General features: G+C 45.5%; 1 protein-coding gene across 1 annotated transcript; it reads right to left on the bottom strand.

Moving 5' to 3' along the window:
• Nucleotides 1–37,088: 37,088 nt before the first annotated feature.
• LOC118391122 (fibroblast growth factor receptor 4) lies at nt 37,089–56,971 on the bottom strand. The gene is made up of 16 exons (XM_035782164.2): nt 56,189–56,971; nt 53,517–53,829; nt 48,434–48,769; nt 48,165–48,218; nt 47,370–47,633; nt 46,939–47,195; nt 46,355–46,478; nt 44,855–45,184; nt 43,915–44,254; nt 43,630–43,751; nt 42,295–42,405; nt 41,928–42,118; nt 40,864–40,986; nt 39,874–40,082; nt 39,531–39,636; nt 37,089–39,192 (listed from the first exon to the last, which is right to left on the bottom strand). Exons 2-16 carry the CDS (start codon nt 53,608–53,610, stop codon nt 39,016–39,018), a joined length of 2,838 nt encoding a protein of 945 aa, XP_035638057.1. The 5' UTR covers nt 53,611–53,829; nt 56,189–56,971; the 3' UTR covers nt 37,089–39,015.
• Between the last annotated feature and the right edge of the window lie 15,118 nt (nt 56,972–72,089).

Here is a 72,089-nt window from a genome sequence, read left to right as displayed (position 1 = left end):
GTCTCGGTTGTCGGGTAGGGTGGAGGTGATATGGTCCTTGACTAGTCTCTCAAAGCACTTCATGATGACGGAAGTGAGTGCTACGGGGCGGTAGTCGTTTAGCTCAGTTACCTTAGCTTTCAGGAACAATGGTGGCCCTCTTGAAGCATGTGGGAACAGCAGACTGGTATAGGGATTGATTGAATATGTCCGTAAACACACCGGCCAGCTGGTCTGCGCATGCTCTGAGGGCGCGGCTGGGGATGCTGTCTGGGCCTGCAGCCTTGCGAGGGTTAACACGTTTAAATGTCTTACTCACCTCGGCTGCAGTGAAGGAGAGTCCGCATGTTTTCGTTGCAGCCCGTGTTAGTGGCACTGTATTGTCCTCAAAGCGGGCAAAAAAAGTTATTTAGTCTGCCTGGGAGCAAGACATCCTGGTCAGTGACTGGGCTGGTTTTCTTCTTGTAGTCCGTGATTGACTGTAGACCCTGCCACATGCCTCTTGTGTCTGAGCCTTTGAATTGAGATTCTACTTTGTCTCTGTACTGACGCTTAGCTTGTTTGATAGCCTTGCGGAGGGAATAGCTGCACTGTTTGTATTCGGCCATGTTACCAGTCACCTTGCCCTGATTAAAAGCAGTGGTTCGCGCTTTCAGTTTCACGCGAATGCTGCCATCAATCCACGGTTTCTGGTTAGGGAATGTTTTAATCGTTGCTATGGGAACGACATCTTCAACGCACATTCTAATGAACTCGCACACCGAATCAGCGTATTCGTCAATATTGTTATCTGACGCAATACGAAACATATCCCAGTCCACGTGATGGAAGCAGTCTTGGAGTGTGGAGTCAGCTTGGTCGGACCAGTGTTGGACAGACCTCAGCGTGGGAGCCTCTTGTTTTAGTTTCTGTCTGTAGGCAGGGATCAACAAAATGGAGTCGTGGTCAGCTTTTCCGAAAGGAGGGTGGGGCAGGGCCTTATATGCGTCGCGGAAGTTAGAGTAACAATGATCCAAGGTTTTTCCACCCCTGGTTGCGCAATCGATATGCTGATAAAATTTAGGGAGTCTTGTTTTCAGATTAGCCTTGTTAAAATCCCCAGCTACAATGAATGCAGCCTCCAGATAAATGGATTCCAGTTTGCAAAGTCAAATAAAGTTTGTTCAAAGCCATCGATGTGTCTGCTTGGGGGGGGGATATATACGGCTGTGATTATAATCGAAGAGAATTCTCTTGGTAGATAATGTAGTCGACATTTGATTGTGAGGAATTCTAAATCAGGTGAACAGAAGGATTTGAGTTCCTGTATGTTTCTTTCATCACACCATGTCTCGTTAGCCATAAGGCATACGCCCCCGCCCCTCTTCTTACCAGAAAGATGTTTGTTTCTGTCGGCGCGATGCGTGGAGAAACCCGCTGGCTGCACCGCCTCCGATAGCGTCTCTCCAGTGAGCCATGTTTCCGTGAAGCAAAGAACATTACAGTCTCTGATGTCCCTCTGGAATGCTACCCTTGCTCGGATTTCATCAACCTTGTTGTCAAGAGACTGGACATTGGCGAGAAGAATGCTAGGGAGTGGTGCACGATGTGCCCGTCTCCGGAGTCTGACCAGAAGACCGCCTCGTTTCTCTCTTTTTCGGAGTCGTTTTTTTGGGTCGCTGCATGGGATCCATTCCATTGTCCTGTTTGAAAGGCAGAACACAGGATCCGCGTCGCGAAAATCATATTCTTGGTCGTACTGATGGTGAGTTGACGCTGATCTTATATTCAGTAGTTCTTCTCGACTGTATGTAATGAAACCTAAGATGACCTGGGGTACTAATGTAAGAAATAACACGTAAAAAAAAACAAAAAACTGCATAGTTTCCTAAGGAACGCGAAGCGAGGCGGCCATCTCTGTCGGCGCCGGAAGTAAAAATATACACTGGAGTTGCTTACGAAGACGACATTGAATGTTCCTGAGTGGCCTAGTTCCAGTTTAGATTTAAATCAGCTTGGAAATATATGACAAGACTTGAAAATGGCTGTCTAGCAATGATCAACAACCAACGTGACAGAGCTTTAAGAATTTTTAAAAGAATAATGTGCAAATATTGTACAATCCAGCTCTGTAGACTCACAGCTGCAATCACTGCCAAAGGTGATTCTAACGTATTGACTCAGGGATGTGAATACTTACAGTGGGGAGAACAAGTATTTGACACACTGCCAATTTTGCAGGTGTTCCGACTTACAGAGCATGTAGAGGTCTGTCATGTTTATCATAGGTACACTTCAACTGTGAGAGACGGAATCTAAAGCAAAAATCCAGAAAATCACACTGTATGATTTTTAAGTAATTAATTTGCATTGTATTGCATGACATAAGTATTTGATCACCTACCAACCAGTAAGAATTCCGTCTCTCACGGACCTGTTAGTTTTTCTTTAAGATTCCCCCCTGTTCTCCACTCATTACCTGTATTAACTGCACCTGTTTGAACTCATTACCTGTGTAAAAGACACCTGTCCAAACACTCAATCAAACAGACTACAACCTCTCCACAATGGCCAAGACCAGACAGCTGTGTAAGGACATCAGGGATAAAACTGTAGACCTGCACAAGGCTGGGATGGGCTACAGGACAATAGGCAAGCAGCTTGGTGAGAAGGCAACAACTGTTGGTGCAATTATTCGAAAATGGAAGAAGTTCAAGATGATGGTCAATCACCCTCGGTCTGGGGCTCCATGCAAGATCTCACCTCGTGGGGCATCAATGATCATGAGGAAGGTGAGGGATCAGCCCAGAACTACACGGCAGGACCTGGTCAATGACCTGAAGAGAGCTGGGACCACAGTCTCAAAGAAAACCATTAGTAACACACTACGCCGTCATGGATTAAAATCCTGCAGCGCACGCAAGGTCCCCCTGCTCAAGCTAGCGCATGTCCAGGCCCGTCAGAAGTTTGCCATTGACCATCTGGATGATCCAAAGGAGGAATGGGAGAAGGCCATGTGGTCTGATGAGACAAAAATAGAGCTTTTTGGTCTAAATTCCACTCGCCGTGTTTAGAGGAAGAAGAAGGATGAGTACAACCTCAAGAATACCATCCCAACCGTGAAGCATGGAGGTGGAAACATCATTCTTTGGAGATGCTTTTCTGCAAGGGGACAGGATGACTGCACCGTATTGAGGGGAGGATGGATGGGGCCATGTATCGCGAGTTCTTGGCCAACAACCTCCTTCCCTCAGTAAGAGCATTGAAGATGGGTCGTGGCTGGGTCTTCCAGCATGACAACGACCCGAAACACACAGCCAGAGCAACTAAGGAGTGGCTCCGTAAGAAGCATCTCAAGGTCCTGGAGTGGCCTAGCCAGTCTCCAGACCTGAACCCAATAGAAAATCTTTGGAGGGAGCTGAAAGTCCGTATTGCCCAGCGACAGCCCCGAAACCTGGAGGATCTGGAGAAGGTCTGTATGGAGGAGTGGGCCAAAATCCCTGCTACAGTGTGTGCAAACCCGGTCAAGAACTACAGGAAACGTATGATCTCTGTAATTGCAAACAAAGGTTTTTGTACCAACTATTAAGTTCTGCTTTATCAAATACTTATGTCATGCAATAAAATGCAAATAAATTACTTAAAAATCATACAATGTGATTGTCTGGATTCTTGTTTTAGATTCCGTCTCTCACAGTTGAAGTGTACCTATGATAACAATTACAGACCTCTACATGCTTTGTAAGTAGGAAAACCTGCTAAATCGGCAGTGTATCAAATACTTGTTCTCCCCACTGTATGTAAATGAAATGTATATTTTCAATAAATTTGCAAAAACATCTAAAAACATGTTGTCTCTTTGTCATTGTGTGTAGATGGGTGAGAAAAATATATTTAATCCATTTTGAATTCAGTCTGTAATACAACAAAATGTGGCATAAGTCAAGGGGTAGGAATTCTTACTGAAGACTCTATATTTCTCACTCTCTCATTTTCTTCCACTCCACTCTTGCCCACTCTCTCTCTCACACACACCACACACTCACACACATCCAGCTTCAGCTTAAAGATGTTTTCAGCTGTCACTGCTGGTAGTATAAGTGGTCCTTTGTTCCCTGAGAGCCATGAAAGGCCAGGCTTTAGTCCTCTCTGCTCACCCCTTATCCCCTTCCTCCCTCCTCCCTTCCTCCCCCCTGCTTCTCAGGAACACATGACACAGTAGTGTGACGTGAGGTCACTCCTTAGCCCTGTAGCTACCTGAATCCAGACCATTTGTCTCACCACCACACTTTTTGCCCCCACAAATCTCCCTTACAATCTCTGCCAGGGTGAGCCTGACATTGGATCCCTGAGTTCCTCCTGTGTTTGTTCCTCAGGGTTGTTTTCACTGTCAACATGCCACTTGAGAGAATTATGGGGCAAAGTACCTGCGCTCGCGAGGCAATAAAGCAGTCAAAGCACAATTAAAAACTTGGCAGGTTCGGGTACAGGACATTTTTGCTAGTCTGGATCTGTGTGTACTTAGATGTCTGTTCACTGTTGATATTCCTCTAGGAGTTATTGATTACTGGCTTGATCAAATTAGCACTAAGCAGGCCTGTGGTTGAAGGCTAGATCCTGCACAGATTTTTCGCGTGAGTGCCTTCCCGTGTGCCTGCTTACATTTTAGGATGTGATTTGGGTAGGCCGTCATTGCAAATAAGAATTTGTTCTTAACTGACTTGCCTGGTTAAAGAATGGTTAAAATAAGGTTCAATTGAAACATTTAAAAAATATATTATTCTAGTGTGTAATCTCCTTCGCTCCTTGCTAAACCTCTGATGTTGTCTTTCACATCCATAAACGATTCCTGTTGCAAGGGCCTGAGTGGTTTTGGGTGGGAACCAAATTTCACATCCAAATTATTTTGCAATGAGTGGGAGTTTTTGGAGTGGGGGTTGGAGGATGGGATAGGGAGGGCATGGAACCAGATATCATTGCATATCTTAAAATTTATTTAAAGAAATACATCTAGAGTAAGTGGGTGGATTGAAACGTGCTCATCTTACCGGAGTGTAACAATTGTCTCCCTGCAGACGCTAGCCTGAGACTACAGCAGGGCAGCATTGGGATAGACGATAGCCTTGTTAAAAATGGCATATTATTTACGTTTAAAGGGGGTTGGGGCAGCAATAATATTTGTTAATGGTTTGAGGAATACGCAAAGGAAGTAATATAACATTGCAATGTAATCAAATTTTCCTCCCAATAGGGAGTGAGGGTTGTAAATGATTCAAACGAAAAGAGCTGTAGGCTCTCGCTCGTTCATCTGTCATCTCAACTCAGCCAAGAACAGCTTTCACTTCAATGTGGTTCTGGCAACATGGCAAACATCCAAACACATTGCTAAATATAAAAAAAATGTGCCCTTTAACGAGCCAAATTAAGTTGTGTTTGCATCTTCAGGAAACAAGAAAACGTTGTTGTGTTGGGGAGAGGGAGCCGAGGCAGCACTCTCAGAGCCGGGGCCCATGTCTAAATGTATGGCCCCGGGGGCCACGGTGGGTGTGACATGAGTGTACCAGTCAGGAAGAGCGACCTGAGGTGCTGACAAAAACAAACCAAGACCAGAGGTGAGAAAACACAGATTTACTCATGACAAAAATATCTGGGCCAGGGGTGTGAGAGGACAGAGATGCCCAGAGAACATTCTGTGGTCTGGATGGAGACAGTCACAACCTGTCAGGAGCAGAGGGAGGGAGGAGGTAGCAATTGGGTGGGGTGGCAGTGGTTAGTGGAGTGTGGAGGGATGGACAATGGAGGACGATTCAGCAAGAATAAAAATGAAAACTAATGTTATTCGTGAAAGATGATTTTAACACTTTATTCTCGTGGGAATTGGTCTATATGGATAGTGTAACGTTGTGCGCTGAGAGTCAGGAATCAAGTTCAGGGAGTGAATACATTTAATAAATAAACACAACCTAATACAAAACAAGAAACACGAACAACACAGACATAACACTGGAACAGAAATAATAACACCTGGGGAAGGAACCAAAGGGAGTGACATAAAAGGAAGGTAATCAGGGAAGTGATGGAGTCCAGGTGAGTCTGATGACACGCAGGTGCACGTAACGATGGTGACAGGTGTGCGCCATAACGAGCAGCCAGGGGACCTAGAGGGAGGAGAGGGAGCACACTTGACAAATAGGGCTAAATTGGGAAAGGGAAAAATTTGGAGATTATGGGGAAATTATTAGACCAACGTTATGGAAACAGTTCACCTGACACAAGACTTAATCCAAACATTACACTGCTGATTTTATGTGCAATATACATTAACTGTACTTTTTGCCGCAATTGTTGATAACGAAATCTTAAATACTGGATACATTCAGTAACATTATAAGAATATTGTGTCGCCGAGTGGCTACAGCTCGCCAAAGTGTGTACAATTCCTTAGTCATTTCAATGGCACTTTCATGATTCAAAGAAGAGTCTTCAACAATAAGGTGCTTTTTTAAGCTCTCCTAGCTGTGTCGTTGAGAAACTAGAAGTAGTTGTTGTAGTTGTTTTGCTTGGAACACAACCCTGCATCACACAATTACTGTTGTTGTTTACGTAATCCAAAAACTGCCCGTTATAAATCTCAATCTGGGTCAGGTGGTCATCATTTGAAGGCTTGTTCTATTGCCAACCTGACTAGCTAAATCTTTAAAAATCTGGTGTAAGTTTAATGGTCAAGTACACAATTTACCAGGTGTTATGGTGGTGCAGCGAAACACTTATGTTACTAGCTCCTAACTCCTAACAATAGGATCTTACAGTGTTAGGCTTTCCCAAGGCAATTCAGAGAAACAGATTGTAATTTTGGTGCTCATAGAAAGGACTCATGATTGCATTCAGCTGCGTGTTCCATGGTGAATTTTTTTTCACAATATACAAACAGGCTCATTCTGTTCAAAACAACCCAGGGTATGATGCCATGTCATCTTGTAACTGTACATCAAACATTGTGATCATAAACCTTGTTACTGTATATGATAGGAGTTTTATGACATCGGAATGTGAAGTGCACATTTGGACTCACTGTTGTCTGGCTTGCTTGTGTGACATTAAAGCGGTATTTATTATAATCCTCAACGTCTCATCTTTCAAAATACATAGAGTCCCCTTAATTTACAGCATTTCCCTCAGTCAGACAACAATAAATACGCAAAGTTCCCCAATTAGGGGAAGGGATGGGGCAACTTCTTGTCGTGTGTGGTGCTTAAGTTCAGAACATCTGTCAGTCACAACCCATACGGTGCTGTGAGGCGCACAGCCTGAGCTCTGACGTAATTTATAGCATGTATAGCCCCTGCGATCAAATGTAGCTACTTATCAGCACCCAAATCTGCTAGTCTCAACCCGTATGTATACGAGTGTAAAGGGCTACGATAGGTCTTTCTGGAAAGTGTTGGGAGAGAATAGAGGAGATGTGCAGAACGGGTTTCGATAGAGGTGGTGGTGCAGTTAAAGAGGAAGAGACAGTTGGGAGTGTGGAATAGTAGAGAGAGAGCCAAAGGGAGAGAAGAGAAGAAAGTGTGAGACCAGAGAAGGCGCCTGGGGACCCAGTCCCCGGTAATGGCTTTTCACGTGCAATTTTTCCATAATTTGGCGATTAATGTGTGGCAGATGCGCGTAATGCTTCTGTGCATGGAGCCACGCCAGCAGAGGAAGGATGGAGCGGGAGTGCTCTGAGCATGAGATAATGCCACAGAGAGGGGCCAGGGCTTTTACTGCTGCCGCTCTCTCTTTTTATGTATGTGTGTGTGTGCCCAACAACCAACGGATGTTTAACATCCCCTTTCCGCACAGTTATTGACTCCCAAGGTCACAGCACAGGTAGCACGGATAGCTACCTGTAGCATTTATCTTTCTGCCCTTATGTTGAGCTAGCTGCTGACTTCTAGCTATTAAGTATGTCTAAGAAAATTGTACTCACATAAGATCCTGTTTCCTGTGTCCATAAAAGGGCATAATGACCAACTCTTTTTCATAATTACTAGCTCTAAACCCGCTCAGGTCGTAAACATCATTGTGGCATTCTTGGCTAGAGTGGGAGCAAACAGCATTGTTTTCCTTTCTCCTGGCCCATGAAATACATCAGTGAACATTTTCTCCCTCCAGCAACACTATTTACAGAGATCTGAACCACATAACTGAGATTTGTACAACTATATGTGTGAAATGGGGCTTTGGAGGTGTTTATGCGTGTGTGTCTGTGTGCTTGGGTGCTTGTAACTAAAACAGGATGTCCTGAATGGTGTGTTCATGTCCTGTGTGTGCTTGCGTGCATACGTTTGTCTCTGTGTGTGTGTGTGTGTGTGTGTGTGCACAAACTTGCCAGTGTATTTGTGTGTGTGTGCATGCACACGCTTGCCAGTGTGTGTGTTTGTGTGTTTGTGTGTGTGTGTGTGTACACACGGAGTGCATTCCACTGCAGCGAGTCGCCAGTCGGGCTCCGGATCTGAGCACAGTGCAGCCCTCTAATCCAGCCTTCCTGTTTGGTGAAAGTGCTGCGCTGCAGAGGAAGAGACGGATTTATTTGATAATTAGGCAGATAATACCTTACAGTCAATTACCTGAAAGAGAGACAGGAGGGGGCAGGGAGGGAGGGAGGGGGATAGAAGGATAAGGGGGGTTTAGATGGGCTGGCCGTTAAGGGGAGGGTGGGGGGAGGGGGGCTATGAGCGAAGAGGAGGAAAGGGGGGTGCACAAAGAGAGAGAGAGAGAGAGATTATATTTTGATTATACTGTAACTCAAAGATATTAAACACTATTTTTCTTTGTCTTGAGATGTTAGATTGTTCCCTTCCATACGGCAGTGTTTGATCCACTGCATTCTGGTCAATTCATTCTGATATTTAAAACATTAAGGGAAATATAGAATGTTATAGACAACCCACAGCATGGTCTTAGAATATTTCCAGAACAGTGTAATTATTAAACATTGTTTAAGGAAAATTAGTTTTAAAAATGAAATATTTCAACCTTGTGCTTCAAGGTATTGATAACCATACATCAAAATAAAGATGTATGTGGTAGAATAAATAAGCCATTTCAATTTCATTGAATAAAATTCTACTTCCTTTAAATCAAATGAAATTCTAATTCTGCTTCCTGTGGGGTGTGACCAATTTAAATTAAATTCAAGAATTGAATTGTAATTAAAAAGCAATTCGCAACTCAAATCAGAATTGACCTGAACCCTGGTTGTGATGCTGGTGGTGCTGGTTGCTCTCTGTATTCTTGACAGTAATTTGCTGTCTAATATAGAGCTGTCAACATCCAGGAGATACCAGAGACTAGAAGAGGCCCAGAGAGTCTCTGTGTCTTTCTCCGTCCTGTACCCAGCCCCTGAGTCCCAGCCCACAAAGCCTCTGCAATTACAGCCCACTATCAATTATACTGCACACATATGGCAACAGGCGCCAGCGGCCCCACAAAAATACTGTCCCATGTGCACATGGTTTTCTAATGTGGTCACATGAAGCACTAGTAGACACCATGGCAGATTTTAATACCACTGAGCAGCAGTAGTAGCAGCAGCAGCAGCAGCAGCAGTCAATAGCAGAGGTAGCAGCAGCAGCAGTAGCAGCACCAGCAGTAGCATCAGCAGCAGCAGTAGTAGTAGCATCAGCAGCAGTAGCTGTAGCAGTAGCAGCACCAGCAGCACCAGCAGTAGCATCAGCAGCAGTAGCAGCAGTAGCAGAAGCAGTAGTAGTAGTAACATCTGCAGCAGTAGCTGTAGCAGTAGCAGCAGTAGCAGTAGTAGTCGCATCAGCAGCAGTAGTAGTCGCATCAGCAGCAGTAGTAGTCACATCAGCAGCAGTAGCAGAAGCAGTAGCAGTAGTAGTCATAGCAGTAGTAGTCGTATCAGCAGCAGTAGCAGTAGTAGTTGCATCAGCAGCAGTAGTAGTCGCATCAGCAGCAGTAGTAGTCGCATCAGCAGCAGTAGTAGTCGCATCAGCAGCAGTAGCAGAAGCAGTAGCAGTAGTAGTCGCATCAGCAGCAGTAGCAGAAGCAGTAGTAGTCGTATCAGCAGCAGTAGCAGTAGTAGTCGCATCAGCAGCAGTAGCAGAAGCAGTAGTAGTCGTATCAGCAGCAGTAGCAGTAGTAGTCGCATCAGCAGCAGTAGTAGTCGCATCAGCAGCAGTAGTAGTCGCATCAGCAGCAGTAGTAGTCGCATCAGCAGCAGTAGCAGAAGCAGTAGTAGTAGTAGTCGCATCAGCAGCAGTAGCAGAAGCAGTAGTAGTCGCATCAGCAGCAGTAGTCGCATCAGCAGCAGTAGCAGAAGCAGTAGTAGTCGCATCAGCAGCAGTAGCAGTAGTAGTCGCAGCAGTAGCAGTAGTAGTCGCATCAGCAGCAGTAGCAGAAGCAGTAGTAGTCGCATCAGCAGCAGTAGCAGTAGTAGTCACATCAGCAGCAGTAGCAGAAGCAGTAGTAGTCGCATCAGCAGCAGCAGTAGCAGTAGCAGAAGCAGTAGTAGTAGTAGTCGCATCAGCAGCAGTAGCAGTAGTAGTCGCATCAGCAGCAGTAGCAGAAGCAGTAGTAGTCGCATCAGCAGCAGTAGCAGAAGCAGTAGTAGTCGCATCAGCAGCAGTAGCAGTAGTAGTCGCATCAGCAGCAGTAGCAGTAGCAGCAGTAGCAGTAGCAGAAGCAGTAGTAGTAGTAACATCAGCAGCAGTAGCAGTAGCAGCAGTAGCAGTAGCAGTAGTAGTCGCATCAGCAGCAGTAGCAGCAGCAGTAGTAGTCGCATCAGCAGTAGTAGTCGCATCAGCAGCAGTAGCAGTAGTAGTCGCATCAGCAGCGGTAGCAGAAGCAGTAGTAGTCGCATCAGCAGTAGCAGTAGTAATCAGCAGCAGTAGTAGTAGTAGTCAGCATCAGCAGCAGTAGTAGTCGCATCAGCAGCAGTAGTAGTCGCATCAGCAGCAGTAGTAGTCGCATCAGCAGCAGTAGCAGAAGCAGTAGTAGTCGCATCAGCAGCAGTAGTAGTCGCATCAGCAGCAGTAGCAGAAGCAGTAGCAGTAGTAGTCGCATCAGCAGCAGTAGCAGTAGTAGTCGCAGCAGTAGCAGTAGTAGTCGCATCAGCAGCAGTAGCAGAAGCAGTAGTAGTCGTAACATCAGCAGCAGTAGCAGTAGTAGTCGCATCAGCAGCAGTAGCAGAAGCAGTAGTAGTCGCATCAGCAGCAGCAGAAGCAGTAGTAGCAGCAGTCAGCAGTAGTAGTCGCATCAGCAGCAGTAGCAGTAGTAGTCGCATCAGCAGCAGTAGCAGAAGCAGTAGTAGTCGCATCAGCAGCAGTAGCAGTAGTAGTCGCATCAGCAGCGGTAGCAGTAGTAGTCGCATCAGCAGCGGTAGCAGTAGCAGTAGTAGTCGCATCAGCAGCGGTAGCAGAGGCAGTAGTAGTCGCATCAGCAGCAGTAGCAGTAGTAGTCGCATCAGCAGCAGTAGCAGTAGTAGTCGCATCAGCAGCAGTAGCAGTAGTAGTCGCATCAGCAGCAGTAGCAGTAGTAGTCGCATCAGCAGCGGTAGCAGTAGTAGTCGCATCAGCAGCGGTAGCAGAAGCAGTAGTAGTCGCATCAGCAGCAGTAGCAGTAGTAGTCGCATCAGCAGCAGTAGCAGTAGTAGTCGCATCAGCAGCAGTAGCAGTAGTAGTCGCATCAGCAGCAGTAGCAGTAGTAGTCGCATCAGCAGCGGTAGCAGTAGTAGTCGCATCAGCAGCAGTAGCAGTAGTAGTCGCATCAGCAGCAGTAGCAGTAGTATTCGCATCAGCAGCAGTAGCAGTAGTAGTCGCATCAGCAGCAGAAAACTCGCCTCCCTGCGGACCTGGCATCCTTTCACTCCCTCCTCTCTACATTTTCCTCCTCTGTCTCTGCTGCTAAAGCCACTTTCTACCACTCTAAATTCCAAGCATCTGCCTCTAACCCTAGGAAGCTCTTTGCCACCTTCTCCTCCCTCCTGAATCCTCCTCCCCTCTCCCCTCCTCCCTCTCTGCAGATGACTTCGTCAACCATTTTGAAAAGAAGGTCGACGACATCCGATCCTCGTTTGCTAAGTCAAACGACACCGCTGGTTCTGCTCACACTGCCCTACCCTGTGCTCTGACCTCTTTCTCCCCTCTCTCTCCAGATGAAATCTCGCGTCTTGTGACGGCCGGCCGCCCAACAACCTGCCCGCTTGACCCTATCCCCTCCTCTCTTCTCCAGACCATTTCCGGAGACCTTCTCCCTTTCCTCGCCTCGCTCATCAACTCATCCCTGACCGCTGGCTACGTCCCTCCCGTCTTCAAGAGAGCGAGAGTTGCACCCCTTCTGAAAAAACCTACACTCGATCCCTCCGATGTCAACAACTACAGACCAGTATCCCTTCTTTCTTTTCTCTCCAAAACTCTTGAACGTGCCGTCCTTGGCCAGCTCTCCCGCTATCTCTCTCAGAATGACCTTCTTGATCCAAATCAGTCAGGTTTCAAGACTAGTCATTCAACTGAGACTGCTCTTCTCTGTATCACGGAGGCGCTCCGCACTGCTAAAGCTAACTCTCTCTCCTCTGCTCTCATCCTTCTAGACCTATCGGCTGCCTTCGATACTGTGAACCATCAGATCCTCCTCTCCACCCTCTCCGAGTTGGGCATCTCCGGCGCGGCCCACGCTTGGATTGCATCCTACCTGACAGGTCGCTCCTACCAGGTGGCGTGGCGAGAATCTGTCTCCTCACCCGCGCTCTCACCACTGGTGTCCCCCAGGGCTCTGTTCTAGGCCCTCTCCTATTCTCGCTATACACCAAGTCACTTGGCTCTGTCATAACCTCACATGGTCTCTCCTATCATTGCTATGCAGACGACACACAATTAATCTTCTCCTTTCCCCCTTCTGAAGACCAGGTGGCGAATCGCATCTCTGCATGTCTGGCAGACATATCAGTGTGGATGACGGATCACCACCTCAAGCTGAACCTCGGCAAGACGGAGCTGCTCTTCCTCCTGGGGAAGGACTGCCCGTTCCATGATCTCGCCATCACGGTTGACAACTCCATTGTGTCCTCCTCCCAGAGCGCTAAGAACCTTGGCGTGATCCTGGACAACCCTGTCGTTCTCAACTAACATCAAGGCGGTGGCCCGTTCCTGTAGGTTCATGCTCTACAACATCCGCAGAGTACGACCCTGCCTCACACAGGAAGCGGCGCAGGTCCTAATCCAGGCACTTGTCATCTCCCGTCTGGATTACTGCAACTCGCTGTTGGCTGGGCTCCCTGCCTGTGCCATTAAACCCCTACAACTCATCCAGAACGCCGCAGCCCGTCTGGTGTTCAACCTTCCCAAGTTCTCTCACGTCACCCCGCTCCTCTGCTCTCTCCACTGGCTTCCAGTTGAAGCTCGCATCCGCTACAAGACCATGGTGCTTGCCTACGGAGCTGTGAGGGGAACGGCACCTCAGTACCTCCAGGCTCTGATCAGGCCCTACACCCAAACAAGGGCACTGCGTTCATCCACCTCTGGCCTGCTCACCTCCCTACCACTGAGGAAGTACAGTTCCCGCTCAGCCCAGTCAAAACTGTTCGCTGCTCTGGCCCCCCAATGGTGGAACAAACTCCCTCACGACGCCAGGACAGCGGAGTCAATCACCACCTTCCGGAGACACCTGAAACCCCACCTCTTTAAGGAATACCTAGGATGGGATAAGTAATCCTTCTCACCCCCCTTAAAAGATTTAGATGCACTATTGTAAAGTGGCTGTTCCACTGGATGTCATAAGGTGAATGCACCAATTTGTAAGTTGCTCTGGATAAGAGCATCTGCTAGATGACTTAAATGTAAATGTAATGCAGTAGCAGTAGTAGTCACATCAGCAGCAGGAGCAGTAGTAGTCGCATCAGCAGCAGTAGCAGTAGTAGTCGCATCAGCAGCAGTAGCAGTAGTAGTCGCATCAGCAGCAGTAGCAGTAGTAGTCGCATCAGCAGCAGTAGCAGTAGTAGTCGCATCAGCAGCAGTAGCAGTAGTAGTCGCATCAGCAGCAGTAGCAGTAGTAGTCGCATCAGCAGCAGTAGCAGTAGTAGTAGTAGTCGCAGCAGTAGCAGTAGCAGTAGTAGTCGCATCAGCAGCGGTAGCAGAAGCAGTAGTAGTCGCAGCAGTAGCAGTCGTAGTCGCATCAGCAGCACCATCAGCAGCAGTAGCAGTAGCACCAGCAGCAGTAGCAACAGCAGCAGTAGCAGTAGCAACAGCAGCAGCAGCAGCAGTAGCAGCACCAGCAGTAGCAGCACCAGCAGTAGCAGCAGTAGTAGTAGCAGCAGCAACAGCACCAGCAGTAGCAGCAGCAGTAGCAGCAGTAGAAGTAGCAGCAGCAGTAGCAGCAGTAGCATTAGCAGGGGCCGTTTTTTGGAGTACCCAGCAACATAATGTAACCTATGTAATTTCATTGACCATGGGAAAATTAACTACTGTGTTAAACCGCAGACCCGTTTTGATTTAATTAATTGATCCCTTAAATAACTCTAGCCCAACGAGACTGTTATTAAATGACTTGGCTTTGGCTGTCATTAAAGTACCACAACCATAACTAAGATATCTGGCCTAAACGTGTTAAAATCCCCATCCCGATAGCAAGGTCAGAGATAGTTGATTGCATGCAAATGTTCTGCACGTGAAGATAAGTCGTGTGATGGCCTGGGAGGAGCAGGGAGGGACAGAGGAACCTCCTGTCTCAGTGACATTTGCTGTTTATGTTTGTTATTCGCACTTTTCATAAGAGGACTTCAGCTTGCCAGGAACCTCAGAGTTGGCTGACCTGACCACTGCCTGGCTGCATAACACATTTTCCCTCCATTTTTCTTTAATATGGCCTGAAGTTAAGAGTTGCACAAAATAAAACATTAGGTTTCACTGAAATATAGTCCTAAAATTATGAATCACACTTAAATAATTCCATTGGAGCTATTTGAGTGACCAGGTTTCTTGCCCTGCTTGTCCCTCCTGCTTGTTAAAGTACTGGGTTTAGTTAACCTAGTCCAACAGTTAGTAACAGATGTGCCATAAAAATGGCCTGGCCCAACATTGACATATTTATACCTCTTATAGGGGTGCTTATGTTGATATTTTAACACTGGAGTGCTCAGCTATCAGACACTGATTTGTACTGGTGGCCAAGTATATTGCCCTCTACTGTAATCTGAAACCTGGTCAGTAAAAGTAAGACATTTATTTAAATGTAAGCCTTTTTTAACCAAAACCTTTCATTCAGAAAATGCCTGACTTCTTAAAGGAATTTTTAGCTGTTATTAAAACCTTTTCCACTCTAAAGAGGTCTGGTTTGATTGTGGAAAGTCTCTCGTTCTCTCTCTCCCTTTCTTTTTCTGGGGTCTGTTCCAGAGCCGTTTCCTTGAGGTTTAGGTTGAATTGCATTATTGGCATTTTTTTTCTCTTTTGGCCCCTGATTCACACGCAGAACATGACATGTTCTGAACTGGCGGAGCCGATTGTATCATGGTTACGTGACCTCTCCACTGTACCCTGACGGCGAGGGTCGGGAGTCGCTCTCATTAGAAACCTCCTCAGCGTTTCAGACAGGTAGTCGGAGTGTTTCAGTTTAGCTCCCTGGCGCCGTCACAGCTCCGTGCTCTGCTCACGCTGCCTGATAGAGCGAAGCTACAGAGCAGAGCCAGGATTACTGCAGGCTATGTGTGAATAGGCAGCAGCCAGGCCAGCAGCCAGGCCAGCAGTTTGCAGAAGGCCCTCCCGAACCACCGCACACACACACACACACACACACACACACACACACACACACACACACACACACACACACACACACACACAAACATTTCACTTCCCTCTCCATGTCTCCCCCCAGGACCATGCTCTCTCCCCTGGCACCTACCGAAATTACAGAGCAATAAATAAGCCTGGTGCTGGAGAAACTGGGACGGAGTTATGGGGCCTTCTGTCTATATGGTCACCTCTCCAATCTCTCTCCCCTCCTTTCATCTCTAATTTAATCCCTCCCTCCCTGCCTCCCTCCCTCTCTCTCATGGTAACCGTAGCTGTAGGTCCCCTGATCCCCCTGTCGTGGGGGCTCTTGTTTCTGTGGTCTGTGTTGTCCATGACCTTGGGCCCTGCTCCAGGTTATGTGATCCAGTGTGTAGCAGGGCCCAGGCTCCCCTCCTTTCCCATGGTACACCCAGGGAGCCAGGTTTTTATCCATCTACCCACACTGATATCACTCATGTCACCCACTCCGTGCTTTTGTTGTCTGGGCTGTTCTACCCTACTGTCTGGAAGAACAGTGGTGGTAGAATGAATAGTATCTTCTCTGGCCATTGGAAGACTTATTAGCCTGTGCGTGTGTCGTGCATGTGTCTGTCTCTCTGTCCTTCTCTTCCCCTCAAATGGCTTTCATAATTCATATCAATTATGTAGCTCCCAGACTTGAAGAATGGAATTTGGGTTTGCATTTGTCTTAATTGGTGGTTTTGGCATTCTCTAATGTGTTGAAACTCAGCATAAATGATTCTGACTTTTGGTCAACTTTTTCCCTCACTTCTGTATAACCACTTATCCAACTGTGCCATTGCTAACCCATGGAATTTACCACACTAACATACACTATCATATTTTCTCCATTCTCCCAGGCCATAATGTCTTATGAACCAAGCTGTCTACTTGGAGAGCAATATGATGTCATCTTCAATTACCTGATGCTTCCAATGAGTGTGTGTGTGTGTGTGCGTGCGTGCGTGCGTGCGTGCGTGCGTGCGTAGGTGTGTGTGACCTCCGGAGAGCGGGGTGAAGGTATGTATGTAAGGTTGATTTGAATACGCGTGGCTGTACACTACGTAACACCTGCCCGCTTTGTGATTGATAACGAGTGCTGATTTATTTGAGTGTTGACCCAACTTCTTGTGTCCACACACACTCAGACCTTATCAGTCTGGGCTCTGTGTGTAGACAAGTATACAAATACATCTGGGGATCAGGAGATAGTGGGACACAGACACACACACACAGACACGCACGCACGCACGCACGCACGCACGCACCCACACACACACACACACACACACACACACACACACACACACACACACACACACACACACACACACACACACACACACACACACACACACACACACACACACACACACACACACACACACACACACACACACACACACACACACACACACACACACACACACACACACACACACACACACACACACACACACACACACACACACACACACACACACACACACACACACACACACACACACACACACACACACACAGTAGTAGATGGCGCTGCAGTGGATCGTAGCCGTCTTACAGGCTCCTGACCAGTTCTGCTACTTTGTATGTTCTTTTACTATGATCTCAAGACACAGAGATAAGCCATTGTGTGTGTTTATGGCTGGTTCAGGGTCCGAATGCTGATGGTTAAACTTTAAACAGTGATAAAGAGAGGAGTGGAGTGGTTGGCCAAGGTAGGACTAAACTCGATGAGGCTCCATACTCCATAAAACCTTCCAAAGAGTGGGTTCAGATAATATGGATGTTAATATCCACTATCACATTCTGGACTAGTTCCTGTTCTGCAGCTTAATGGTCTTAGATTGGCGGCAGCCAGTGTTTGGCAGGATGCAGAGGTACATATGATTGATTAACAACACAGTTATTATTTTCACTGAAACTGTGGAGCATCACCTTTGCGCAAAACCCAATAGTACAGGTAGGTCTATGACAGCACATACAAGTAACTGTCAAAATAAAGGAAATGCCAACATAAAGTGTCTTAATAGGGCGTTGGGCCACCACGAGCCAGAACAGCTTCAATGCACCTTGACATAGATACTACAAGTGTCTGGAACTCTATTGGAGGGATGCGGCATCATTCTTCCATGAGAAATTCCATAATTTGGTGTTTTGTTGATGGTGGTGGAAAATGTTGCCTCAGGCGTCGCTCCAGAATCTCCCATAAGTGTTCAATTGGGTTAAGATCTGGTGACTGAGACGGATATGTCATTTGGTTGAAGTTATTTTCATGGTCATCAAACCATTGTTGTTAGCATTTGGCTCCAGAGGGGATGGCTGACGGTTTTCGAGCTCCCAAACAATATTGTGCTATTTTGTGTGTTTTTTCAAAATTGTTTGTCACTTATTTGTACATAATGTTGATGCTACTCTTATGATCAAAAAGAGCTTCTGGTTATCAGAACAGTTTACTCACCTCGAACTGGACGAAGATTTGTTCTTTAATGAGTCGGATGCGAAGGATATAATGCTGCTCCCGGACAAGGCCCAATTAAGAAAATACAAGGGGCGGAGATCAGGGTGCCTTGTGAGAATTTGGCGGTGAGTGGGTAACCCGCCTCTACCATCAGCTCTATTGGCCAACGTGCAATCACTGGATAATAAACTGGATGAGCTCTGTTTGAGACTATCCTACCAACGGGACATTAAAACTGTTTCACAGAGTTGTGGCTGAACAACGACATGGATTATATACGGTTTAGTTTTTCCATGCATTGGCAGGATAGAACAGCTGTGGGTGGGGGTGTTTGTCTATTTATCAGTAACAGCTGGTGCGCAAAGTCTAATATTAAGGTTGTCTCTAGGTATTGCTTGCCTGAGGTAGAGTATCTCATGATAAGCTTTAGACCACACTATATACTACATACTTTTTGTAGCCTTCTATTTACCACCCCAAATCAATACTGGCACTAAGACCGCACTCAACAAGCTGTTTAAGGCCATAAGTGAGCAAGAAAATGCTCATCCAGAAGTGGCGCTTCTAGTGGCCAGGGCCTTCAATGCAGGCAAACTTAAATCGGTTCAACTGCATTTCTACCAGCATGTCACACGTGTAACCAGAGGGAAAAAAACTCTAGACCACCTTTACTCCACACACAGAGATGTGTAAAAAGCTCTCCTTCACCCTCCATTTTGAAAATCTCACCATAAATCAATTCAATTCGATTCAAAGGGCTTTATTGGTATGGGAAACATATGTTGACATTGCCATAGCAAGTGAGGTAGATAATATTAAAAAGTTAAATAAACAATACAAATGAACAGTAAACATTACACAAACCTAGGGTTCAAAAGAATAAAGACATTACAAATGTAATTCTATTCTCCTGATTCCTGCATACAAGTAAAAACTAAAGCAGGAAGTATCAGTGACTCGTTCAATACGGAAGTGGTCAGATGACACGGATGCTACGCTACAGGACTGTTTTGAAGGCACAGACTGGAATATGTTCCGGGATTCATCCAATGGCATTGAGGAGTATACCACCTCAGTCATCGGCTTCATCAATAAGTGCATCAACGACGTCGTCCCTACAGTGACCATACATACATATCACAACCAGAAGCCATAGATAACTGGCAACATCCGTACTGAGCTAAAGGCTAGAGCTGCCGTTTCAAGGAGCGGGACCCTAATCCAGACGCTTATAAGAAATCCCACTATACCCCAGAGGGTAGTGTGTACAGCCCAGTACATCACTGGGGCCAATCTTCCTACCATCCAGGAACTATATACTAGGCGGTTTCAGAGGAAGGCCCAAAAAATTGTCAAAGACAGTTACCCAAGTCATAGACTGTTATCTCTGCTACCGCAAGCGGTACTGGAGTGCCAAGTCTAGGACCAAAAGGCTCCTTAACAGCTACCCCCAAGCCATAACTGCTGAACAATCAAATGGCCACCCGGACTGTTTGCATTGCCCCCCGCCCCCCCCAATTTGTTTTTACACTGCTGCTACTCTCTGTTTTTAATCTATGCATAGTCACTTTACCCCTACAAATTTCCGCGACTAAGCTGTACCCCTGCACATTGACTTGGTACCGGTACCCCCTATATATAGATTCATTATTGTTATTTTATTGTTTTACTTTTTGTTATCGTTTTTTTACTAGTTTATTTAATAAATATTTTCTTTACTCTATTTTCTTAAAACTGCATTGTTGGTTAAGGGCTTACTGTATAAGTAAGCATTTCCTGGATAAGATCTACACATGTTGAATTTGGCGTATGTGACAAATACAATTTGATTTGATTGGATTTGACCACTCGTGCCCTGTGGATGGGGGCATAGTCATCCTATGGAGGCATAGACATTGTAGCCAAAATAATGGCCTGTTCAGCATTTTTCTACGTGACCCTAAGCATGGTAGGATGTTAATTGCTTAATTAACTCAGGAACCACATCTGTGTGGAAGCACCTGCTTTCAGGATACTTTGTATCCCTCAAATGTTTCCATTATTTTGACAGTTACTTGTAGGTCTGTGTGTTACTGATGTCATCAAATATTCAAAGTGCCTTATATTGCCAATACATTTTACTATCACTTTAGTTTGACATACATTTTAAAGACATCTTTAGGGCCCAGATTTGTTGCACTTGAAGCCGATCCTCATCCTCCCCATGTGTTTCATTATGGGATGTTTGTTTTCCGCCTCCTACGGAATTCCTCTGGAGATTTATAGTTTGAAGTAACGTGACACTGGGGGCTGTCGACACAGCCAGTGCTACTGCTTCCCCAAGGCACCAGCCATCCAGCCAGGGAGCCAGCCCACCAGCCAGCCCACCAGCCAGCCAGCCAGACAGCCAGCCAGCCACAGAGCATCCAGCCTGCCACAGAGCAGCCTAACAGCCAGCCAGCCAAGGAGCAGCTAGCCAGCCACAGAGCAGCCTAACAGCCAGCCACAGAGCAGCCAACCAGCCAGCCAGCCACAGAGCATCAGCCACCCACCCAGCCATGGAGCAGCAGTCAGCCATCCACAGAGCAGGCAGCCAGCCACAGAGCAGTCGACCAGCCAACCACAGTGTTGAGTAGCCGAACAGCCAGCCAGCAGAGGAGTATAGCCTAGTCTTGCCTTCCCATCTGACCAAAACGTTTCCCCACCCTCCTCGTGATTGACACCCCTCATTAACGTGGGGTTATTTCAAATCAAATCAAATTGTATTTGTCACATGTGCCGAATACAACAGGTGTAGGTAGACCTTACAGTGAAATGCTTACAAGCCCTTAACCAACAATGCATTTTTAAGAAAAATAAGTGTTAAGTAAAAAATAGATAAATAAAAAATTATAGTAACAAATAATTAAAGAGCAGCAGTAAAATAACAATAATGAGGCTATATAAAGGGGGCACCGATTAGTCGAGGTAATTGAGGTACTATGTACATGTAAGGAGAGTTAAAGTGACTATGCATAGAGTAGCAGCAGTGTAAAAGAGGGGGGAGAGGGGCTACCCAAATAGAATGGTTAGCCATTTGATTAGCTGTTCAAGATCCTTATGGCTTGGGGTAGAATCTGTTAAGAACTCTTTTGGATGTAGACTCGGTGCTCCCATACCGCTTGCCATGCGGTAGCAGAGAGAACAGTCTATGACTAGGGTGGCTGGAGTTTTTGCTAAATTTAAGACACAAACACTAAAAGAGTGCTGATTAAGCCCATCCTGTCCACCTCAAGCTGCGTCTCAGGCCACTAAGACCATAAACAATAGGGCTAAGACCCACACTGACACACACCCACACATACACAAATCACACACACCCCTGTTCCTGCTTAGAGTCAGATGACAGGTAGCCTAGCTACCCAGAAGAGTTTTAGAGCTGAATTGACTTGATATTGGATGATACAGTACATTACCATTTCTGGTGGATGAAGCTACGACAATTTAGGCAGGAGGTCCCATTGTCATTGTTAGCGTTGCTCAATTCTAATCTAGGGGGAGAATATGATGGTTTATTTGATATTTTTAGGGAGTAAAAGGTCTAGCATCACCAATAACGTTGGACATGTTGCACTGTCTTTGATATTCATTTTTGAATTATCTACGTTTTATGATATTGTTATTTTATGAGATTGAGTGCATGAAAGCATGCTCAATTGCCGGAGTCGATATCCGCACTTACAAACACAAGCTTGCTACAATATGTAATAATATTATAACAATAGAATATATTATACAATCTTTCTGAAGTGCTATGTTGAGAATAATCACGTTTCATGGTTTTAGCATGGTTTTGGGGCGACAGGTATCCTAGTGGTTAGAGCGTTGGGCCAGTAACCGAAAGGTTGCTGGATCGAATCCCCGAGCTGACAAGGTAAAAATCTGTCGTTCTGCCCCTGAACAAGGCAGTTAACCCACTGTTCCCCGGTAGGCCGTCATTGTAAATAAGAATTTGTTCTTATTCATCAGAAGTCACATTACTTAACAGTAAACAACAACGTGAACAACAACGCTGCCCACTCACCTGAAATGCTCTCTGCGCTCTGTCTTCTTCCATGTCCATCCCATGGCTCTGTGTAAGCTATTCAGTGTAGCTATACAGATACAATGGGAACAAAAACATTGCCCTCTCATCTGCCTCTGTGTGATGATTCAGGTAGGGAGATTATGTGTGAGATCTAACCCCACAGTGATGGCTGCATGCAGCAGCCTGAGTAACCATGGCCTCAGCAGCCACCCGGGAACCAGGAACACAGTCAGCAGATATCAACCACTGAGTCAACACCCCCCTACCCCCTCCCGCAGCCCCTGCACTGTCCATCCGGTCCCTCACACTCCTCACACTCCCCTCAGCTTGTCCTTGTCTGGCCTCTCCTCCCCCTACCCCTTGCTCTGTCCAGTATCTGATCACATGCAATAGGAAAATATGAATGACCTCAAAACTACTATCGGACAGGGGAAAACACACACATACGCGTGACAATTTAGAGCCCTGAAATGCTCACCAGACTGACTCAAACTCATATACACAAGCCCCCCACACACACACACACACACACACACACACACACACACACACACACACACACACACACACACACACACACACACACACACACACACACACACACACACACACACACACACACACACACACACACACACACACACACACACCCACACACACACACACACACACACACACACACACACAGGTGCACAAACACTCACACAGACCCTCTTATCTGAACAGTACAGTCCATTCCGTGTGCTGTGGTTGCTCAACATCTCCAGATAAGATGTGTATGTGAATTCACTGGGGCATGTTAGCCAGACTTTTGACTCAGTCCTGCTTCATAAGTGCAGTTCAAGAATACTCTCTGCGAGACACTCAAACTGATCTTCTTAAACCCACAAAGCCATAATATACTTAAATATTTCAAAGGGATAGGTACTGTGTCTTAAGAATGTCAGGTACCACGTCTTGAGTTAAGCAAATGGTGCTTTCTCTGTTTAGGTTTCCATCTCTCTCTCTCTCTCTCTCACTCACTCACTCACTCACTCACTCACTCACTCACTCACTCACTCACTCACTCACACACACACTCACTCACACACACACACACACACACACACACACACACACACACACACACACACACACACACACACACACACACACACACACACACACACACACACACACACACACACTGTCTTGTATAAAACTAACCTTATGGGGACACACAATTCAGTTAAATTCAAAATCCTATTTTCCCTAACTCTAACCCTAACCCTAACTTTAACCCCAAAACCTAACCTACACCTAACCCTAGTTCCTAACCCTAACGCTAAAACTAGCTCTATCTCCTAACCCTAACACTAATTCTAACCTTAACCCTAAACCTCCAAGAAATACACACACGCACGTAGTAGATGGCATTGCAGTGGATAGCAGCCATCTTACAGGCTCCTGATCAGTTCTGCTACAGTGCTGTGAAATATTATTTGCCCCCATTCTAATTTTCTCCACTTTTGCATATTTTTGATGTTGAATGTTATCGTGACAATAACACAATAATGACATACTTATTTAATTTATTTCATAAAACAAAGTTATGCAACACTCAATGCCCCTGAGTGAAAATGAATTGCCCCCTTACACTCAATAATTGGTTGTTTCAACTTTAGATGCAATGACTCCGCCCAAACGCTTCCTGTAGTTGTTGATCAGTCTCTCACGTCGCTGTGGAGGAATTTTGGCACACTCTTCCATGCAGAATTGCTTTAACTTAGCGATATTTGTGGGTTTTCATTCATGAACTGCTCGTTTCAAGTCCTGTCACAACATCTCAAATGGGATTAGGTCTGGACTTTGACTACGCCATTACAAACCTTCAAATTTGTTGCTTTTTATCCATTTTCGAATAGACTTGATTGTGTGTTTTGGATCATTGTTTTGTTGCATATCCCAGCTGCTCTTCAGCTTCATCTCACAGATGGATGGCCTGACATTCTCCTTTAGAATTCTCTGTTCATGACGACTGTGTGATCTCACTCTCCATAGCCAATGTGAGTAAGACCTTTAAACTGGTTAACATTCGCAAGGTCGCAGGGCCAGATGGAATACCAGGACACGTACTCAGAGCATACGCTGACCAGCTGACTAGTGTCTTCAATGACCTTTTCAACCTATCCCTGACCCGGTCTGTAATTCCAACTTATTTCAAGCAGATCACCATAGTCCCCATTCCCAAGAACGCTATGGTAAACTGCCTAAATGACTATCGCCCCAAGTACTCACATACTGTATATAGCCATTAAATGCATTGAAAGGCTGGTCATGGCTCAAATTAACGCCATCATCCCAGACACTCTGGACCCACTCCAATTCACATACCGCCCCAACAGATCCACAGATGATGCAATCTCTAATGCTGAGCTGTAGTCAGGTAAGAATGCTTTTCATTGACTACAGCTCAGCATTCAACACCATAGTCCCCTCCAAGCACATCACAAAGCTCAGGACCCTGGGACTGAACACATCCGTCTGCAACTGGACCCTGGACTTCCTGATAGGCCACCCCCAGGCAGTGGGGGTAGGCAACAACACATCCGCCACGCTGACCATCAACACAGGGGGGCCTAGTCCCCTCCTGTATGCTTAGTCCCCTCCTGTATGCTTAGTCCCCTCCTGTAATCCATGTTCACCCATGACTGCGTGTCTGCACATGAATCCAATCCCATCATCAAGTTTGCTGATGACACGACGATGGTTGGACTGATCACCGATGATGATTAGCCAGCCTATAGGGAGGAGGTCAGAGACCTGGCACTGTGGTAATGGAGAGGGTCGAGAGCTTCAAGTTCCTCAGTGTCCACATCACTAAGCAATTAACATGGTCCACACACACACACACAGTTGTGAAGAGGGCGCCACAGCGCCTCTTCCACCTCAGGAGGCTGAAAAGATTTGGCATGGGCCTTCAGATCCTCTAAAAGTTATACAGCTGCACCATTGAGAGCATCTTGACTAGCTGCATCACCGCTTTGTACGACAACTGCAAGGCACCTGACCACAAGGTGCTACAGAGGGTGGTGATTATGGCGCAGTAGATCACTGGGGCCGAGCTTCCTGCCATCCAGGACCTCTATACCAGGTGGAGTTAGAGGAAGGCCCAACGTATGTTCTTAGACTCCAGCCACCCAAGCCATAGGCTGTTCTCTCTGCTACCGCACGTCAAAGCGGTACCGGTGCACCAAGGCTGGAAACAACAGGACCCTGAATAGCTTCCATCCCCAAGCCATAAGACTGCTAAACAAGACTAACCAAATGGCTACCCTTGCACTGACACTGTGCACACACTCTGGACTCTACCCACACACTCACACATACTTACACTGACACCCCAACACACACATACACACACGCATGTACGCACGCATGCACACACACACACACACACACACACACACACACACACACACACACACACACACACACACACACACACACACACACACACACACACACACACACACACACACACACACACACACACACACACACAACATGCGCAGACATGCATTCTGACGCCCCCCACACACACTCACACACACACACTCAAACACACACTTTCACACTCACCACATACGCTGCTCCTATTGTCTATTATCTATCCTGTTGCATCGTCACTTTACCCCTACCAACAGTGCCATCATAAAGTATTCACACCCCTGGACTTTTTCCACATTTTGTTGTGTTGCAGACTGAATTTAAAATGGATTAAATTTAGATTTTTGTCACGGGCCTACACACAATACCCCATAGTGTCAAAGTGGAATCGCAGACGACACCATTCTATATACTTCCGGCCCGTCCTTGGACACTGTGCTATCTAACCTCCAAACGAGCTTCAATGCCATACAACACTCCTTCCGTGGCCTCCAACTGCTCTTAAACGCTAGTAAAACCAAATGCATGCTTTTCAACCGTTCGCTGCCTGCACCCGCACGCCTGACCAGCATCACCACCCTGGATGGTTCCGACCTTGAATATGTGGACATCTATAAGTACCTAGGTTTCTGGCTAGACTGTAAACTCTCCTTCTAGACTCATATCAAACATCTCCAATCGAAAATCAAATCAAGAGTCGGCTTTCTATTCCGCAACAAAGCCTCCTTCACTCACGCCGCCAAACTTACCCTAGTAAAACTGACTCTCCTACCGATCCTCGACTTTGGCGATGTCATCTACAAAATTGCTTCCAACACTCTACTCAGCAAACTGGATGCAGTTGATCACAGTGCCATCCGTTTTGTCACTAAAGCACCTTATACCACCCACCACTGCGAGTTGTATGCTCTAGTCGGCTGGCCCTCGCTACATATTCATCGCCAGACCCACTGGCTCCAGGTCATCTACAAGTCCATGCTAGGTAAAGCTCCGCCTTATCTCAGTTCACTGGTCACGATGGCAACACCCATCCGTAGCACGCTCTCCAGCAGGTGTATCTCACTGATCATCCCTAAAGCCAACACCTCATTTGGCCGCCTTTTCGTTCCAGTTCTCTGCTGCCTGTGACTGGAACGAATTGTAAAATCGCTGAAGTTGGAGACTTTTATCTCCCTCACCAACTTCAAACATCTGCTATCTGAGCAGCTAACCGATCGCTGCAGCTGTACATAGTCTATTGGTAAATAGCCCACCCATTTTCACCTACCTCATCCCCATACTGTTTTTATTTATTTACTTTTCTGCTCTTTTGCACACCAATATCTCTACCTGTACATGACCATCTGATCATTTATCACTCCAGTGTTAATCTGCAAAATTGTAATTATTCGCCTACCTCCTCATGCCTTTTGCACACAATGTATATAGACTCCCCTTTTTTCTACTGTGTTATTGACTTGTTAATTGTTTACTCCATGTGTAACTCTGTGTTGTCTGTTCACACTGCTATGCTATATCTTGGCCAGGTCGCAGTTGCAAATGAGAACTTGTTCTCAACTAGCCTACCTGGTTAAATAAAGGTGAAATAAAAAAATAAATGTTTTTTGAAACATCTTGAGTCAATAAGTATTCAAGCCCTTTGTTAAGCCTAAATAAGTCCAGGAGTAAAAATGTGCTGAACAAGTCACATGATGGGTAGATGGGTGCATCTTGAAAAGAAGACATTGAATATCCCTTTGAACATGTTGAAGTTTGTAGTTACACTTTGGGCGAAGTTTTTAACAATCACGTTGGCACTAATTTCAGAACCTTGTGGTCCTTTTTCAAAACTCTAGACACAAAACTCAAAACGGTCATCACTTGTAACACTGTCCAATGTTCAAAACATTGCATTGTGCATTCATACCTTTGAAAAAACCTTGCACTTGCAGAATCATCGGTTCAAATAACTAATTTATCATTAAATACCATAGGAACATTAATTTAGATCACCCACACACAAGATACCGATAGTTTCACTGTGTAGTTGTTCGTCCAATCATTAAATATTGTAGTACTAAGTATGTGATACATGTTTCATTATGCTACTACACGTAAATACATCACTGTAAAAGGACTAGTAGAGAGAATACTACAGACACAGTGGAATCATTGAATAAAATATGAAATTTATTGATGAAATACAATAAAATCACAACATATGTTTCTTTGAATCAAAGCAAAAATAATTAGCTACAAAAAAAAGAAAAAACAGTTAAAGGTCAACTGCAGTGTTCCTCACCTGGCTTACTGTAAAACATCACTGCAGTGTTCCTCACCTGGCTTACTGTAAAAAACATCACTGTAAAACATGTGTTCCTCACCTGGCTTACTGTAAAACAAACATCACTGTAACACATCACTTCTGTGTTCCTCACCTGGCTTACTGTAAAACATCACTGCAGTGTAAAACATTCCTCACCTGGCTTACTGTAAAACATCACTGCAGTGTTCCTCACCTGGCTTACTGTAAAACATCACTGCAGTGTTCCTCACCTGGCTTACTGTAAAACATCACTGCTGTGTTCCTCACCTGGCTTACTGTAAAACATCACTGCAGTGTTCCTCACCTGTCTTACTGTAAAACATCACTGCAGTGTTCCTCGCCTGCCTTACTGTAAAACATTACTGCAGTGTTCCTCACCTGGCTTACTGTAAAACATCACTGCAGTGTTCCTCACCTGGCTTACTGTAAAACATCACTGCAGTGTTCCTCACCTGGCTTACTGTACAAAGAAAACAAAAGATTGATTACTGTACTTCTATATTTCTATATTCTATATTTCTTGTGGATTTGGCCACAGGTTCTCATCCACATTACAATGGATGTTTTCATTAGCCAAACATCTTGGGAGGAATCTTCAGGCATGGCGAATCCAGGCCTGACACTGGTCTGCCGTGATGTCATTGCATGTGTCATCCATGGCCTGGAGAAGGGTGGCTTGTTTGTGAGGGCGCCTATCATATACCTTCCACCTCCACATGGAGAAAAATTCCTCAATCAGGTTAAGGAAAGGAGAGTATGGGGGTAAGTACAGGGTGGTAAATTGTGGTTGGGCCTGAAACCATGCTTGCACCATTTGAGCATGGTGGAACCTGACATTATCCCACACAATGACATAGGTCATGCCATCTCCTCTACAGACCTGACTTAGCTCATCAATTAAGGTTACATTTGAACAGCCAATCATGTGGCTGCCTGCAACTCAATATATAGAGTATATAGAGTAGAGAGCTTTAGATGTTGTTCAACCAAACATTATAACAGGCAAGATGAGTAATCTCAGCAACTTTGACTGTGGTATGATTGTTGATGCCACACATGGTGATTCCAGCATCTCAGAAACAGCTGCCCTCCTGGGATTTTTACGCACTACAGTCTCTAGAGTTTACAGAGAATGGTGCGATAAACAAAACACACGCAGTGAGTGGCAGTTCTGTGGGCAAAACCACCTTGTTAATGAGAGAGGTCAGAGGAGAATGTCCAGACTCATTCAAGCGAACAGAAAGGCCACAACTGCTCAAATAACAGCTGTTTAAAACAGTGGTGTGCAGAATGGCATCTCTTAACGTACAACACCATGAATAATTCAGGCTGTTGTGGAGGCAAGAGGGGGTCCTACCCAGTACTAGATAGGTGTACCTAATTAAGTGGCCGGTGAGTGTACAGTAATGTCAAATCGGAAAACATGGTCTGGAAAAGTGGTACATGGGACCATAGAAACAGTGTCTAATAAAGAATGATGATGAAGTATTACATCCATAGATAATGTAGTCCAATTGGTTCATGTTCCACGATAATTGGTGTCAATGGATCTCATTATCCTGAAACTTTCATGACCTAAACATGGAATTTTGTTTGTCAGTTTCCATAAAACTATGCATTATGAGTAATGCAACAGTTACTTCTCATTTTGAGCAGTTGTATCAATTCATAGTTAGATCATTGTAATGAAATGAATAGACAGTCAATTCAGATATAATGTGTGAATTGCATTTTGAAATGATAATACTTTGATGTTAAGGTGTGTTATTTTGAACAGGTGATTTTAGTTCAATGAACAAATGATCTTAGCTATATGTGCATTGTTTCCAAGCAATTGAAAAAAGTGTTACAGTTTTTTAAAATTAGCATTTTGATCATTGGTTATGAGTTTTGGGGCTAGAATTTAGAAAAATGACATCGGGGTTCCGAAATTAGTGCCAAAGTGATTGTAAAAAACTGTAATACACTGAGTCACGGCAAAGATACAGGCGTCCTTCCTAACTCAGTTGCCGGAGAGGAAAGAAACAGCTCAGGGATTTCACTATGAGGCCAATGGTGACTTTAAAACACTTATGGAGTTTAATGGCTGTGATAGGAGAAAACTAAGGATGGAATCAACAACATTGCAGTTACTCCACAATACTAACCTAATTTACAGAGTGAAAAGAAGGAAGCCTGTACAGAATAACAATATTCCAAAACATGCATCCTTTTTGCAACAAGGCACTAAAGTAAATACTGCAAAAACATTGGCAAAGCAATACATTTTTTGTCTTGAATACAAAGTGTTATGTTTGGGGCAAATCCAGTACAACACATTACTGAGTACCACTCTCCATATTTTCAAGCATTGTAGTGACTGCGTCAGGTTATGGGTATGCTTGTAATTGTTAAGGACTGGGGAATTTTTCAGGATAAAAAAATTAATGGAATGGAGCTAAGCACAGGCAAAATCCTAGAGGAAAAATTGGTTCAGTCTGCTTTCCACCAGACACTGGGAGAAGAATTCACCTTTTAGCAGGACGATAACATAAAATACAAGGCCAAATCTAAACTGGAGTAGCCTTACCAAGAAAACAGTGAATGTTCCTGTGTGGCTGAGTTACAGTTTTGACTTAAATCCCATTTTCAGTAACTCTGCAATTTTGGAAAATTATCCATGAGTAAGTAAACATTTCACTGTTAGTCTACACCTATTGTTTATGAAGCATGTGACAAATAACATTTGATTTGATTTGACACACACTGCCCCTCACCCCAGGAATCCTGAGCATGTAGAGATGTGAGGAGGTGTGATAGATCAACTCCAGACTGATCTCTGGCTTGCTGGCCTTATCTCCTCGTCCCCAGCTGGAGCAGATGGCCTCTAACCACCATAACCCCACCCCCCACGCCAGACACAGGCCGTTATCAGGACCGGCAGAGAGAGCCCAGGCCTGGTTAGGACAGGGCTGGGTGGCTCCCTGCCTGGTCCTCTTCTGACTGACTGACTGACTGACTGGCTGGCTATGATTTGTTACACATGGATCATTCCATGTCATTTCAGCAAGCCATGACACCCACCATCTCAGTTTGTACTGAAATCATTTCTGTAGTTTGAAACAGATGAGATTAGCATTCCTGAAACATTCATTTGTTGAAATGTAATTTGATCCTTGCAAAATTAAGCTAATTGATTGAACCCATATTGGTCCTTTTAATTTATAGGATTTACATACAGTACCAGTCAAACGTTTGGACACACCTACTCATTGCAGGGTTCTACTTAATTTTTTACTATTTTCTACATTGTAGAATAATTGTGAAGATATCAAAACTATAAAATAACACATATGTAATCATGTAGTAACCAAAAAAGTGTTAAACTAATCTAAATATATTTTGTATTTGAGATTCTTCAAAGTAGCCACCCTTTACCTTAATGACAGCTGGTACTTTCACACAAATGTATTGAAAATAATTCAGGCGACTTCAATAGCTAATTTCTCTGTACAGGGGAAAAAAACATCACCAGATTCACAGGGAGAATATTGCAAAAGATGATGAAGCAATACTCCAAGCAGCATCTCCATACTACTTGTCAGACATAGAGAACTGATAATGTATAATGTTTGTGTGTAAGGGGTGCATAATCGGTGGTAGGGAAGTCAGACGCAGGAGAGCAGAACTTGGTAATAGCCGGAGCAGTTTAATAGCAAAACCCACGGCATAAAAATAACAAGACTAATTGGGTAAAAAAAAAACGTAGCTGTCACGCCCTGACCTTAGAGAGCATTTGATTATCTAATTTGGTTAGCTCAGGGTGTGACTAGGGTGGGTACTCTAGGTTTTGTATTTCTATGTTGGCCTGGTATGGTCTATTTTCAATTCTCTCAAAAATGTTTTCTTGCCTAATATCATTATTTGGAAATGGTATATTGATGATATTTTTGTTCTATGGAGGGGTGATGCAAAACAGCTCCAGGCGTTCCATGCTTTTCTTAACTCCTGTTCTGAGCATCTGAGATTTACTATGCAATCTGATACACGTCAAATCAGCTTCCTTGATCTTCTGATCTTGTATGAAAATAATGTTCTATACACTGATCATTACAGGAAGCCTACTGATCCTAACAGTTTGTTGAGGGCTGACAGTTGTCACCCACTTCCCTTGAAAAATAGATTGCCCTACAGCCAATTCTGTCGAATCAAAAGAATTTGCAAAAAACATTCAGATTTCGAAAGAAATATGGCTGAGATACAAAGTAAATTCAAGGAGAGGAGGTACAAAAATGATCAGATTAATATTGCCATTGAGAAGATTCAAAACAAAACGAGACATTACCTTTTTTAAGGTCAGTCTCGCAAAAAGACGCATTCTTGCATTCTAACTACCCGCTATTCTAAGTGCTCTGAACAAATGAAGGGAATTGTTCACAAACATTGGCACATTCTAAACTCTGATGATAGTCTCTGTAATGTGTTTTCTGACCTTCCCTTGATTGTATTCTTGTGTGGCAGAAATCTCAGAGACCAATTGGTACGCTCTGATTTACCACCCCAAGATATTCCTGAACAACCTCTATTTGCGGCCCTACTGGATGGTAATGGCTGTGCTCAATGCAATGGCACTTATAAATGTAGATCCTTCAAACACCCACAAACAGGGAAAGAGATCCCAATCAAAGGTGTTATCACGTGCTCGACTAACTTATAACTTGTCCTTATGGTAAAAATGATGTGGGTAAAATAAAGCGCAAAATAAAAGTACGTATCTGTCACGTTCTGACCTTTATTTCCTTTGTTTTGTCATTATTTAGTATGGTCAGGGCGTGAGTTGGGTGGGCAGTATATGTTTGTTTTTCTATGTTTTGGGGTATTTCTATGGCCTAGTATGGTTCTCAATCAGAGGCAGGTGTCATTAGTTGTCTCTGATTGAGAATCATACTTAGGTAGCCTGGGTTTCACTGTGTGTTTGTGGGTGATTGTTCCTGTCTCTGTCTTTGCACCAGATAGGACTGTTTAGGTTTTCCATGTTTATTGTTTTGTAGTGTTCATGTGTACATTTATGTATTAAAAGAACCATGGACACTTACCACGCCGCATATTGGTCCTTTTCGCCTCTCCTCTTCGGAAGAAGAGGAGGAAATCCCTGACAGTATCTCAGAGCACCGTAGCACCATTAGGTGCAAAACCTTGACTTACCCAGTTGCGGCACACTTTTTGGAAGCAAACCACTCAATTTCGTCTCTGCGTTATATTGGCATCAAACATGTCACCCTCCCTCGGAGAGGCTGCCTGGATCTTTAATTGAAGCCATTCTGAAGCCATTCTTGTGATTATTGTGACTTTGCCATTGTAATTGTTTGTAAGCTTGTGTAGTCTATAATGAATCTATGATAGTATGCTATCCATTTGTTTTTTTGTATGCTGTTCTTTGTATGCCATTTGAACATTTGATAATTAACCAATGATATTAGGCCACACTTGGCCATGATTACAGACACCTGTGTCTTTCAACACTATATAAACAAGTTATCCCGCAGTGTTTGATTATACCCTGATGAAGACAGCTTGGCTGTCGAAACTTTGGACATTAAATTTTGCATCTGAACTCCTAGAGTGCGCGGCTCTCTTTTACTTTCAAGTCTTCCACTCCGCTAGCCAGCACCTCGCCTAATAGGTGTGCATTTCTTTTTCTTCTAGATTGGCCTGGTATGGTTCCCAATCAGAGGCAGCTGTCTATCGTTGTCTCTGATTGGGGATCATATTTAGGCAGCCTTTTCCCACTGGGATTTTGTGGGATCTTGTTTGTTTGTAGTTGCCTGTGAGCACTCCATGACTTCACGTTTCATTTGTTCTGCATTGTTTTGGTGAGTTTCATTAATTAAACACATGGAACTCTACTCACGCTGCACCTTGGTCTATTTATTCTACAAACGATCGTGACAGAAGATCCCACTACAACAGGACCAAGCAGCGTGCCCTAGTGGAGAAAGTATCATGGACTTGGGAAGAGATTTTGGATGGGAAGGGATCCTGGACTTCGTGGCAGGACAGTATTGCCTTCCTTGGCGGGAGACGCAAGAAGATAGGGGAGGACAGCGACGACGCCGGGGTTCGCGGCCAGGTAGAAAGCCCAAAAAACAGCCCGAAAATATTTTTTGGGGGGTGGCACACGGGGTGGTCGGCGGAGCAGAGGAATGAGCCAGAGACCGGCAGGGAGTCGAAGGAGGAACTCAACGAAAGATTCCGAAGAGAGGTGGTGGTGAGAGTGCTGCAGAGCAGGCGTGCTGAGGAGCGTGACAACAGTCCGGTGTCATCTGCACCAGTTTCACGCATCTGGCCTCCAGGGTGCCTCCCCAGTCCGATGCGTCCTATGTCTCCTCCACGCACTCGCCCTGAAGTGTGTGCCACCGTTCCGGTACAGTTTGTGCCGGTGCTACGCACCAGGTCTCCAGTGCGCCTCCACAGGCCAGTACGTCCTGTGCCAGCTCCCCGCACTTGCCGTGCGGAGTGTATCATCGTTCCGGCACCATCTGTGCCAGCTCTATGCACCAGGTCTCCAGTGTACCTCCACAGCCCAGTACGTCCTGTGCCTCCTCCTCGCACTCTCCCTGAAGTGCGTGTCCCCAGTCCGGTAGGTCCTGTAGCTGTCTATCGTGGATTGTCGCCGGAGGAACCGGACTGTGGACCATCACCGGGGACTCCGGACCGTGGATCATCATTGGAGGCTCTGGACTGGGAACCTTCGCAGGAGGCTCTGGACTAGGAACCCTCGCTGGAGGCTTGTACTGGAAACCCTAGCAGGAGGCTCTGGACTGGGAACCCTCGCAGGACACTCTGGACTAGGAACCCTAGCAGGGGGCTCTGGACTGGGGACCATCGCCGGAAGCTCTGGACTGGGGAGGCGCACTGGAGGCCTGATGCGTGGGGCTGGCACAGGTGGCACCGGACTGGTGACACGCCCTACAGGGCGAGTACGGGGAGCAGGCACAAGACGTACCTGTCTGGGAAGGCGCACTTGAGGGAGAGTGCGAGGAGCAGACACAGGACGTACCCGACTGGGGACACGCACTTCAGTATTCTCTCACGGTCCAGTTCCTCCGGCAACGATCCACGTTCCGGTTCCTCCGGCGACGATCCACGGTCCAGAGCTTCTGGCGACGATCCCTGCACCAAAGCCGCCACCAAAGCTTACGGATCCGCGAGCGGAGCGGGGTCTACGTCCCGTACCGGAGCCGCCACAGAGGCTAGATGCCCACCTGGGCCCTCCCCTATATAGTCAGGTTTTGCGGCCGGAGTCCGCACCTTTGGGAGTGGTACTGTCACGCCTTGATCTTAGAGAGCCTTTTATTCTCTAATTTGGTTAGGTCGAGGTGTGACCAGGGTGGGTACTCTAGTTTTTGTATTTCTATGTTGGCCTGGTATGGTTCCCAATCAGAGGCAGCTGTCTATCGTTGTCTCTGATTGGGGATCATATTTAGGCAGCCTTTTCCGACTGGGTTTTTATGGGATCTTGTTTTCGTATTGTTGCCTTTGCGTAGGACAAACCTGCACGTTCGTTTGCTTTGCTCTTTATCGTTTTTGTGCCGGTTCTCATAATAAAAGATGATGAACCCAAACCACCCTGCATTTTGGTCCGATTCTTACAACAACGTTCGTGACAGTAGCGCACCAAACAATACGTGCACAAGCACTTACAAATAAACAACCCCACACAAACACATGGGGGGCACAGAGGGTTAAAAACGCAACAAACGATTGAGGGAATTGAAACCAGGTGTGAGAAACAAGACAAAACACATGGAAAATAAAAAGAGGATCGATGATGACTAGAAGACTGGCGACGCCGACCACCGAGCTCCGCCCGACCAAGGCCACTGTGGAACGGGTAAGGGGTGTAACTTCCCTCTGGGCAGGTATCTAGGAGCCTTACACTGGGCGCACACCGAGCAGGAGGAAACATAAACCCTCACGTCCTTGGCCAAGGTATGCCACCAGTACTTCCCAACCAAACAGCACACCACCTGACCGATCCCAGGATGACCAGAGGAGGGTGACATGTGGGCCCAAAAGACCAACCGGTCACGGACAGCAGACAGAATGTACAGATGTCCAGTGGGACACTGGAGGGGAGCAGGCTCTGCACGTAACACCTGCTCTCAATGTCCGCGTCCAGCTCCCACACTACCGGCACCACCAGGCAGGATGCCGGGAGTATGGGAGTGGGATCCATGGGCCGCTCCTCTGCGTCATACAGTCGTGACAGTGAGTCTGCTTTCACGTTTTGGGAACCTGGTCTGTAGGAAAGGGAAAAAACGAAACGGGTGAAAAACATGGCCCACCTTGCCTGGCGAGGGTTCAGTCCTTGCTGCCCGGATGTACTTCAAATTGCGGTGATCAGTCCAGATGGGAAAAGGGTGTTTAGACCCTCAAGCCAATGTCTCCACGACTTCAGAGCCTTGACGACAGCCAAAAGCTCCCGGTCCCCCACGTCATGTTTTCGCTCTGCCGGGCTGAGCTTCTTCGAGAAGAAGGCACAGGGGCAGAGCTTTGGTGGCGTAACCGAGCGCTGGGAGGGCACGGCTCCTATCCCAGTCTCGGACGCATCCACCTCCAAAGGGGATCCGGATGGGCCAGCACGGGAGCCGAGGTAACAGAGCCCTCAGGTGATCCTATCAATTAAAATGGCCAATTTGGGTGCAATCAATTCGCTTAATTTCAGATCAAATTATATTTCAACAAAATAATGTTTCAGTTATGCTAATGTTATCTGGTCTAACTACACAAACAATGTCAGAACAATCTGAGATTGTGGGTGTTGAAATCCTTTTTCTTGTGCTTTTTGAGGTGGAATGATTCACATGAGAGATAAGCCAGCCGTGTGCTGGGGCTGAGAATGCTACTTAAAAGGAACTGGGTCTCTGTGATCACTAGTGCACTCTACCCCCTACTCCTTAACCCCTAACCCTCATCTTTTTCTCTTGTCTCCCTCTCTCCTTTTCTCTTTCCCTTTCTCTGTCTTCAGATGCTGTCTTTCTTTCTTTCTCTTTCTGTGCATCCTGTCTCTTCATTTCTCTTGCTTTCTAAAAGAATGACATATGGCAAAGGACAAAGTGGCTCTTTTAAATTATACTTTATTTCATACAAAAACAAAACAATAAACAAATAAATTACATATTTCTAAAATAATGATCTTGATGAATTTTTATTAAAGAACATTGTGATTGTTACAATTGTATTGGGCGTACATAAATGGAATGTCATGCAGTTGATCCTGACGTTGTGTAGTACGGGAATCAAAACAACAACACTGAGGATTATTGTGATACAACTCTCGATGTTGAAGGGCTAAGTTAAATGCATATAGGCTGTTCTGTAGCTCATGGTTTGGTTTTCAGTTGGAGGTCATGCTGCTTTCGAGTAGAAAAAAACGATTTTTGAGCTAAATTGCTAAATGTTTCGTTTTCCAAAAAATGATGACCCACCAAATAAATCTCACACCTGAACGGTAAGGACATCATTGTACACAAAAAGGTAGGTAGCCAGTCCCACTGCCCTGGTACCTGAATTGCTTGTTACTGTATGTGCATTATGCTTTGCTTTCAACCCACAACACCACCATTTTTATACAAATGCTTGTGAGTATTCTGAATGAAAAACAGTCGGGGCAGTTAGATTCTGAAGCGTTGTTGAAACAACAACATTGGAGGCTTATCTATATGATTCGAGGTGAACCATTTGCATTCCCTGGAGGACATTTAGAGTATTCTCCCCAATTTTAACAAAGCATAAGAATTAGCATATGTATATTAAAAGATGGTAGCAGAATAAAGATTGGTATCACTGGGAGCCAAGCATTATCATAATAAGGGAGTCTTCATTTGCACACAGGCCCAGGCTGAGGTGCTGACGGGCTGAGGCTACCGGATCCCCCCACCATCCCTGTCCCCACAGTCACACCCATCAGGACTGCCAAAGACCCTATTGTCCAGGCCCAGCCTCAGCCTCAGCCTGTACCTCTACAAACACACTGGGCCTGGTTAAAGGGGAAACAAAAGAGGACGATTCAAAATCAATCACACTGGGCTTTTCACATTCAGACCTTCAGGTCCAGTCCTTTTCTTTTCATACAGCATTGACAGTGGAAGCTGGGCTGCTCCCCCTGTCCCCCCACAGTGTCCTGTGTTTAATTGTATTCTTCTCTTTCAGGGCCCAGACCCCCAGACCATACTGTTCTTATAGTTAGTTTATGTTTGCAACAATTGAAAGCATAAGGGATTGGGGGTTCTGAGGGCTTTGGCGATTGGCCTGGATGCAATACAAAGGCCAGAGCAGCGTACAAACAGAGGACTGAAGGGATTTTGATGAAATGGAAGGTGAATTGCGAGGACATTTTGGCCGTTAAAACGCTTGAATACATTATTTCTTTCTTCACCTCAGTTGAACACCTTCATTTTTGTATCATTTAGAATAATTTATAAAAGGTAATTGTATTTTTTATGATATGTACATAAAACATTTTTAGATTTATATTCACAGGAAGAAAAAAAATCAGGCACTTTGCTGCCTCTACAGCAACTTTTTAACACAAGAGATCCTGAGATTTAAGACAATTTTAAATAGCAAAATGTAAAATAATCTTATATATAGAGAGATTTATATTTAACAATCAGCTTCTCTGTTTTTTTCCCATATCAAAATAAATATTTTATGTTAAAACTTCTTTTTCTGTTTTAAAAGCTCAGTTTGGATACTGTTCGGATGCTAGCTCAGATGAGTTTGAGTACAAGATGACCATTGTCCATCCTCTCTGTAGAGACCCAAACAAAAGAGAGTCCTTTTACTGTAAAAACCCAAACCTGATAAGAGGCAGCCATTTTAGATGACCAGGGTTCTGTAGTGCCAAAGTTTGAGATACTGTTGTTGGGCACAGTGCCAGAGCAGACAGTCCAAGTACCACTTTTCATGCAACATGATCGTTTCCCAAAGTAAACTTCTCCATGTAATGCCCTTTGAGACAGAGGACTCGCATTGGAGCCGCTGTCTACCGCAGTGCCGGTTTCAGGTCAATCCGAGAATTCACGTCGTGGTAACCCAACAGACAGGGGTTGGTGGACAGGGCATCGTGGGTAAAGACAGAGTCATTGTCCGAGGAGCAAGAGCTGGAAGTGTCCTCGCACGATGGGGAGTACTGTTCGAAAGGTGTTGACAGGTCCAGGTACTAAGAAGAAGAAGCAGGAGAGAAACTGTTCAGTTTGGCAATGCTTTGCATTTGTGCAATTTATTACATTGTATTTTTAAGCTTGACGTTTGTGTTGTGTGATGCATAGTAAGGTTGACATTTTATCTGAGACTGTGTGCTGTGTACAAACTACAGGGTGTCTTAAAGTAATAAGCTAAACTATAGCTGGAACAGTATGTTGGAACACGACATCTGGCGAGCAGATTGTGTGTGTGTGTGTGTGTGTGTGTGTGTGTGTGTGTGTGTGTGTGTGTGTGTGTGTGTGTGTGTGTGTGTGTGTGTGTGTGTGTGTGTGAGCAGGGGTCCCAGACACCCACCTCGTCAGAGATAGACAGCAGCACTCTGTCCAGCTCCTCCACCAGCTGTTTGAAGGTGGGTCGTTGTGTGGGCACGGCATGCCAGCACTCCCTCATCTTCATGTAGCTGTACACATAGACAGAGAGGGCTAGTTAGTACCAGGGTAATTACACACATCCACAACATTTTCACATTTACTAACATGCAAATGTAGCACAGGAGAGGGCCAAAACAAAAGCTTCTGAAACACACTGTAATAAATGTCAATGTTCAACTTAAAAGTTGCGAGCTTAGGTGAGAAGGCTGTGGCGTTGCTTGTGGTGTTTGATCAGTTTAGGTGTGTACTTGCGTGTGTCTACTCACAGCTCGTGTGTGCAGTTGGAGGGTTTGTCCATGCGGTGGCCTTCTTTCAGCAGCTTGAAGAGCTCCTCCACAGGGATACCGGGGTAGGGCGAGCCCCCCAAGGTAAAGATCTCCCACATCAGCACCCCAAACGACCACACGTCACTCTGGTGTGTGTAGACTCGGTCGAACAAGGCCTCTGGTGCCATCCACTTCACTGGCAGACGTCCCTGCAAAACAGAACAACAACGTTAGTGAGCGGTGGACAGTCATTGAGTCAGTCGGTTGCCACGATGCCAGAGTCCTTCATCCAGTTGTCTATACATCATTCCCCGACTCCCTCGTTCCTCCTCTCTTTCGCCCACTCCCCTCTTCCCTTCCTCGTCAGCTTTTTCAAATGATCTCCCATTAAGCTGGCTGCCAATCAGTGGGCACACATCAAACATCTGTCTGTAGCCCTTTTCTGCTGTCAATGACAAAAACACCCTCTTTGGCCTCATGGGTGGAATATTATTAATATTTTTCAAAACCCAGAAGGAAATCCAGTGTTTCTTTGTCAACCGTTTTGTTATATTTCAGCCTTCTGTGATGTATGTAAAGAGTAATATATTGGGATGCTAACTCAAAATGTAATACATTTCAACTCTATATCTGACATGCTACAGGTGTCTTCTTTTTTGAGCCCATAACCATGTGTGTGAGATGTATACTTTTGCTTCAAAGCAGATTTGTTTAAGACTGTCAAGAATCACTCTGTGTGATGCTGATTTAGCCCACTGCAGTAAAAGGTTAAGAGCATTAAAGCTGAAACAGGCACAAGCCGACTGGGGGACACTAGACAGAGAGCAGACAGTCTGCTGTGTCTCCATGTACCAACAGGGGCTGTTCTGAAAGCTGGCCAACAAGATGACACACAACAGCACAGCCCTGGAACGGGCACTTGTCTCGATTTAGGAGAGGAACAAGGTGCCACAGAGCCAGTCAGGGGTATAGCAGGATGGGATAACTCACGTTGGTGGTTTTTTTGTAGTAGTCAATCTGGTGCACTCCTCTAGCAAGGCCAAAGTCTGCGATTTTCATGACGTTGTCTTCCGTGACGAGGACGTTTCTGGCAGCAAGGTCTCTGTGGATGCACTGTAGAGACAGAGAGAGGAGAAACCAGGGTTAAGTCAGGGAACATAAAGATATACGCAGTTTTGAGTTTTATGTTAAATGTTTATGAAATGTTACTCTACAATTTAGAATATTGTAATTACATGACCAGGTCTACATTGTGGTTTTCTGTTTTTGCAGTCATGTAAAACCAGATAGTATTGACATAGAAATGATTCGCTGTGAGTTTCTAAAATGAAAAGACCTGGTCTTAAGTCAACACGCAGCATCCAATTTTAACCAAACGCACCAAATTAAATCAACTTTATATAGATCTCGAGGTTTTGTTGAAAAACAACCACTGTTTGCTGGACTTGAATGGATGTCATTAAGTTTATTTTGGTTTTAATTTCAAATAGACGTGGTATTTGGGGATTCGTGGAAATGAGAAAGCCCTGGTTTTCCGGGGGCTCCATAATGGTGGGGTGGTTTCAGACTACTGCATTCTTAGCAAGCCACAGAGACAGAAACCCGATGCCGGGGCACAGACGCAGCTCTGCGCCTGTTTGCTAACAGATTTATGGCTGTGCTAAAAAAGACAAAGCCCACTGCGGCAGGCAGGCAGGACAGAGGGATGGGGCTGGAGGGGTAAACAGGGCTCAACCACCACTCCACTGTGGAATTCCAGGATGGTGTGTCATACAAAGGGATGTGTTGATAAGAGAGACCAGGCTAGTGAATGAGGAATGGTGTGTTGGGGGGTGGGAAGGAAGGAAGGAAGGAAGGAAGGAAGGAAGGAAGGAAGGAAGGAAGGAAGGAAGGAAGGAAGGAAGGAAGGAAGGAATCACTTGCTCTTGCTTGTTGTCTAAACCCCTTCAGGCCAAAGTCATTCTATAGAAGGCCACATACCAATTGTAAACCTAATAATCCATATTGAGATGGACATATGAGCTAACCAAACCCCTTTAAGACATAGCACTCACCCTTTTGGAGGCCAGGTACTCCATGCCACGTGCCACCTGGTAGGCACAGGACAGCAGGTCTTTGAAGGTGAGCTGCTCCTCGGGCACTTTGGTCACATCAAAGGTGTAGTCCATGCCAGGTGGCCGGCGGGCCCGCAGGTACTCCCTGAGGCTGCCTTTAGACGCATACTCCACCAGCACGTACAGAGGACCTGATAGGGGAGGGGAGAAAGTTAGTGATCAACTCCATCCTCCCTATGGACACCTGGAGGCATGGGACCACCATTAATGACAATGTCACTGAGCAGGGCTAGAGTCGAATGAGTGAGGAGCAACAGTGATATAGTAGCTTTTGACCTTTGGTTGTGAACTTGTGTCTTGAACTCACCATCTTCTGTGCACACCCCCAGGAGGTTAATGATGTTCTTGTGCTTGTCCATCACCTTCATCAGCTCCATCTCAGATATGAGGTCTGACAGGTCTTTGTCTGTGGCATCATCTGGGGAATGAGACGGACACACATTTGAAGTCTTAGGAACATATACTATATATACAAAATGATGAGGACACCCCTTCAAATGAGTGGATTTGGTCAACAGCCACACCTGTTGCTGACAGGTGTATAAATCGAGCACAGAGGCATGCAATCTCCATAGACAAACATTGTCAGTAGAATGACCTTACTGAAGAGCTCAGTGACTTTCAACATGGCACCATCATAGGATGCCACCTTTCCAACAAGTTAGTTTGTCAAATGCCTGCCCTGCTAGAGCTGCCCCGGTCAACTTTAAGTGCTGTTATTGTGAAGTTGAAACGTCTAGGAGCAAAAATTGCTCAGCTGCAAAGTGGTAAGCCACACAAGCTCACAGAACGAAAAGTGCTCATTACCAAGTTCCAAACAGCCTTTGGAAACAATGTCAGCACAAGATTCATGAAATGGGTTTCCATGGCCGAGCAACCACACACAAGCCTAAGATCACCATGCGCAATGCCAAGCATTGGCCGGAGTGGTGTAAAGGTTGTCGCTATTGGACTCTAGAGCAGTGGAAATGCGTTCTCTGGAGTGATGAATCACGCTTCACCATCTGGCAGTCCGATGGACGAATCTGGGTTTTGCGGATGCCAGGAGAACACTACCTTCCCCAATGCATAGTGCTAACTGTAAAGTTTGGTGGAGGAGGAATAATGGTCTGGGACTGTTTTTCATGGTTTGGGCTCAGCCACTTAGTTCCAGTGAAGGTAAATCTTAACGCTACAGCATACAATGACATTCTAGACGATTATGCACTTCCAACTTTGAGGCAACAGTTTGAGGAAGGTCCTTTCCTGTTTCAGCATGACAATGCCCCCGTGCACAAAGCGAGGTCCATACAAAAATGGTTTGTCGAGATTGGTGTGGAATAACTTGACTGGCCTGCACAGAGCCCTGACCTCAACCCCATCATTCACCTTTGGGGTGAATTGGAACGCTAACTGAGACCTCTCTAATGCTTGTGGCTTGAAAGGAAGCAAGTCCCCGCAGCAATGTTCCAACATCTAGTGGAAAGCCTTCCCAGGCTGTTATAGCAGCAAAGGGGGACCAACTCCATATTAATGCCCATCGTTTTAGAATCATATGTTCGACGAGCATACTTTTGGTCATGTTGTGGATCTGGAAATAGAGTCAACAATAAATACTAGTCATTGTCCAGTCTTTCCTAAGAAGATGGTTCCTAGTTCGTACCTTTCAGCATTTTGACAGCCACAGTGGAGATGTTCTCCTGATGGTCCTTGTTGAGCCCATAGGCCTCAGCTCTGACCACTTGGCCGAAACAACCCTCACCCAGTGGCTTCCCTAACGTCAGACTGGAGAAGGAAAGGACAATGATGGTCAGTACAGGGAAGATACATGGAACTCAACAGAAACCAAAACACATATTCAAGATGGAGGAACTCAATGACTGACTCAATAACCAGTAAGTACCTAAACCAAGACCCCTAACAAACCAGAAAGTCAAACAGGACTTACTTCTCCCTGGGAAACTCCCAGTCGGGGTCGTAGGGCAGTTCAAACTCCATGACTCCGGCTAGCATAGGGGAGCAGCTGGAAGACAGGCGGGCCACTCTCATCAGAGACGCACTGGACTTTCCTGACGAGTTAGACTCCACAGAGTACTGTCTGCGGAGGGGGAACTTGGAGAGTTTCTGGACGGGGAGGACATCGAAGGGTTCTCTGCTGGGGTTGACCTGCATGCGACACAGCACCACGATAACGATGGCCATAACCAGAGCCAGGAAGCCAGACGCGTAGATGATGATGTCAGTGTACTTGGTCTCCATTAGGTCCACCTCGTCAGCCACGTCCTCCTCTATGAGTTGAAGACGATGAAAAGGAAATAAAATGATGGGTTTGAGACTGACTCAAGTGACCATTTCTTCTGAACTCGATACAAAAAGACGAGGGCTGTCAAACAATGTATTATTTTTTTAGTTAATTGCAGTATTGGCTGTGATTAATCACGATTAATCGTGAATTCAGAATTTTCTCTAATTGAGCTGTAATTTAAGATATTTATTCAAAAAGCATTACAAGATTATTGACATCTTGATTTTGTCCAAAGTAACGGGTAGCAAAATCTGGTCAATAAAGCACACTTTTTAAAATCTCAACGTCAACTTGTTTTGACATCAAATTGTTGTTTTTAGCTGTATATATTATGTATTTACTATGTTTTCAGTGTATTTTGAACGCTTTCCGACAATGCAATTAATCACAATAAAAAATAATTGTGCGCCAAAATTACAAAAAGTTAACTTGAGTTAACGGATTAACTCTGACAGACCTAAAAATACCTTTGGTAAGTTGACTATACTTGGCCCAAAGCACAAGTGACAATTTATTCTGAATTCTTCTAAACTCCTTACTTTGACCATATGTTGCCATACTGTAGTTTGAAGGATAAATATACCCAAGAGGACGGTGAGCCAGGCAGACTGGTGGGAGAAGCCAATGGAGTTTCCAGCCAGACAGGTGTACTCTCCAGCATCCTCCACGGTCACCTTAGTCAGGTAGAGAACTTCCACCTCTGACATGTTGAGGCTGCCTGTCTTCAGTATCTGAACGTAGGGAGTCCCATCGGGGCCGTAGCGGCTGCCGTTTCTCTCAATGTGTTTCAGCCACTGGATGTGGGGCTGGGCATCGCTGTAGACCTTACAGAAGAACTGGACATCAGTGCCCACCACTGCTGTAGTGTTGGCTGGCAGACCAGCCTGCAGGATAGGCCTGTGTGGGGAGCGCTCTGAAAACAGACAGTGGGGGGGGGGGGATAGAGAGAGTGTTAGACTCCAGAGGGCCATGAGGATTCCCCTTGCCCGAGGGAAGAGTTCGAAGTTCAGCCGTGGGGGACAGCGAGAGGGAGATTCCTCTGTTCAACGGAGCACATCGCTGTCTCTAAGCTACAAGAAGTACTCTGGAATGCCTGGAATAACCTAACCATTGAAGTAAATACTCATCTAAAATAACAGTATAATTTAGATTCAGATGAAACAAGGTTATCTCTAGATCAGTCTTATTTGTTTCCTAAATGCTGTGTTTCGCAGGCATGGAGAGAAAGGCCAGTGGTAACGACCAGTTCATTTGACTGACCGCAGCACAGCAGTGCCAAAGGGGAAGGGACAGATAAGCAGGCATTGTTTCTCACAACCAACACCAGCCAGACGCAGTCAGTCTCACTCATTGGTTTCATTAGCAACTTTATTTTCTAGCCAGGCCAGCTTGGAAGTCGCTGCGTTGCTTCCCTCTGTCCATTCTGTGTGTGCAAGCTCTTTTCCCCCTTGCATGCTTCTGGAGACAGCAGTTGACCCCACACTGGACTGCCGAGCCGCAGAAACTGGCCAGTCACAGGTCAGGGGGAAAATTGGTTGGGGAGCCTGGCCATCCTCTCTCTCTCTCCTCTCTCCACCGGCTGTCCTCCCTCTGTCTGAGGTGAGCTGTGGAGCCTCTGTGTTTCTCTGTCTTGTGAGACGCCACTGAGGTAGAGTGGGGAGAGCAACGGGACGGGACGGTAATCAGGCCTGACATGCTAAGTATCATGGGCTGGCAGTGGCTCCGCGGGGAGACGGCCTGTGTCTACATGTCTAGAGTGGGGTGGTGGTGAGTGTAGGACAGGGGAAACAATACCTTACAGTACTGCACACACCCTGGAGCTTTGACTAGATGTACAGACTTTATAATGAGTTCATGCCAACTTTACTTCCAGTTATTATGGAGAGAGAGACGGAAAGGGCTGGTGTTACAAGTTTGATGGAATGTGGTTGAATTAGAGAATAGTGGAGGGAATGACTTTTTCTCATTACCCATACTATCCCTCCCAGCTTTGGGAGTTGAATGTCAGATGAGCAAACAGCAGACTGTGTTGGGTAGGTAAAGTTAGGTTTTTGTTGCGAGGTGGATGAGTGAGTGTTCTTACCCAGCACGTCCAGAAGGTAGCTGTGTGTGATGGAGCCGTATTTGTTCTCCACCAGACAGGTGTAGTTCCCACGGTCTGAAGGCACCACACTCTCCATCACCAGGCTCCAGTGCTGGTGTCTCAACTATAAACGGACAAAACATACACGTTAGAAATGGGTTGTCTATACGTTGTGTGTTGGATCATTCCTACGGATACAAGTTATACTGGCTTGTGCTGTGGAAGTGCTTGTCTTTCTCTATGGTAACTTGTCTTTGATGGATCCAGTGTAAACAGATTCACAGTGTGTCATTTCCCTATTGAGACAAGGGTTGAGAACAAATTATGTGGCAGTTATATGCCAGTAAACAAAATAGCAACCACTGTTTTTCTTCCCCTCTCTCCTCTTTCTCTCCCTTTCTTCCCCTTCCTCCTCTTCCCCACCCTTTTTCACCCTCCATCTCATCCCCACCCTTTTTCACCCTCCATCTCATCCCCACCCTTTTTCACCCTCCATCTCTTCCCCACCCTTTTTCACCCTCCATCTCATCCCCACCCTAACCACTCTCCTACTGTCTTCGCTCCCAGGTTGGTCACTGTCTCACCTTGATGCCTCCGATGCGGTGCTCTCCCCTGAACTCACGTCCGTTCCTCAGCCAGCGGATGGAGGGCAGAGGGCTGCCCATGGCCGGGCAGCGGAACTTGACCGTGTTCCCTGCCGGCACTGCGTACAGCTTCTTCTCCATGCGCTGGGTGTGGGTCCAGTAGGGACCTCTTGTGAAGTAGACCTGATCATTCTCAATCTCAGCCGACGTGTCTTCTAGACCGTTGTCCTCATCATCATCACCTGAGCCCAGTAAGTCTGAGAAGCATCAAGATATGGAAAGAGTTAATAACTTGTTTTTATAACTGATCATTCAGGAGGCCATAGAGACCAAGACAATAGAGATGCATACATATAACCTAGAACTTCATTGGACATATCATCGTACCTCTAAGGCTGAGACTTCTTCTGTCTTCTAAATCTAGATCTCACCTGCTACAGTGATGGTGAAGTTCCTCAGGGGCTCCTTGGTCCCGCGGAGGACACATACGTACACCCCAGAATCCTCGTACGTCACGTCCGTGATCTCCATAACGCCCCCGCGGATCTGGATGCGGGCGGTGTGCATCACCCGGGTCCCCTCCTTGTACCAGTACACGCCCCCCGGCCGATTGGTGTCACAGCGCAGCTTGAGGACATCACCCGGTTCCAGGAGCAGGTGCTCAGTGGTGTCCTCACTAAGGTCCTCCAGGACATCTGCAGGGATAACAAAGACACAAAAACAAACGTGTGAGTACTCGGGACACACACGCACACACCAAACGGTGGCCACATCTTGTTCTCAAGTGAGTGGCCATCCCTTCAACTATGAACTTTCAACTCTCGCCCCCATTATCCCCTGACCCGCCAGACACACACACAAAAAGAGGTTGTCGTGGCAACTGGGAGGCCTCTCTCCACCTCTCTCTGCTCCTTGTTTTGTTTAGCATGGATCACTGTGGGAGTGAGAGCAAGCTAGCTACAAGAACAAAGAAAAGAGAAAAGAGAAAAGAGAAAAAGAATGTAGCTAATGAACATGTTGTAGCGTGACAGCGGGTTGGCCTTCAGAAACAAATCGATGGAGTGGCAATGGTTAAGTGGCGGTCTGAGAGGCAGGCTCAGAGAGAGAGCCCCATTCCAGCCCACCAAACAGCCTCTCAGTAACACAGATGGCCCCTGTCATCCTCACTCATACTCCTCTCTGTTCTCTTTACTCCCCTGGGATAGAGGCAGTTCAATGGCAAGTACCTGCTGGGACTTCAATGGGCGTACTCTGGTCCAGGTAACGGGAGAGCAGGGTCCCTACAGGGACAAGGTATGAGATTAATATACGTTGACTTCCAGCTAGTTACTGTTGTTAGTAATCAATTACTATCAAGACATAATTGACAAAAAAACACACGGCTGGAGCGCATTGGAAGCTATATAGATCCAATTAAATGTTCTATTCTAATTCCTAATTCTATGTGGGAAGCATCCAATAGCCTGATGAACAAAGTCTAGCAAGAAGTGTTTACCTGGTAGAACCTGTAGCCAGGCAGACTGCATGGACTGTAGCTGTAGTCCAGCGTGTGTAGTGGCCTCAGCCATACAGATGTACTCTCCAGCATCCTCCAGAGACACATTGCTCAGAGACAGAATGTTCACATTGGAGATGTTGCTCTGTAGGGCCTCCAGAGTTCTGAGATGTGGCTGGCCCTCGGCTCCCAGGCGCTCTTCGTCTCTTTTTAGCCACTGGACCTTGGTGATGGCTGGCCGGTGGACCTTACACAGCAGCTTCACCTGTCCCCCCACAACCGCCGTAGCATTCTCAGGGTAACCAGGCAAGATGAGTGGCCGAGACACCGTCAAATCTGTACCGAGAGGAGAAAGGGATTGTAAAAAAAAAAAGTAGAAAATGTAAACGCCAGCCTCAGTTTACATCTAAACACGTCGGTAAAAGTATTTGTTTCTCACATTTCTCAGCGTGCCTGTGTTTGAATGTAGACTGGTTGGTTGGTGGGTGATAAGAGTGCACTGATAAACTGGGGGCTAACGTGTCATAATAAGGGCTCCACTGGTCTCAGCCATATGCAGGGTGCCCGCCCAGTCACACCAATTTTCTGTCTGATTGCTTCCTGTAGCCACCTCAGTAAGTAAAAGGCAATCTGTTTCCCCTGCTTGATGAGCTGCTCACTCTAACTGCTTCATGCGAGGCAGGCGGAGTAAGAATACACAGGTGAGAGCTAGGGTGAAATCAAACTCAAATTAGCTAAACATTTTATTACAGCTGTATTACACTGCAATAAGTACCTTATATGCACCCTGTCCAATGAAAAGCTCCCATTCATTTGACTATGTGATTGACCCATCTAGCCAATAGCTTACCATCCCATCCCACATTGTGACTTTACTTTGCAGTGCAGTGCAAAAAGCTGTGGCAACTTTAAAAGTGCTGCTTTCTGTTAAGCTTGGAAAGGCAACATTCCTCACCAAGCAAACAGAACCATGCTAATGAACTTGTGAGGACTCTGAGCTGCCCGTGGCCTTCATTTGAACTCACAGCTGAGTGTGAATATTCACCCCGTGTGAAAGGGGCAAACACAACAAAAAGCAAAACACAAAACATTTCACTGGTGTGACTCGCCCGGCAGGGGAGCGTTTGACCATCAGATGCACTCTTCTCTTTCATGACTAGAGTTCCTTTAGGGGTGAATTCATGGTACGCTACGGTTGGTTTCTGTTCTGGGTGACACATTTTGCAATGTAAGTCTTCTACATCAGTATCCATTCACCACAAAGGATATGCTAAGAACAAACTGCCATAACGCAATATTGTCAATAATATAGTGACTGTGTAGAAGAGTGAGCGATACTACTATTGTAGTCACATGGCTTAAAACACATTAGGATAGCCCAGTGGTTAAAGAGCCAATGCAGCCATTTAAAAAACAATCTCAATATCAAATCATTTCTGGGTAACAGTTAAGTAAGTACCTTACTGTGATTGTTTTCAATTAAAATGGTCAAAAAGAAACAAAAATAGCTTCTTAGCAAATAGCAATTTCTCAAGCAAGAATTTTTCTTGGAGTGGTTTTAAGAAAACTTAAACCTAGCTGTTATTGGCAGAGAGGACTGGAACTCTCTTTCTTATTGGTCTATTAGCTAATTTACCGCATGTTGATGTCACCAGACAGGCCAAAACTTCAACCCACCAAAACAGGCTGAAATTGCAAGCAATCATTTCAAACAGCTCTTACACTAAAAGGCCATTATTATAATTTTCACAATTTTACAGTATTATTCCTACCACATAGTGGAAATATATATAAAACATTGACTACTTAAAATGCAAAGCATCCTCGATGCCAATTCATTTGATCTACTGTATATCATATCTGGAGGGGATGAATTCCTCACTAAATCACTGTCAGCTTGAGTGTGAGCAGCGCTGTTCTGCGTTAGCACACTGACGCCTGTGCTCCAGACCTATGTGTGTGGCATACATTTCACTCCTCTGAGAAAAAAAAATCACCAACTTCATCCTGCAGCCAGAGTTCATAATGGCTACCTCTGTTCTCTCACTCTCTCGCTCTCTCTTTTTTATTTTCCTGGTTGGTAACTGGAACGTTCCTGGGTGGTGTTGCCATGCTGAATTATTACCAATGAGTCTAATGTCTTCTGGCAGGGACTTAGTGCTGCATTGTGGGCCCCGAGGTGGGGACCTGGGACCTTCACCACTTCTCCACTGCGGGAGTCAGCTTGTCCACAGAGTCATGGGTAGACCCTCTTAAGAAACAGGCACATTGAAAAACTACCTGGGTTCACCTTACTAATGATGCTGATTTTCAACTGTAACACCAGTGTTACACTAGTGAGTACGCCCCTAGGTAAATTGTGTTTCCATAGCTAGGGATGATAGTGAGGACTTGTGAAGAGCAGAATCAACAACCTCTGCATCATCAAAACAGTTGCTTTGTGAGAAAGTGTTCAAGTTCACAGTTAGCCATTGTTATGTAAATTAAGGCTGAAAAGTACCTGTGGTCTGGCTTTGGCCCCAAGTGAGAGCAGGTCCTTTGATCAGCTAGGGTAAATCCTGTATAAATAATTTGAATTTATGGTGGAGATTGCGCTTCTAAACAGCCAGGATGTGTACTCAGAGTATGCGTGGACCAACTGGCAAGTGTCTTCACTGACATTTTCAATCTCTCCCTGACCAAGTCTTTAATACCTACATGTCTCAAGCTGATCACCCTAATCCCTGTGCCCAAGAACGCTAGAGTAACCAACCTAAATGACTACCACCCATAGCACTCACGTCTGTAGCCATGAAGTGCTTTGAAAGGCTGGTCATGGCTCACATCAACACCATCATTCTGGAAACCTTAGACCCACTCCAATTCGAATACCGCCCCACCAGATCCACAGATGCTGCTCAGTGTTCAACACCATAGTGCCCACAAAGCTCATCACTAAGCTTAGGACCCTGGGACTAAACACCTCCCTCTGCAACTGGATCCTGGATTTCCTGACGGGACGCCCCCAGATGGTAAGTGTAGGCAACAACACGTCTGCCACGCTGATCCTCAACACGGGGGCCCCTCAGGGGTGGGTGCTTTGTCCCCTCCTGTACTCCCTGTTCACCCATGACTGCGTAGCCAAGCACGACTCCAACACCATCAATTAGTTTGCTGACGACACAACGGTGGTAGGCCTGATCTCCGACAATAATGAGACAGCCTATAGGGAGGAGGTCAGAGACCTGGCAATGTGGTGCCAGGACAACAGCCTCTCCGTCAACATGAGCAAGACAAAGGGCCTGATCGTAGACTACATGAAAAGGATGGCCGAACACACCCCATTCACATCGACAGGGCTGTAGTGGAGCGGGTCGAGAGCTTCAAGTTCCTTGGTGTCCATTTCACCAACAAACTATCATGGTCCAAACACACCAAGACAGTCATGAAGAGGGCACGGCAACGCCTATTACCCCTCAGGAGACTGAAAAGACTTGGCATGGGTCCCCAGATTCTCAAAACTTTCTACAGCTGCACTGTCTAGAGCATCCTGACCGGTTGCATCACCACCTGGTATGGAAACTGCTCGGCATCTGACCATAAGGAGCTACAGAGGGTAGTGCGTACGGCCCAGTACATTACTGGGGCCAAGCTTCCTGCCATCTAGGACCTCTATACTAAGCGGTGACAGAGGAAAGCTCAAAAAATTGTCAAAGACTCCAGCCACCCAAGTCATAGACTGGTTTTCTCTGCTACCGCACTGCAAGCAGTACCGGAGCACCAAGTCTAGGTCTAAAAGGCTCCTTAACAGCTTCTACCCCCAAACCATAAGACTGCTGAACAATTAATCAAATGGCTAGCCAAAGTATTTGCTATGATCCCACCCACTCATTTTTTTTACACTGCTGCTAGTCGCAGTTTATTATATATGCATGGTCACTTTACCTCTACCTACATGTACTTATTACCTCAATTACCGTGACTAACTTTTACACCCGCACATTGACTCGGTACAGGTACGCCCTGTATTTAGCCTTGTTATTGTATTCTGTTACTTTTTAAAAAACGTATGTTTAAAAATATATATTTTCTTAACTTTTACTTTCTTTAAACTGTATTGTTGATTAAGGACTTGTCAGTAAGCATTTCACAGACACCTGTTGTATTCTGTGCATGTGACAAATACAAATGGATTTGAATAATGTGTTCTAAAAACTTGGACTAAAGTGTTTGAAATTAGCCCTAGACTAGAGCAGGGCTTCCTCCTTCCCTGATAGTGATCAGTATAGGGTCTTAAAAGAAACCCCAGCTCCTGTAAACCTGGAGGGCTGCAATTTGCCAAGCCTGTAGCCAATCTGCACACATCATAACAATACTTAGAGATGAATGGGTGGCTGTGGCAGGTAATAAACAATGACAGGCGTGTATTTGTAAAACATCAATGGAAGCCCCCCCCCATCCTCTCCTCCCTTCCTCCTCCTCTCCTCCACCCTCGGCTCTCTGGGCTGGCGACGGGCCAGACAGATTTACACTTCCGAGCCTCGGGGTCTCGGAGGGATCGAGTAGCACGGTTTACAGCACCAAAAGCACTGGGCGATTTTCTTTTCTCCTCACCCCGGAAAAATGATTACAACCTTCCTCCTTCCTGTCACCTTGAATTTGACTGGATCTTACCTTCCCTGTGGCTCACTGTTCTGCCTATAGAGAGACCAGCCTGATGAATCAAAGGGTTACTGTACTCTACAGCTACGGGCATTTTTCTCCTTCCTCAATGAGATCTCTCAGTGAATTAAATGGAACCTTGAGGTTTTTTATTTATTTTTAAAGCTTTTGTTGGTGGTTCATTTTATTACTTGTCTAAGCAGAACTGAGCAACCTCACTTGAAATTTGAAGCTGTGTACTATAGAGATACACTTGAGAGATGTATTTTAAGAAACCGCAACGGATAAAGTTGAGAAACCTCCCTCAGGGAGAATTCAATCAGTTATCCATCAGCAAATAATTATCAAGAGGGTTTGGAATATTCATCAGTATAGGGGAAATTACAATCAAGAACATATACCTGCAAGAACAACAAATCCTAGGCAATATTGAGCAACCTACCTTCTGTTTTTCCGTCTTCTGACCCGATGGCTTTGGCCAGGAGTCCAACAGTCAGACAGTGTATGACGATGCAAGCCGTGTAGACATTCACCATCTTGCAGATGTGTGTGTGTGTGTGTGTGTGTGTGTGTGTGTGTGTGTGTGTGTGTGTGTGTGTGTGTGTGTGTGTGTGTGTGTGTGTGTGTGTGTGTGTGTGTGTGTGTGTGTGTGTGTGTGTGTGTGTGTGTGTGTGTGAAGAATGAAGGGGGCAACCCTGGTCTCACACAGCGATTCCGGGCATTGGCAAACTCAACACACACCCCAAAAACTGGACCTGGAAAGACAATACAATAGAGAATTAGTCAGTCGTTATGTAAAATTGTAGCATGTGATTCCAGTAAGTAGCACTGAAATTGTTTGTGGTATATAGCCTTGTGAATAGGTAGAGATAGAAAGAGACTCTTTTAGACTGGCGTTGTATTCTTCTTAAACAGGTGTCCTGACCATTCAGTCATTAGCCTACAGCACATTGTCCACTGCGTCATGAATAACTAGAAGCTGTGAATATGTGGCTTTTCTAGCCTGTTGTTTGCGAATGGAAGGTGCACAGCCTGTCTGGATAATGGGCTGTTACTATGAAAACACTTGAGACTTGCCAGGAAGCTATCAGGGAGCAACAATAGCAAATTCACAGGTGCACTCAACACAACAGACAGGCCAAAACAGGTTAAAAAAAATAAGACTAGGCTTACGTGTGCCATTTTTCCCTGAGCCCACTAAATAATCTAGTGAGGACATATTCAAATAATTTTAGAGCAGACTGCTCTTATGAGAACAACAAATAATTTGTTATTTGATGGAAAGGAGTTGTTTATTTTTATTATCGCATGACAGGGGAGCATAGTTGGCAACAGGAACAAGACTGAGCTTCGTGATTTGTCCAGATGACGACAACTGAACCGAGTCGGGCCAACTGTGCACAGGCGCCAGTCCTGGAGTGTTCCATGCAGACCATGTGCGTGCAGCCATGGTCAGTGGCAGACTTACCATTAGGCAGGAGAACATCATCAAGGGGCCTCGTGAGTTGGGCATTATTTCAAAAAGGGGGAAAGGGGATATCTAGTCAGTTGTACAACTGAATGCCTTCAACTGAAATGTGTCTTCTGCATTTAACCCAAACTCTCTGAATCAGAGATGGGTGGGGGGTTGCCTTAATCAACATCCACAGTGCACAGGGAACAGTGGGTTAACTGCCTTGCTCAGAGGCAGAATTACAGATTTTTACCATGTCAGCTCAGGGATTTGATCAAGCAACCTTTTGGTTTCTGGCCCAACACTCTATCTCATTTCCATACTGCTCGTGTTCTCTCTCCTCCTCAAAACCCATTGGATGACAAAGCCAGAGGTCCCTCTCCTCTGACCTTCTCCAATGGGTTTTGTGAAGGAGATTAGGAGAGAGGACACCAGGAGTGGATTTGATGTTTACTGGCCAAAAGGAGTATGGCATGTCGTAAGACACAGGGGTGCTGTTTCGCTCGCTCGGATGCTTTCTCCAATGAGAGTTTCAGCCACTTGCGATCCATCACTACTCGTTGTGTTCATGGCACATTAAAATGTAATAGATTTCTACAGTTACATGTACATGTCTACTATAAAACCCATTGAAAAGCACACACAGGTGGGGTGGGGGGGCCTCAGACTGATCCCTGCCTTCAAATCACTAAGTCCGCCACTGGCCGTGGTACACACCGTTTAATAGCTATCCCATGAACGAACTCTACTATTTATCCATTTAGCCTAACTGGAAAAAACACGAATATTATTTTTATATGTTGAGTTATTTACGACGTGTTTATCTTCAGCGAGGTAAATGGTAGGCGTATCTCGATGTGGCCCCATGTAGGCTAATCTTGGCGTGAAATAAACTAGTGAAAGTTGTCCAGTGAAAGTTGTCCAGTGTTTAGTCTGTGTTTTTGTCAAAAGCACCAAGTGGAAGAAGGATTTACACTATCCGTAAAAAAAATGTTGCGTTAATGTATTATCTTTAGACCGTTACGATGTTGTTGTCATAAATCAAACGATGTCTTCTGCTCAGTTACCTTCCAACAACCAGCTAGTTCTGTTAAATTTGAACTAGATGATCATCGTGAGAAATTCCCTATAACTTCAACCATTTTCCCATGGCGCGTTACAAGTATTGCCAGCCTATCTTTGTAAAGAGAAGCTTTTCCCATATATATATTGTACGGTTGGAAAAGCTTCTCACATAAACTATTGGACGAAAAACTCAACAACATCACGTCATGTGTGCGCAAAGTCGATCAAATCGATATGACAGTGGAGACAATGTTAAAACTATGCTGCGCAGACACTGCCACATTCAGCAATCGCTCAATGTTCACAAGCTGAAACTGGTGGGGATGCATTATTGCAACCGAAGTCGGCTATATAATCATGCATTTCATTCAAACTCATGCATTAGGCTAACATAATCACATTGTCTGAATTAATGTTTGTCGAAAAACCATAACCAGCCGTGGAACTCTTTGCAAGGAGGGTTCTACATAGGCTTCAATGTGTGGAGTTGAAATACATTTGGCAATAAAGCAATTGTTTAGTGGACTTGTCGACTGTAACCACTAAATAAAGTAACATAGGCCTACTAGCTCGCGGATTCAAGGAAATCATCTTACCTTTAATTTCGTTATTTTCTCGTAATGATCAATCCTTGATAAAGTTCGATTAGGCACCAGAATATCCTAGTTCCATTTGATCGAGGTCAATATTGGAATCCTCATTTGGATTTCTGTCCAATCCTTTTTAGTTGTTGTCTTTGGTGATTTTCTTCAGTGTGCGCCCGGGTGGAACCCTCTGAGATGCACTTATAAATCCATCAAAACAACCAAAACATGAAGGACAGCAGGTCGGTGGTGAGCAAGCTGGGAAGGAGCTAGAGCTGATCCTTCCGACTGGGGCACAGAGTCCACTTCACCCTGAGCAGATTGTGTTCTCACGTCAGAATGAGGCTCGCGCGCCCGTCTCCTTCTTTCCAGGGGCTCACGCGACAGAAAGTGCTAAATCCATAGGGTAGACTTCGGCCAAACTTGCTGCTTAATTCTCTCTCCTCTTGAGATTAGACTGAACGAGATCTGTATTGGTTGTTGCAAATAGAAACAGACAGATCTCCAATGTAGGAGGCGTAGAGTCCCTTTACCACTCTTCTCAATGTGGATAATTATTCGGCTACAGCCCGGCAACAATGGAACAGATGTTGGTCAATCTTTGCGCACCGTGGTTCGCTCTTCACTCGCGCAGAGTCTGTTCGTGAATGAGTTGGTCCCAACAGAACACAGTACATTTAATAACTAGCTAAATCTCATTTAAGCTAGCTAGCCACACTGTTAATGTTGTGGGTATAGGCTACTGCTGCGTCTCGTTGCTAACCCGAGCCGCTACACTCTGAGCGCAAGTCACAACAATGGACTAAAACGAGCGAGAAGGGGGAGTAGGGGTAAGAGTCTGTAACCCCCACCCCCAAATAAAATCCCCTCAGGTTACCCCCTCGGTGACAAACATAAACCAAGATCTCTGTCGCCTCCACACCATTCACACATAAATCCAAGATCTGGATTGTTTCTCTATTAACAGGTCTTCTTGCTCTATTAAATCTTGACACCTATCCCTTTCAGGCAGATTTAGAACTTGACTATTGATAGGAAAAATACATATAGGCTTTTAGACTTAGGTTTAAAAATAAATCATATTTTGATAAATAAGTCAATAACATAACCAGAATAAAAGTTAAATGTATTTGCCTACAAATTATTTACCCATATTTGGCCAATGAATGCAAAGTTAATTCTCCTCATTAATAATTTCATAAAACGTCAAACTCATTATGCAAATTAAGTTGTTTTTGCGACATCGCTTTATGATGTTCCTTCATTTATTACATGTTAAATTGCTACGTAAACAAATAGGGTATAAAAGGATATGTGCAACGCATGTAATTATAAGGTACTTCCTTGGCCTATTCAATAAGTGAGAATTGCCCCCGTTCATTTGCATAATTGTATTAGAGAGCGAGGCAAAGTAATCTCTTTGGTTGCGGTTAGTCAGAACACAATACTTCTTAATTAATTTATGAATTAAACAAATCACACAATGTAAAACATGTGTAGTGTAGGATTTTATCAGCTAATAAAATGTAGTTTAGTTCGTCATAATCTTTATGCCTACATATGGTTTAGAACGTCGTATTTTGTTATAAATATGACATTTTATTATGACATTTTTTCGCATTTTGCAGGTGCAGGAAGAAATTAGAATTTGAGAGACAGATGGAGAGGAGCTAGAGAGCGAGCGAGCGAGAGATAATGAATGCCAGTGCAAACTATCAGGAGAGACAGATCTAAGAGGTGCATTTAGTTTGAAATGAACGCCGTTCCTCTCATTCATCACAAGCTGCAGCGTAGCACACACAACCCGCGCGCCAGCCTCGGCCCGGCTACTCTCGCCGGGAATAGCTCTAACGTTCTGCCAACAATTTCCTGCTTGAGAGGAGAGGGAACACAGCACATCTTTCGTGTCAGACACAACGGTGTGAGAACGTGGCCCCCATCCAACGCGTGGACGTACCCTCACCCCTCCACACACACGCGCACGCACGCACACATAAATACAAATCCCTCAAGTTCATTCCATGCCAATAGAGACTGCTAAAGACGGAAACTATCCTGTTTAATCAAAGGCTGTTTTTCACTCCAATGTGTGCTCTGTGTGTGCAGTGAGGCCCATGCAGGCTTCTGCCAAGCTACTGACTGAGGACTGGATAATACAGTCTCCATGCCATTGCCCCTCAATGTGGCACAGTGAGCAACCCCTGCTGCTGGACATCATGCTAGAAAGCATTGCAGATAGAGAGAGAAAGTTTTCCCCTGGAGGTCCTTAAATAAAGCTGCATGCTACAACCCCCTCTCCCCATTTCACCTCTGTCCCTCCCTTTCTCTCTCTTCTCATCACCCTCTCTCTGCATCTCTTCTCTGTCTTCTGAGTGTTTCTGTCTCCCCGTCACCGTCTCGCTCTCCTCTCCCTCCTGCTCTCTCTTTACACTTCTCTCTTCCTGTCCTCTCTGACCTCCTTCAAAACTGCTGGCATTCCACTCAACAATGAGTCCCCACAATCAGCCAGAGCTTGGTTCTCCTTAAGCACACCAGCCCAACAATCAGCCCAACTCCCAAATCCCAATGCCACTCTTTTGTGCCGGCCAGCTGAATGTGAATGCCCCATTAAAGCCTATTATCTGCAGCTCCTCTGTTTCCCTCTCTGTTTCTTCCATCCCTCTCTGACTGTCTCTATCTCGTTTTCGCTCCCTCATTCTCGTTTCCTTCCCCTCTCTCCCTCTTCCATCTCTCCTAGCAAGCAGGTCTTATCGGGTATATATTTGTCTGCACTTGTGCTAAAAAACTACAACATACATTACAACTGCAACATAAAACCAGTCTCAGGTTATGATAAGCAGTCTGTGAATGTTATCAAAAGTTATCTGAAGATTATAGGCAGACTGAGTCCCTGTAGGAACACCAGAAAATATAACATTATCATCATATGCATAATTAGAATTTTGAACAACGCAGTCAATATCATTTACATAAATATTAAACATCATAGTACCCAAAACAGAACCTCATGGAACCCCTTTGGTGACGTCATGGTTATTAGACTGACAAGAGATTTACGTCTTGTATTTGATCTTTGTCATATAAATTTGCATGTTGAATGTCGTATTCTTTAAGATTAGATTTTTAGATTAGATGTGTGGGCTTGCACCATGCATATCGCTCATCTCTCTCTCTGTTAGCTCACTTTTCTGTCACGTTTTCTGAGATCTAGTTTTAACACGGGTCAGGTCAAGGCCATGGAATAGACATCCCAAGCCTCCGCAATTAATCATTTGACATCACCCTATACTATACCAGGAATCTATGGTCAATAAACAAGGACTTTAACAAGCGGAGATCCCTCCCTTGTGAAAATGTAGCCAGCCACCAGTGCCTCTCTGGCAACAGGGAATCAGTGAGGAGGCTGTGTTGATGTTTATACAATGTTATTGTACCTGGTTGTTGTGTTACAGACGCAGATGGGGTCACACACACACACACACACACACACACACACACACACACACACACACACACACACACACACACACACACACACACACACACACACACACACACACACACACACACACACACACACATCTTCTCTTGTAGTGCTTGGACACTACAAGGGCAGGCTAAGCACAAGTGTGTGTTTGTGTGATGAGAGGAAGGCCTCGGGTTACAGTATTGAATTTACAAACCTTAGGAGAGGCTTAACCTTTTAAGTCGTTTCTTATTACACCTCCTCCTGATAGCTGGGAGTGAGACCCATGCCTAGGGATCCATTGTGTCCAGTGTAAGAGGATGTGTACATAGTAGCACCAGCTTAAAACACCAGCTAATGAAGAATTTAAGCTTAAATTCGTTTTCCCCCATTGAGTCTATTCTTTCCAGGTATTGAAAGCTTAAGTAGGCCTATGCATGGAGGAAAGTTAATGAGTACTTTTATTCATTGTGAGGAACTTTGAAGATGTACAGTAAATGTTATATAACATTTAATGATTAAGTATGCTTGCCTTATCAGGTAGATTAATTAGGGACAAACAAGCTCTATATTTTGTTTTGAGAGACTGCCTTGCCAAAGAAAACAAATTATATATTTTTTTAAACATACAGCAGAAGGCCTTATCTTTGTCTTTGTCATTTGTTTGGATCGAACTTTGAACTATTGCTCCATTTTACTAAGCCAACACATTCAATACAGACAACAGCAGATATTGATTATGACGCATTCCAGCGCATAAGATCAATCAAATCCAATAGCTATTCTGATTTCTTTCTCTTTCTTTCAAATGGTAGCTTGTGATTATTTTGCAAGGTGGTTCACAGCTAACCCCATTTAGCCTCATTCATCTGTCTTGTGGCCTGTCCCCCTAGCTCTCTTTTTCTGATTACATTAGTGATATGTTGGATGCCTCCCACACCTTCACCAGTCCTCAGAACCCTGGGGCCTTTTAAAGTTTCTGATAGTAGTGATAGTATGCATATTATGCTAACAAGACTAGCTCAGCTGATGCCCTCAACTGATAGTGGTATGGAGGGCCGATGAGGATGTTGGAGTGAATGATAATCACCAGGGTTAGTGCGAGTGGGAGGTGAGGTGGGGGAGGAGGAGAGTGTGACTGCATGGTGGGGCTTGGTCGATCATTAACTCCATGCTTGTTAGTGCTGGGCTATTGTTCTGTGGAAATCATTAACTGGTCTGGACCAAAGACAATAGACTGACTGAGAGTCCCCTACTTTGTAATGCAAGGAGGCTACTGATGCCACAACATGGTCAGAAAGAAAGGGAGAGAGAAAGAGTGTGGTGGGGGGTGTCCCCCTTAGCCTCTCCCACACGCAGCTGTTTTCATAAAGATGGATATCATGACAGCCACTGTTTTTACTCGCTTCTTCTCCCTTTCTTCTTTGATTTTCTTTCTCTCCACTCTCTCTTTCCATCCAGTACGGGAGTCCCCTGTCCCCCAGCTAGCAGCAGGCTGAACCTTCCCTGAACCCTTCTAATTAATCTCACTGACTTTGTTAATTATTTGTTTGGCTGAGGCCCTCCTTTTGCAGTCGGGAACACATGAGCGCCTGATATATCTCGGCTGGTATTTGTTATCTCGAGTTACTGTTGTGATACAGACTTACAGTAAATCGTCCAGTTATAGTATTTCCTTCTAAACATAATATTTTATGTTTTCCCTCATCATTCTTCTTTCATCTTTTTTCCTCACTACAAAGGCCATTCTTAAGAAGTTTAAGTGACAATGTTTAAAGTTTTACGATTGTATCTCATTTCTTGTGTTTTGATAACTCTGAACTTCCCTATTTTGTGTATGTGTGTGTGTCGGGGGTGGGGAGTGCTCAGCTAATGATTCAGTGAGGTTTCAGTACCCTGGGAGGGAATTAGGTGAATTAAACATCTCATTAAGCCAACAACATACTGTCCTGGTGTTAGAACTCTTGTTATATGCCGTTTATCACCCATGGTAATGGCATGGAGGGGCATCATTCAACCATTATTCTAAAGAGGGCATGAAGTACATGAGGATGGAGGGGGGATGGTCCGGAAAGGGGCAGTCCCCCATCGGGAATTCAGAGAATTTTGCACCTGAAACGTCTTTTTCCTGCAATCTAGGGCCATAATCATTATACCTAAGTCTATGTAAAAAAATGTGTCTATTTATACCACTTTACCTGTTCAATTGTAAAAAAAAAAATAATATATATATATACAGTATCAGTCAGAAGTTTGGACACACCTACTCATTCAAGGGTTTTGCTTTATTTAGACTATTTTACACATTGTAGAATAATACTGAAAACATCAAAATGATGAAATAACACATATGGAATCATGTAGTAACCAAGAAAGTGTCAAACAAATCCAAATATATTTTATATGTACAGCTGATCTCATCCCACCCCTCCCATGGGGCGGTCATTCTCTAACCCCAGGTGGGAACAGTGCCTGTAAATCCCTCTGATGTTACAATTTCTTACTTTGTAAACATAGACTTTTAATGGTTCATTAAATCTAACTTCAACTACAAATATTGAACAGTAGCTGGGAAACCGGCTGTCTGTCAGCCACAAAATCCCACTTAAACTGAGAATTTAACATGAACATACTCATGTGAGAATAAACCACATTATATTTTACTGTACTTTATGATGATTTAAAGACTAAGCTTGTTTGATAAAATGCAATAACAGAAACCAGAATTATTCTGGATTAGTGATGAACTGGAACGCTATTCAGTTAATAAGGGTTCCTGGTTGCAGGTTTTATTTCCAAATCTTGGAAGATGTGTTAAGAGAAGTTGTATAATTGAGAGATTTTTGTTTTATGTTTCAATTGTTTTTTATATCACTAGGAATGCAAATGTACTGTTTATGTACGTATGTACAGTACCAGTCAAGAGTTTGGACACACCTACTCATTCAAGGGGTTTTCTTTATTTTTACTATTTTCGAAGTTGTAGAATAATAGTGAAAACAAGAAAGTGTCAAACAAATCTAAATATATTTTACATTTGAGATTCTTCAAAGTAGCCCCCCTTTGCCTTGATGACAGCTTTGCACACTCTTGGCATTCTCTCAACCAGCTTCACCTGGAATGCTTTTCCAACAGTCTTGAAGGAGTTCCCACATATACTGAGCACTTGTTGGCTGCTTTTCCTTCCAACTCATCCCAAAACATCTCAATTGGGTTGAGGTCGGGTGATTGTGGAGGCCAGGTTATCTGATGCAGCACTCCATCACTATCCTTCTTGGTCATATAGCCATTACACAGCCTGGAGGTGTGTTGGGTCATTGTCCTGTTGAAAAACAAATGATAGTCCCACTAAGCGCAAACCAGATTGAATGGCATATTGCTGCAGAATGCTGTGGTAGCCATGCTGGTTAAGTGTGCCTTGAATTCTAAATAACTCACTGACAGTGTCACCAGAAAAGCACCTCCACACCATCACACCTCCTACTCCATGCTCCACGGTGGGAACCACACATGCGGAGATCATCCTTTCAGCTACTCTGCATATCACAAAGACACAAAAAGCACAAGGAATCAAAAAGCTCACATTTGGACTCATCAGACCAAAGAACAGATTTCCAGACTGACTTTTGGTCTGATGAGTCCAAATTTGAGCTTCTTGATTCCAACCGCCATGTAATGATGGATTGTTGTTTCTCTTTGCTTATTTGAGCTGTTCTTGCCATAATATGGACTTGGTCTTTTACCAAATAGGGCTATCTTCTGTACACCAACCCTACCTTGTCACAACACAACTGATTGGCTCAAAAGCATTAAGAAGGAAAGAAATTCCATAAATTAACTTTTAACAAAGCACACCTGTTAATTAAAATGCATTTCAGGTGACTACTTTATGAAGCTGGTTGAGAGAATGCCAAGAGTGTGCAAAGCTGTCATCAAAGCAAAGGATGGCTACTTTGAAGAATCTCAAATATAAAATATATTTTGATTTGTTTAACACTTTTTTGGTTACTACATGATTCCATATGTGTAATTTCACCATTTTGATGTCTTCACTATTATTCTACAATGTAGAAAATAGTAAAAATAAAAAAAACCCTTGAATGAGTAGGTGTGTCCAAACTTTTCACTGGTACTGTATATATTTTTTTGTGTAATTTTTACCCCCTTTTTTGCTCCAATTTCATGATTATGATCTTGTTTCATCGCTTCAACTCCACAACAAGAGGCAAAGGTCGAGTCATGCGTCCTCCAAAATATGACCCGCTAAACCACTCTTCTTAACACCCGCTCGCTTAACACGGAAGCCAGCTGCACCAATGTGTCAGAGGAAACACTGTTCAACCGACGACCAAGGTCAGCCTGCAGGCACCCAGTCAGCCACAAGGAGTTGCTAGAGAGCAATGAGCCAAGTCAAGCCCCCCTGGCCATGCTGGGCCAATTGTGCAGTGCCCTACGGGACTCCCGGTCACAGCCGATAATGACACAGCCTGTGATCGAACCCCAGGCTGTAGTGACACCGCAACACTGCTATGCAGTGCCTTAGACCACTGCGCCACTCCTGAGGCCGTTCAATTGTCATTTTATTTAACGATGCACATTATTTCTTTAAAGATGCAATGCAAACATTTTCCTCTTAATATCAAATCATTTCTGGGTAACAATTAAGTACCTTATTATGATTGTTTTCAATTAAAATGGTGAAACTGAAACAAAAATAGCTTTTTAGCAAAGAGCAATTTCTCAAGCAAAAATTTAGATAGGACTGTCTGAAAGTAGTCTGAGTGGGGAGGGGAAAATGGAAAACTTGCTGTTCTTGGCAGAGAGGTTTGAAACTCTCTTTCTTATTGGTCTTATCAAACAGCTCTTACACTAAATGGGCATTATCATCACTTTTTTACACTAAATGGGCATTATCATCACTTTCACAATTTCACAGTATTATCCCAACCTCATAGTGTGAAAATATATAAAACACAGGAAAATTACATTTAAGAACTTTTATGCCTTAGGAGTTTAGTACCACACTAGTATATAGTATCATAACCCATGAATTAAAGCAATTATATTATTTTTAATGTGTAGCAATCTTCCAGCTTAGCAGTGGTGGAAAAAGTATCCAATTGTAAAAGTAAACATACCTTAATAGAAAATGACTCAAGTAAAAGTGATAGCCACCCAGTAAAATACTATATGAGTAAAAGTCTAAAATGATTTGGTTTTAAATATACTTAAGTATCAAAAGTGAAAGTAAAAGCATAAATAATTTCAAATTGCTTATATTAAGCGAACCAGGTGGCACAATTTTCTTGCTTTTTATATATTTAACAATAGTCTGGTGCACACTCAAACACGCAGACATCATTTACAAATGAAGCATTTGTGTTTAGTGAGTCCGCCAGATCAGAGGCAGTAGGGACGAATTCTTGATAAGTGTGTGAATTTTCACAATTTTCCTGCTACTGTACTGTACTTTTGGATGTCAGGGAAAATGTTTGGAGTAAAAAGTACATTATTCAATTTAGGAATTGTAGTGAAGTAAAAGTTGTCAAAAATATAAATAGTAAAGTACAGATACACAAAAAACGAATTAAGTAGTACTTTAAAGTATTTTTACCTAAGTACTTTCTCACCACTGCAGCTGAGATAGTTCGACAAGCTACTCTAACTTGATTGATAGCCTGAAATGGCTTTGTAGATAGTTATGAAGTTGGGAGATTGGGACCTATCTAACTGGCTAGCTAAAGCCAACTTATAAAAATTGCTAGGTGGCTAGTATGAATACTTGCTGAAGGCACTGAATATGAATTGATCAGAGCTTGAAGCGTTAGTTCAAATCTTTACAGCATTATTAATGTCTAATTATATGACAGTACCTGACAATGTTTCCACCGTCTCCTCACCATGCTACCCCACCAGGCCCTCCAGGCCGTCCTATGAAGACATCAAAGCCCTGGGTGAAGAACGTCACAGTAGCCTTTGTTAACGGAACCTAACTACTTCTGGAGTTGGGGAGGGAGTGTCAAAAGAAGCGTGATGCCCCCTGTTTTAAATTAAGGACTCCTCACTGGACCCTGCCTCCCCCGTTAGCTCCCAACCCTCCCCTCTTAACCCCCCGGCATCTCCACCGGGGTGGATCTCCGGCAGTAATCCCCCAGATCAGGCCCAAGTCCCCCTGCTTATTAGATCAGGCCCCTGTGAAAGAGCAGGAATCCAGGGCCACATTGTTTGACCCCTGATTAAGAGCTTCTCACAGGAGTATCATGGCTTTAGGGAGAGAAAGAGAGAGGGAGTTGAGCCTGTAGGCCTGTCCTTTCTTTCTTTTCTTATTTTTCAGGGGGGCATATCGGCTACATTGTTGCAGGACCTCAAAGAGCTTCTTTTAAAAGTGGTTGAGGTGAAAACAATAAGATGTGGTCTGGGTTTATCATGAGCTCTCCTTTTTCTTTCTGAACTAGTGTCTGTCCGTTATGAAGATTCTCCTTCAGAGGTTTTAAACCTCAACTGTCACAAAAGAGAATTAAGAAACATCTCAATATACTCTAAATGAGTTTGAATCAGAACTCCTTGGCAAGCAGAAGTGTAACGCTCGTCGTCGGTGGAAGGAAGAGTGGACCAAAGCGCATTGTGGAAATTGTTCATGATATTTATTTACAAGAAACACTCAAACAAAAATAACAAATCCAAAAACGAAAGTGAACAGTTCCGTCAGGCACAGACACTAAACAAAGAATAACACCCCACAAAACCCAAACGGAAAATCAGAACTTATACTGTATATGATCCCCAATCAGAGACAACGACAGACAGCTGCCTCTGATTGGGAACCACACTCGAAAAGAACAACAAAGAAATAGAAAACATAGATTTTCCCACCCGAATCACACCCTGACCTAACCAAACATAGAGAATAAATAAGGATCTCTAAGGTCAGGCCGTGACAGTACCCCCCCCCCCCTCCAAAGGTGCGGACTCCGGCCGCAAACCTGAACCTAAAGGGGAGGGTCCGGGTGGGCATCCACTCTCGGTGGGGGCTCCGGTGCAGGACGCAGACCCCGCTCCGCTTTAGGCTCCCCCCACTTCGGTGGCGCCTCCGGTGCAGGGATCGTCGCCGGGACCTCCGGACCGTAGATCGTTGCTGCAAGCACTTGACTGGGGACTATCGCTGCAGGCTCCGGACTGGGGACCGCAGCTGCAGGCCCCGGACTGGGGACCGTCGCTGGAGGCTCCGGACTGGGGGCGGTCGTTGGAGGCTCCGGACTGGGGATCGTCGCTGGAGGCTCCGGACAGAGAACCGTCGCTGCAGGCTCAATGCCATGGATCATCACTGGAGGCTTCGTGCCATGGATCATCACTGGAGGCTCCGTGCCATGGATCATCACTGCAGGCTCCGGGCCATGGATCATCACTGGAGGCTTTGTGCCATGGATCATCAATGGAGGCTTTGTGCCATGGATCATCACTGGAGGCTTCGTGCTATGGATCATCACTGGAGGCTTCGGGCCGTGGATCATCACTGGAGGCTTCGTGCCATGGATCATCACTGGAGGCTTTGGGTCATGGATCATCACTGGAGGCTGCGTGCCATGGATCATCACTGGAGGCTTCAGGCCATGGATCATCACTGGAGGCTTTGTGCCATGGATCATCACTGGAGGCTTCAGGCCATGGATCATCACTGGAGGCTTCGGGCCATGGATCATCACTGGAGGCTTCGGGCCATGGATCATCACTGGAGGCTTCGTGCCATGGATCATCACTGGAGGCTTCGGGTCATGGATCATCACTGGAGGCTTCGGGCCATGGATCATCACTGGAGGCTTTGTATGCGGAGCCGAAACAGTTCTCACCGGACTGAAGAGACGTACTGGAATCCTGGTGCGTGGAGCTGCCACAACACGTCCTGGCTGGATACCCACTTTAGCTCGGTGAGTGTGGAGAGCTGGCACAGGAATCACTGGGCTATGATGGCGCACTGAAGGCATAGTGCGTATAGCCAGCGAAGGATATACTGGGCTGTGGAGGCACACTGGAGGTCTGGAGCGTAGAGCTGGCACAACGCGTCCTGGCTGAATACCCCCTGTAGCACGGCAAGTGCGGGGAGCTGGCACAGGCCGCACTAGGTTGTGCTGCCGAACTGGGGATACCGTAGAGCTGGCGCAGGATATCCTGGGCCGAGGAGACGCACTGGAGACCAGGACCGCTGAGCCGGCACAATCCGTCCTGGCTGGATGCCCACTCTAGCACAGCAAATGCAGGGAGCTCGGTCAGAGCGCACTGTGCGCATTACCTCATAACACGGTGCATGCCCAGTCACATGCTCCCCACGGAAGCACAGGGAGTTGGCTCAGGTCTAAACCCTACCTCCGCCAATCTCCCCGTGTGCCCATTTTTTGGGGGCTGCCTCTCGTGCTTCCGTTGTTGAGCTAACTCTTCGTATAGACGTTGTTCCGCTCTCGCTGCCTCCATCTGCTCCCCTGGACGGCGATACTCCCGGCCCGTGTCCAGGGTCCTTCTCCCTCCAGGATTTCCTTCCATGTCCAGTCCTCCTGGCCATGCTGCTCTTTCCTTCTTTGGTGGGGTGTTCTGTAACGCTCGTCGTCGGTGGAAGTAAGAGTGGACCAAAGCGCAGTGTGGAAAATGTTCAGGATATTTATTTACAAGAAACACTCAAACAAAAATAACAAATCCCAAAACACCCCACAAAACCCAAACGGAAAATCACAATTTATATATGATCCCCAATCAGAGACGTCTCTGATTGAGAACCACACTCGAAAAAAACTACAAAGAAATAGAAAACATAGATTTTCCCACCCGAGTCACACCCTGACCTAACCAAACATAGAGAATAAATAAGGATCTCTAAGGTCAGGGCGTGACAAGAAGTTTAATATGGCATTTACAAAAAGACAGACAGGCCTGATAGACTGATGGTGTCAGTGCAGTTAAAACAGAAATTCAAAATCACCAACAGTCAATATGGAATGTAGGTGGCTTGGAAAAAGACCCCATCTCAGAGGAACAATACTTTTCCACGAGAAAGACATTGAACTGAATTGACAGTCAGAGCATTCCGGAGGATTCCAAAGCATGTGGGAAAAGCAAACGGTCCAGTTAATCCGAGCGGGGTAATTCCCATTCCTTCATGTCCCATCATCGACTCAGGGGATAATCCTAATCCTATTCTTTCTAGTATTAAACTAATTCACCTCTGTGATCTCTATCTCAGCCACACTCTCAGCCCTTTCTAGCATCTTTTCAGGTCAAAACCAATACAAATGCTTATTAAAGTTGTTCACGCTGAAATTATTGGAGGTCTTTGGAGATGTTGTGTTTTATATTTGGGTATGCAAAGCAGCTATACATTCCAAATACGGTTCAGTTGAAAAGGGAGAGATGTTGTATTCACATTCTCTCAAATGAACAGTGAGCCCTGTCAGCAGGTGTGCCTGGTGTCTGAGGGCACGGATCAGAGACATTCAATCGCACAATGTATAATAGCACCTGAAGCTGGCTAACCACCTGGCCCAGAGCAAGAGGGGGACGGGTGAGGATAGGACCCTCTTTCTGCCAGGAGGTGTTGAGCCTCTCCAGAGTCCCATGCCTCACCTCCACCACCGTGTCGTAAACACAGCATTGTGGCACACACACACACACACACACACACACACACACACACACACACACACACACACACACACACACACACACACACACACACACACACACACACACACACACACACACACACACACACACACACACACACACACACACCTCTATCTTTCCACTCCCTGAGAGAGAGGGTAATATGGCCGGAAATGCGCCTTCTTATGCACGTGGGGGTGAAAAAGACAAACAAAGCTGGTGATAAAAATTGGGTCCATTGTTTCTAGGGGATGTTTAGGTTTCCGGAACTCAGTCACGGGTAGAAAAACAACAGGGCCACACTCCATGCAAGACGGAGATCAGAGGACACCTGGCTGAGCTGACCTAGGCCTCTATAGAGGGTCTTCGGGCCTCTGTTCATTGGGACTGGGCTTTTCGCCTAGCACTATGGTTCCTAGCTTAGCAGCTAGTTATAAAGTGGTTATACTTGTAATGATATGGGGTTGTACTTATTGTAAATAGATAATAACAGTATACAGTGCTTACAATATATTTGTCCTTGTAATGGGGTGCGTAACTGGTGGCAGTGAAGTCAGACACAGGAGAGCAGAACTAGGTAATAGCCGGAGCAGTTTAATTCCAAAACCAACGGCATAAACAATTAACCAACATGGGTACAAAACCAGACGCGCACCAGTAAACATTTGCACAAGCACTTACAACAAACAATTCCACACAAAGACATGGGGGAACAGAGGGTTAAATACACAACTCTTAATGAGGGAAATGAGAACCAGATGTGTAGGGAAAAAAGACAAAACAAATGGAAAATTAAAAATGGATTGACGATGGCTAGAAGACCGGTGACGCCGACCGCCAAACTCCGGCCGGACAAGGAGAGGAACCAAACCCCCCCTTGACGCGCGGCTCAAGCAGCACACCAACATCGGACTCGAGGACGACCCGGAGGGCGAGGTGCAGGGCAATCCGGACGGAGACGGTGGAACTCCTGCAGCATTGAAGGGTCCAACATGTCCTCCACCGCAACCCAGCATCTCTCCTCCGGACCATACCCCTCCCATTCCAGGAGGTACTGAAGGTCCCTCGCCCGACACCTCGAATCCAGCACCTCAGACTCCTGGAGCAGACCAGCCATGAGTGGTGTCCCATGTCTCCTCCGCGCACCGGAACCAGTCGTCCACCGCAGGAGCCTAGGTCTAACTCTGATGCCAAGGAGCCAGAACCGGCTGATACCCCAGTATTCACTGGAAGGGGGAGAGGTTAGTGCAAGAGTGGCGGAGCGAGTTCTGGTCCATCTCTGCCCAGGTCACAAATGCCGCCCACTCCCCCAGCCAGTCCTGGCAATAAGACCTCAGAGACCTACCCACATCCTGGTTAACTCTCTCCACCTGCCCATTACTCTCGGGGTGAAAACCTGAGTTAAGGCTGATCGAGACCCCCAGACTTTACATGAACGCCCTCCAGACCCTCGAAGTGAACTGGGAACCCGATCAGACACTATATCCTCAGGCACCCCGTAGTGCCGGAAGACTTGCGTAAACAAGGCCTCCACAGTCTGTAGGGCCATAGGGAGCCCGGGCAGAGGAAGGAGACGGCAGGACTTAGAGAAACGATCCACAACAACCAGGATCGTGGTGTTTCCCTGTGATGGGGAGATCGGTCAGGAAATCGATCGACAGTTGTGGAACAGGTAAGGGGTGTAGCTTACCTCTGGGCAGGTGCCTAGGAGCCTTACACTGAGTGCACACCGAGCAAGAGGAAATATAAAGCCTCACGTCCTTGGCCAACGTGGGCCACCAGTAGTTCCCACTCAGACAGCGCACCGTCCGACCGATGCCTGGATGACCAGAGGAAGGTGACGTGTGGGCTCACAGGGGCAGAGCTTCGGTGGCGTACCCGAGCGCTGGGAGAGCACGGCTCCTATCCCAGCCTCGGACGTGTCCACCTCCACCATGAACGCCAAAGAGGGATCCGGATGGGCCAGCACGGGAGCCGAGGTAAACAGAGCCCTCAGGTGACCAAAAGCCCTGTCCGCCTCAGCCGACCACTGCAAATGCACCGGTCCCCCCTTCAGCAGTGAGGTAATGAGAGCCGCTACCTGACCAAAACCCCGGATAAACCTCCGTTAGTAATTGGCAAACCCTAGAAACTGCTACACCTCCTTTAGCGTGGTGGAAGTCGGCCAATTACGCACGACTGAAATGCGGTCGCTCTCCATCTCCACCCCTGAGGTGGAAATGCGGTACCCTAGGAGGGAGATGGACTGTTGAAAGAACAGGCATTTCTCAGCCTTGACGTACAGGTCATGCTCCAACAGTCGACCAAGCACCTTGTGCACCAGGGACACATGCTCGGCGCATGTAGCGGAGTAAATCCGAATGTCATCAATATACACCACTACACCCTGCCCGTGCTGGTTGCTGAAAATCTTGTCTATAAAGGCTTGGAAGACTGATGGAGCATTCATCAACCTTACGGCATGACAAGGTACTCATAATGCCCTGAGGTCGTACTGAACCCCGTCTTCCACTCTAATTCCAAAACCAACGGCATAAACAATTGACCAACTTGGGTACAAAACCCGACGCGCACCAGTCAACATGTGCACAAGCACTTACAACAAACAATTCCACACAAATGCATGGGGGGAACAGAGGGTTAAATACATAACACTTAATGAGGGAAATGAGAACCAGGTGTGTAGGGAAACAAGACAAAACAAATAGAAAATTAATCAACGATGGCTAGAAGACCGGTGATGCTGACCGCCACCCAAACAAGGAGAGGAACCGACTTCGGTGGAAGTCGTGTCAGTTC

This window comes from Oncorhynchus keta, chromosome 12, assembly GCF_023373465.1.
Source record: "Oncorhynchus keta strain PuntledgeMale-10-30-2019 chromosome 12, Oket_V2, whole genome shotgun sequence".
Classification (NCBI taxonomy): domain Eukaryota; kingdom Metazoa; phylum Chordata; class Actinopteri; order Salmoniformes; family Salmonidae; genus Oncorhynchus; species Oncorhynchus keta.
Note: the sequence above shows the minus strand (reverse complement) of the source record. Positions and strands in the feature narration are given on the sequence as shown.

What these genes read in the sequence shown, in the direction of transcription:
- LOC118391122 (XM_035782164.2), bottom strand. Translation starts at nt 53,610, where the DNA reads ATGGTGAATGTCTACACGGCTTGCATCGTCATACACTGTCTGACTGTT. An exon ending in CTACCTTCTGGACGTGCTGG is followed by an intron (nt 45,185 to 46,354) that starts GTAAGAACACTC and finishes GTCTGTTTTCAG; the next exon opens with AGCGCTCCCCACACAGGCCT. An exon ending in TCCAACTGCACACACGAGCT is followed by an intron (nt 39,637 to 39,873) that starts GTGAGTAGACAC and finishes CTATGTGTACAG; the next exon opens with CTACATGAAGATGAGGGAGT.